At 36.9% G+C, this 72,089-nt stretch overlaps 6 protein-coding genes and 1 non-coding gene across 8 annotated transcripts; 3 read left to right on the forward strand and 4 right to left on the reverse strand.

Annotated features, from left to right (window-relative positions):
- Positions 1 to 6,083: 6,083 nt before the first annotated feature.
- Positions 6,084 to 7,277, reverse strand: LOC110867095 (ethylene-responsive transcription factor ABI4-like). Its single transcript, XM_022116232.2, has one exon. The coding sequence runs from the start codon at positions 7,275 to 7,277 to the stop codon at positions 6,375 to 6,377; it is 903 nt and encodes a 300-aa protein (XP_021971924.1). The 3' UTR covers positions 6,084 to 6,374.
- A 12,194-nt stretch (positions 7,278 to 19,471) lies between these two features.
- On the forward strand, positions 19,472 to 19,598 carry LOC118480812. The gene has a single exon (XR_004863791.1). It is a non-coding gene; the product is annotated as a U6atac minor spliceosomal RNA (small nuclear RNA).
- Positions 19,599 to 22,088: 2,490 nt separating this feature from the next.
- LOC110868993 (U-box domain-containing protein 1) lies at positions 22,089 to 24,786 on the forward strand. Its single transcript, XM_022118278.2, has 2 exons — positions 22,089 to 23,062; positions 23,506 to 24,786. The coding sequence occupies exons 1-2, from the start codon at positions 22,163 to 22,165 to the stop codon at positions 24,691 to 24,693; spliced, it is 2,088 nt and encodes a 695-aa protein (XP_021973970.1). The 5' UTR covers positions 22,089 to 22,162; the 3' UTR covers positions 24,694 to 24,786.
- On the reverse strand, positions 24,432 to 36,835 carry LOC110868992 (UTP--glucose-1-phosphate uridylyltransferase 3, chloroplastic). Of its 2 annotated transcripts, XR_004862979.1 has the most exons (17): positions 35,953 to 36,835; positions 34,759 to 34,942; positions 34,524 to 34,673; positions 33,711 to 33,872; positions 33,430 to 33,602; positions 33,280 to 33,346; positions 31,904 to 32,067; positions 31,612 to 31,770; positions 29,846 to 29,937; positions 29,641 to 29,735; positions 27,958 to 28,035; positions 27,759 to 27,854; positions 26,981 to 27,144; positions 26,295 to 26,457; positions 26,126 to 26,186; positions 24,780 to 25,106; positions 24,432 to 24,682 (listed from the first exon to the last, which is right to left on the reverse strand). XR_004862979.1 is itself a non-coding variant. In XM_022118277.2 (16 exons), the coding sequence occupies exons 1-16, from the start codon at positions 36,645 to 36,647 to the stop codon at positions 24,994 to 24,996; spliced, it is 2,616 nt and encodes an 871-aa protein (XP_021973969.1). In that variant the 5' UTR covers positions 36,648 to 36,835; the 3' UTR covers positions 24,757 to 24,993. The 2 variants fall into 2 exon arrangements, 1 of the variants encoding a protein (XP_021973969.1); XM_022118277.2 differs by lacking the exon at positions 24,432 to 24,682 and having other exon boundaries at positions 24,757 to 25,106.
- Positions 36,836 to 45,405: 8,570 nt separating this feature from the next.
- Positions 45,406 to 49,438, forward strand: LOC110868991 (50S ribosomal protein L11, chloroplastic). The gene is made up of 4 exons (XM_022118275.2): positions 45,406 to 45,676; positions 47,373 to 47,545; positions 47,651 to 47,714; positions 49,031 to 49,438. Exons 1-4 carry the CDS (start codon positions 45,448 to 45,450, stop codon positions 49,237 to 49,239), a joined length of 675 nt encoding a protein of 224 aa, XP_021973967.1. The 5' UTR covers positions 45,406 to 45,447; the 3' UTR covers positions 49,240 to 49,438.
- A 2,682-nt stretch (positions 49,439 to 52,120) lies between these two features.
- LOC110868990 (non-classical arabinogalactan protein 30) lies at positions 52,121 to 52,794 on the reverse strand. Its single transcript, XM_022118274.2, has one exon. It carries the CDS (start codon positions 52,740 to 52,742, stop codon positions 52,224 to 52,226), a length of 519 nt encoding a protein of 172 aa, XP_021973966.1. The 5' UTR covers positions 52,743 to 52,794; the 3' UTR covers positions 52,121 to 52,223.
- A 3,088-nt stretch (positions 52,795 to 55,882) lies between these two features.
- Positions 55,883 to 56,296, reverse strand: LOC110867094. Its single transcript, XM_022116231.2, has one exon. The coding sequence runs from the start codon at positions 56,294 to 56,296 to the stop codon at positions 55,883 to 55,885; it is 414 nt and encodes a 137-aa protein (XP_021971923.2).
- Positions 56,297 to 72,089: the final 15,793 nt, after the last annotated feature.

Consider the following 72,089-nt stretch of genomic DNA (forward strand, 5'->3'; position numbering starts at 1 on the left):
AACTTTACTTTAATTTATATATTGTATAAATATTTAGAAAAAATAATTAGGGGGAGGCAATCCTATATAATTTTTCCTAAATATTTATACAATATATAAATTAAAGTAAGGTTTGTTACCTAGGGGGAGGCGATCCTATATAATTTTTAAAATATCCGGACGAAAAATCGAAACCTATACACTTCTAACCGAAATATTGGGGTGGGCGGGTGCACTCCCGGGCACCAACAAACCTTCGCCCCTGGTTCAACTTATGGTTTTGAGGTAGTTTATTTGTTCTTTTCTGATTTTAAAGGAAAAGAACAAGACGGAAGCAACACCTAATTAACCCCTTCCATTGCATCACCGTTAATTTTTTTTGAAACATCACATAGCCCCTAATGCACGATTGTCGGTTACTGATTGTCGCCATTGCCATCCTTGCTCCCTACGAGCAAGGAAGACATGCCCTTCTATTAGTCAGACCTTGCGACATCTAGCCATTTTTAACACCTAAAAGATTGTACATTTGTACATATAGTGTGTTCCTTGGGTTGATTTTTATGTGTGTATCATTTGCACTTCGTTCGTGCTCATATGTGTATATATAATATATATTATGTAAATGTGCATTCCTTATAAATAAGATGTGCCCTTTTATCATCTAAGATGTTTTAGTATACACTATATTGAATCAGGAAATCTTTTTGGTTGAAATTGTATAAAATATCGAATGTGAAAAATGAAAATTATTGTCCAGAATATGTCGGAGAGTGGGCTGAAAATTATTGGACTTATTTTGTTAGGTCAGAGAAAAGAAAGAAATAAAGATATTAATTAATAGATAAAAAAATAAAAAAAGATTTTATAAAGCTATTTTTTTCATATAAAGCTTTAAACAAAGACAAATAATTAAAAGAGTAAACTGTCAAAATGATCCATAAAGTTTGTTCACTTTTACCACTTTAATACAAAACTCAAATCTTTTGAATCTGGTACTCCGTGGTTTCAATTTTGTTGCCATTTTCATCCAAAAGCAAAATATGGTTAGATTTTTTCAGTTAACATTAAGTTTTTTTTTTTTTTGTCTATTTCCTCCTTTTTAATAAAGAGCAAAATGGTCAGATTTTTTTAATTTGTTATAAATAAACGTTAAAAGATCATTTTGTCCTTCATTAAAAGGGTGAAAAAGACAAAAAAAAAAAAAAAAAAAAACTAGATGTTGACTGAAAAACCTGACCAGATTTTGATTTTGGCTGAAAATGGCAACAAAATTGAAACCACAAGGACTCAGATTCAAAAGGTTTGAGTTTTAGACTTAAGTGGGAAAAATGACAAAACCTCAGGGACATTTTGGCAGTTTACTCTAATTAAAAAGCTTTGAACAAGGACAAATGATTAGTAAGACTATCTCCAATGCATCCTTAATATCCTTGCCCTTGCAAGCCCTTAAGTTCTTACCATTGGAGCAAGGGTGTCCTTTGAGGCCCTTACTACTAGAGCCCTTAATTATGGATGCGTGTTTGTATTGGTTTTGGTGATAAGGTGCACCCAAACTGTAAGAAAAAAACTTTAATTTAAAGAGTAAATTACAAGTTTTGTCCTTTATACACCAAATTGCAGGCGCTGTCCTTTTTTCAAAAGTTTACAGACGGTGTCCTTAACCTTCCAAAATCTTGCACGTTATGTCCTTTAGGCCAAACTCAGTTAGATTTTTTGGTTAAATCTGGTCACCTAAGGGCATTTTAGTCTTTTTACTCATTTATTTAATATTATTTAAAAAATAAAACAAAATAATTTAAAATATTATTTTTTTAACTATATATATAACCTCCATCACCACCACCCATCACCACCGTCACCACCACCCTCCACCATCAACCACGCCTTAAACCTCATCGCTCCCTCTTTCACACCCTCATCCCCATTCCAATACACTCCTCAATCACCACCCTGAACCATTCTCAACAAACCTATATACCAGATCATAAACTCCCAAAAATCCCTAAAACCAAAAATATCAAAAACCCCCCAAAAAACAAATCCGGCATCGAGTCTCCGGCCACCACCACCTGTAATCGCCCATAACATCTCCTCCACCGCCGCACCTAACCCACCATCACAAACCACTCCTTCATCTGCCGTCACACCTAACCCACCACCACATCCACCCCTTTATCCACCGCACCTAACCCGCCATCACAACTACCTGTAACCCACCACCACCTACAATCGCACCACAACAACCCCCTCCACCATCTCCTGCAACCACCCATTATCTACTATCGTAGCCCCAACAACCACCCACCCTCCACCACCGTAGCCCCATCAATCACCAAAAGCCTTTTTAGATTATACCTCAATGTGTGTATAATCAAATGTACTGTAATCGAACTTTTAAATTTCAATGTATACCTTAATGTGTGATCTGTGAGAAGAGAGAGTGAGAGAAGAAAGGGAGAGAGGAGAGAGAACCGCTGGAAGAGAGAGAGAGAGAGAGAGAGAGAGAGAGAGAGAGAGAGAGAGAGAGAGAGAGAGAGAGAGAGAGAGGATACTAAATATTTGTTTGTATTTTTACAGTCCCTAGATATTAAATATTTGTCACAATAGTCCCTATAATGGTGAAAAGCCAAATGTACCCTCACATGCAAGTCACATGACCGGATTTAACTAAAAAATTTAACTGGGTTTGGCCTAAAGGACATAACGTGTAAGATTTTGGAAGGTTAAGGACACCGCCTGTAAACTTTTGGAAAAAAAGACAGGGCTTGCAATTTGGTGTAAACATAAAGGACAAAACTTGTAATTTACTCTAATTTAAATATTGTGTGTAGTTGATAGTTGATGAGGTGAAAATTTAGAAGAGTAAGAATATTTGTAGGGTTGGAGATAAAATGAAGGTTTTAAGGATTTGTAAGGATATGATGTGACAAACGACGTGACAGCTAAGGATGCCTAAGGACGCCCGTAGTATTGGAGATAGTCTAAAAGCAATGATAGAAGGGTTATAGTACATAGTACATACAATATAGATGATCCTTAACAGTTAATATATTTATTATTCTGGAACCCATCTTGAATCCAATCAAGGAGTGTCTGGCCATCGGTCCATTAATAATTTAACGTTGGCCCTCTTCTATGCAAACCGGCCCAACCACTCTACATATCTCACTATCCCTCAATCAGTCAATCCTCATTGCTTTTCTTAACGACAAACTAATCCTCGTTACTTTTTTTAACGACAAACTAATCTACTATTGTACCTACACGTTGAAGTATTTGAATCTTTCAATTTTAGCCTATAGATTAGAGAAAAGACACCTTACTACCTCACTTATTTATGTTATTTATGAAGTAATAAAGAGAATAATATATACAGAAAAATCGAACCGGAGGGAAACAAAATCTAGTCACGCTATTATTCTCACACGGACACACCGTGGTAGTATATATTCTTAAACTCTAGTAACTTTTGATATAATTCCTAACTTATCTGTTTAATATAAGTATAATACATGCACATAACATTTTGATGTATGTATTTTTCAAATGGGCCCATACATTAGTCCAAGTATCGTTGTTATATATTAGCTTTAAAACAAACCTGGACAACTGGCCCAATAAATTTTTTAATTTATATCCAGATTTATCTAGGATTATATATACCATAGCTCATAACCAATAAAAATATGTTTGATAGTGATTGGTGAATATAACTCTTACCTTTTAAAAACTAAAAGTAGTTTTAGTTACGTTTCTGTTTTGTAAAACCAAAATATTAGCTCCAAGTAGCGTTTAAAGAAGAGTAAATTACAAAAATCATCCTTTATGTTGACACTATATTGCAAATTGTCTACTTTATCTTCAAAAATTATAAAAAACGTACTCGATGTTTGCAAACCTCTGCAAATTATGTCATTTGGCCCTAACTCAGTTATTTTTTATGGTTAAACCTGACCTAGCTAGTGGACCCCACGTAAGGGTATTTAAATTGATTTTTATAGTGTTGTGCTGGGCGATATGGAAAGCACGTAACGAATTAATATTCTCAGGCAAACGGGCATCTATTGATCGGATCTTCGGTGAAACTCGGGCGATGTCGTTCATGTGGATGAAACACGGGGCGAAAAGACAAGATTTGGACCGGGCGAAATGGTGTCTTTTTAATTTTCCAGTTTAATAGGGCAAAAAGGTGACTCTGGCTTGGAATAAATGGCTGCAATTCAGCTTTGGAGACTAGCTTCTGTATGTTTTTTTCTTTCCTTTACTGTATGTTTTGGGTGATGTTGTTAGGGGGTAGGGCCTAGTTCCATGCTAGCCTTTGAACATTTTGGTGTTGAATGAATTAAGGTATTCAGAATCTATAGAAGGTAGATTTTCATGGGTGCCTGAAATTGATGATGAGGAGTTAGAGCATCAACAATACATAAACTAAAAGTAAAAACATAAATTATAAATAAAAACAATCGTAAACTAAAAATAAAAATTAAGATATGTTATGTTGTTCCTTGATTTATTCAGATAACTCCAAGTGCATTCAATCCATCATTAGTTTCCTCCCCTCGATCCATATATTTTTCCATTCAATCTGTGAGTTGTTGGTAGGTTCCGGTGTTGCCTTCGATTTTGTCTTTGCTTTTGCCTTCTTTTGGCTGGTTGGACGAGCCAATTCTTGAAATTCATCCTCGTGATTGATCTCGAAATCCTCAATCGAGGAGGCCGAAGTGTCATCAGCAATGAGGTTGACGTCGAGTGTGTGCGCATCGAAGACTAATGTGCTATAGTCACTTGAAGGTGATGTTTTAGTCCTCTTTGGTTGGAAGGGGACCGGTTCGTTCCATTTTGGCTCGTTTTTTACAACATTCTACACACACTCATACTTCGGGGCCAATGGTCAAATTCTGAATGGTTAAGTGCTGAACTAGCAAGAGGTCTGAATCATTAAGTGCTGAACCAGTAAGAGGTCTGAACCATTAAGAGTCAGTACAATGCTTAACCGTTCAGAGACAAATGTCTAACCAATTCAGATTAGAGGTCTTAACCATTTAGACTCAGTATAATGCTTAATCATTCTTTTTTTTTTTGAACGGCAAATTTATTTTATTCGATGTCGTGTATGGACTTAAACCCAAGACCTCCCTCTCCCAATGTGTTTAAAGATTTTGCTTTTACCAATGGACCACCACCCCATTGGTAATGTTTAACCATTCAGAGGCAAATGTCTGAACTATTCAAACATTTGCTCATGAAACAAAGAGTCCGAACCATTAAGTATTAAACCAATAAAAGGCATGAACTATTAAGAGATAAACAAACAACCTCTTAATTAAAAGTAGCTTTCATTTCTTTCATTTACTCTTATTTAGTAACTACTTATTACTAGATCATGCATATGCTTTTAATTAAAGAATTCAAACAGTGTGAGATTCAGATTTTATATACAGCCAAATGGGGCTAGCTCACTTGGTAGAGGCTCTTGCTTCTTAGTGGGAGGTCTTGGGTTCAATCCCAAGCAAGGGTGAGTTATTTGTAAATATAGGAGTTTGAGAGAGTAACGTTAGCCATTCAAAAAAAAATTTATATACGATCTAATTACATATGCATGAATTTTATAATTTTATAATCTGGATTAAAGAGAAGAAGAAGAAAAGCACACTCTTGAAAAGATAAAGAAAATTAAACCAAGAGAATTATATGTAATTAATTTATCTAACTAATTAAAATCAGTAAATAAGAAATTTAAACCAAGTGAGACTTGGGTTTTTCAATGAAGGCTCAAGTTTAATTCCTACTTGTATCATATTGGGGTGGATATTGGATAGTGATGGTGACAAACCCACTGAGGGGGGTTCGATCCTGAGCCGCACCCCGGTTTTCATCCAGTTGTTACTTCAGTGAGGCAACTCGTGTGGAGGCAGTACGGTCTCCGGAGGAACGCCGTAACCAAGTCTAGCCAACCAAGCGCGGGCCCGGTTAAGACAACGTAAGTCTGGACAGACTTGGCTAAGGCCGCCGATTAGACGGTGTGACATTGGGTCACTCAAAAAGAAAGTCACCATTCAAAAAAAATAAATAAACCAAGAGAATTATATGTAATTAATTACTCTAGCAAACTAAAATCAGTACATAGAACTATAAAACATCGACACACCCTTTTCAAACACAATGAGACGAGTATATTAAATCTTCTGTCACAAACCCTAACTTTGAATCATCACAAATATTATTTGCCATGATATCAAATCAACACTTTCCACACTAAAACAATCTTAAAACAAACTTCTTCGACTTGAATCAACTTAGTTTCTTCAACTCACCACAAAAATAAATGTCTAAACTCGAACAAATGATCTCAACTTTCACCAAAAAAAAAAAAAAAAAAAAAAAAAAAAACTTCAAAACTCAAATGATGGATCACCATAATCCCATATACTAGGTGGTGGATACTCATCATCATTTGTCAACGACCAAAGACAAGGCGATGACGGGTCACCACCGCCAACAACCACCGTAGGATCCGAAACCGAATCTCCGACCACCATGTTCTGCGGCGAGTTGGACACAAGTGATAAGCTTGATCCCACTGAACCCACTAAAGAATTAATCTCCTCTTGCATTGGTTGATAATTTTCATAAATATTGCTTCTAGGGTTAGGGTTAGGGTTTGAGTTCGGATCGTACGAGGTAGGAATTGTTGTCATATTTAACATAGGATCTTCTAAGTAGGGTAAGTACTGATGTGGTTGTACAAGCTGTAAAGCATATTGTACTATATTACCACTTGAATCCGTACCATGTTGTACGGTTGGGTAAAATTGGTAGGGTGTATAATTAGCCAAATTCGGCACCATAGACGACATCGTTTGAGAAGACAAAAATGTCATACTGAAAGCAGCCGGCCGAGGAAGAATCGGTCGGAGAGTCTGCGTCGTCGTTGTCAACGACGCAGAACTACCACCGGCACCGCCTCTTCCATCCCCATTATATGGTTTCTGGAGGTTGAGTTGTGCTCTAGAGCCGTAAAGAATCATTGCGGCTCGATCATAAGCTCGAGCCGCATCTTCAGCCGTCGCAAACGTACCAAGCCAGCGACGGCTGCGTCTACGTGGCTCGCGGATTTCCGCGACCCACTTTCCCCAACTACGTTGTCTAACACCTCTATACTTAAATTTACTATTATCCGGTCCTCCTTTGCCTTTAGACTTTCTATTGTTGTTGTGGTTGTTTCCGGTGGTGACCGGTGGTGGATCAAGAGGAGTAGAGGTGGTGGAAAGATGAGAATTGTTGTTTGTGGTCATTTTTACTTTAAAGAAAGGGAACAAGGTGGCGATAAAACCTAAAACCTAAGGTGGAAGAAAGAGAGTAAGAAGATAATGACGGTTGGTGATGGTAAATGGTGGAAGGGGGCGGTGGTCTTATATAGTAGTTAGTGTTGGTCAACTTTTAGTTGGAGTTAAGAAACATAGGTAACAAGATTGGTGCATTTAGTTTGTTTTCGGTCATATCATGTTACATCTGTATTGGATAACCTTAACCTGTGAAAGCATCTTTTTATCTTAGACTTCTTTTTTCTAATTAACTAGAATATTTTTTGAAATAACAAAAATGTGGCTAGCTATAACATGTGGTCCGGTTTATATCTTAATCGTGTAGGTTACGTTTAATTCAAGAAATAATTTTAAATAAGAATATAAGAAATGTATTACAAACAATTTTATGTAATATTGTAATGTATCAATTACGTTTTTTTTTTCCAGTAAGTTGGTTTGTGTAAAGTCTAGGCAAGTATAGATAAGTTTAGGTCGAACACAAGACTGCTTACTACACATGCACTTGTAATTGAACTTCAATTCATTATGTTTGTGTTCTTCACATAACTAAGGAACTCTTTTGTTGCTGTGTAAGCGAATTTGAATTTAAAGACTTTCACCAGCTAACTTTTCTGTTGTTGTTTAAAGACTTTCACTAGCTAACTTTTGTGTTGTTGAAGCATAGTCATGAATCTATCTGGTAACAAAATACATAATTAAAGGAGAAAAAATCATATCGTTTTTTGGTTAAGACATGCAATACACTAATTACAACAACAAAATATCATTTATATAAAGCATACAATATCGTTTACTTAAAAAAAATTAAAACAAAACACTGTAACAAGATTAAAACTAGCATATGCAAGAACTGAATAAAACAAAAAAGTTATATTTGGTTAAGGCCTACGATAAACGTAGTTTCCTTGAGCGTAAAATTGGGTAATGAGCATATGCACAAATTCAAATATTCTAGGCTATTTAGACTTAATTCTACACCCTTATGGACGTACGCTTGGATAGGTATTGGAGTAAAAGAAATAAGTAGCTTATTAAAGATAAGGAGCTTTTCTAACTAGCCATTGTGGGAAAATTAAACTTGGCAGAAACGAGTTTAATGGGAAAATTGCAGTGGGGAAAATACGGTTTTCTAGTGGTTCCTGTCGTCATAGAGTCATGAGTGGGTTGTTGTGGCACCATGGCCACGTGTCAAACATTGTGGGGCCTAGGCGTGGTCCACATGAACGGTTTGTGAGAAGCTACTTAGACTATGGGTATAGGGCGTGGGTTGGGGGAAAACGCCCAAGCAACCACCCTGGGTGGGCTTGGGTTGGGGCGTGACTCTTGGGGTTTGGGTTTCAAGCCAGACGTGGGGCGGTCTTGACATCTGAGCTGGCGGCCTCCTATTCACTCACAACCGCCATGTCACAGCGAGCCATTTGAATGTTTGAATTTTAAATTCAAACCGTTTGACCAAGCCAAGCCGTCACCCCAACCCCCAACATCCCCTATAAATGTAACCCCCAACCCCACCGGCTATCCCATCCCAAACTGTCACTATCCACCGCTACCCCACCGGCTACCCACTTGATCCCACGAACCCGCTACCCCAACCCGAAGAAGATGGCATCTTGGACCCACGAGGAAGAATTGGCTCTCGTCACAAGCGTCGTTGACGCTATGAAGGATCGGCAATCCGGCCAAACACGATATTGGCCGGAAGCATTCGCAACCTACCAACATAACGTCCGACACGACCGCCACAACCTCAACGCGTACCACCATAAATGGCGCGAGCTACGGCCCAAGCTCGATCGTCAAGGCTTACTACGAAGCCGTTCCGAGCAGTGATTTAAGCCACGAGGACCGGGTGGCGGTGGCGAACATTGAATTTCTAGGCAAGGAGCGAAAGGCGTTCGACAAGATCGCCCTTTTTGAAATTTACCTAACGCTATAGGTTTTTTATTTTGTAATTTTTAGATATTATGTAATTTTTAGGTATTATGTAATTTTTAGGATTATGTAATTTTTAAAAATCTAATGAAATTTTAGTTTTCTTTTTTTATAAATGTTGTGTGAATTTTATAATTTTTTGTAATTTTTTTTTAATAATCTGCCAACCCAAGCGGTGCACCCACGCCCCGCCATACCCCACGTACACGTCACTAGGCGGTGGGGGGGGGGGCTCCAATTCCACGTGTCAACTCATGCCCCAAACCCAAGCCCCACCATACCCCACAGTCTTATGGCAGTGACGGAACTAGCCCACTAAATCAGGGGTATCCTGAATTTTTTTTTCCTATGCAATCATACAATATTAAAAAACGATAGCGGCGACATTAAATAAAGTATAATCTGGAAATCCATCTCCGGCGAACTTTCAGGCAAACTCACCGACATAACCAATAGCGGTGACATGCGTATTAACAACGAAATTTTGTTCATTACCGACGGCCTCATTACTGGCAAACACCCCACATATTATACTATATGGATATAATTTGTTGACATAGAACTAGGGGTGTTAAGATCGGATTATCTGGTTTTCGGATATTTAAAAATTTTGGATGGTGAATATTAATATCCGAATCCGTATCAGAAATTTCAGTTATCCAATTTTCGGATATCCGAAATTAAATCGGATGTCCGAAATTTCGGATACGGATTTAGATATCTAAACAGATATTCGAATTTATAAAAAAAAAAACAAAAAAATATGTGTCATCCATAGATTAAAACTAAATCTATATTCGTTTTTCCAAATTTCCAACATTGAAAACAAAAAAAAAATCATAAACCCACATACGTATCCGATTATTTACTATTTTTATTATATTTTAAACTATATATAGTGCTCATATACTAACGGATCTGATTATTTACTATTTTTATTATATTTTAAACTATATATAGTGCTCATATACTATATATTTTAAAAAAATATTAGTTTTCGGGTAATCGAATTATCCGAAATTTTTTAAATTCACATCCGATCCTAATCCAAAAATTTAGATTATCCAGTCTTTGGATATCCAAATTTTCAATATCCGAAATTTTGGATGTTACAGATACGAATTTTTGGATGATTCGAATTTGGTTCGAGTTCGAATTTCTTTGAACACCCCTACATAGAACACGCGTAAAGAATACCTAAAAATGAATTTTATTTTCTTCATTAGTAAGGCAGAAAAAAAAAAAGTTGTGGCAAGCCGACACATAAGGTATGCTAGCATGGGTGTTGGAGTTATGCTGCACTTGGAAAAAGAAGTAGAAAAAGAAATAAATATAGTGATAATTTGATTTTTCGTCGTCGTGACCAAACTAGAAGCTGCAAAATCTGTGATCGACAAAATCCATGAGTACTTAAATTTAAGAGTTAAATGCCATTTTAGTCCCTATGCTTTGACCATTTTTGCCAGTTTAGTCCAAAGGTTTGAAACGTTGTCATTTTAGTTCAAATAGTTTCAAACGTTGGCATTTTAGTCCACTAGGTTAACTTCATTCATTTTTTCTGTTAAGGAGAAGGGCAATTCGGTTATTTTATATAGCCGAATTGCCCTTCTAATTAACAGAATTACATATAAAATGATCAAATTGTTTTTCTCGTTAAAAGAAAAAATGAATGAAGTTAACCCAGTAGACGAAAATGACAACTTTTAAAACTATTTGGACTAAAATAGCAATGTATCAAACATTTGAACTAAACTTGTAAAATGACGAAAACCAGTGAGACGAAAATAACATTTAACTCTAAATTTAATTATGCCTATGTTTGTCCTTTCTGCTCCCATCTCATCCGCTATTTCAAATAAACAAAAAATAAATAAATAAATTAACTTTCGTTAGGCTTACGATTCATGGGCCACTGCATAGTGCATGCCTCATACTTCCTTCGTAAGGTAAGATTTGAGGCTCTATTTTCAAGATTTTTTATAACATATAGTAGTAATCAACTATTGTACTCAATTAGTTTTTGCCCCGCCCGCGTTGCGGGGCACAAAGTCGAATATTTACTCTCATAGCATGTATGTCTGTGTTTCGGTTACTTGTACATGCTACTCATAACACGATCACAAAAAAATTAAATCGAGTCAACCAACTAAAACAGAACACTACCATACTTTTGCTAGAAAAAACTAACACGATGGAAAAACTACCGCTTGACACGAATAAAAATTACATCGAGTCAACCAATTAAAACAAAACACTATCATAGTGTTGTAAAAAAAATACTAAAACGAATTTTACACTGGGGCAAAATCATAATTTGACTGGGAAAAAAACAAAAACAATGGCAAAACTATAAATTTGCGTAGAGGTGAAATTAAAATTTGGCTAGAAGAAGAAAAAAACAAAACCAATAGCAAAACTGTAAATTTAAACCATGTAAAAGCGTAATTTGGCTGGACCAGTAGTGAAGTGCAAGGCAGCTGAGCTGAGTGCAAAATTGTAATTTGGCTAGGAGAAGAAAAAACAAAACCAATAGCAAAAGTGTAAATTTAAATAGAACAAAATCGTAATTTGACTGGACTAATGGGGCATTATTGCTAGCCGCCCATATAAGCCAATAACAAAAGGGAACTATTCCCCTCACGCTGAATGTAAATATAGAAAATGTTTTAAAAATCGGTTTTTAAATCGTATCGGTTAGGCTCGGAAATGGTTCAATCAGTTGAACCGGACGGTTCAACCTGGTTGACCAATTAACCCTATAAATCCATAAAATAAAATTTCAACTTAAAAAAAAAAAATCCAAAACTACGTTTCATAAAATACAATTTCAACTTAAAAAATAATCTAAAACTATATCATTCCGTGATAAAAAAAAAATATTACAAAAGTTAATTCATAATCAACGAATAACCCAATGATCGATGTGGATTGTGGATGAAGTTTGATCGATGCGGATTGTGGACGCTAGGTTTTACTAAGAAGGTAGATCGTCACTTTTTGAGTTCAAAAAGATTCAATGTCTAAATTTTAACCTTGGCCCGGTATCGGTATAACCCAATTTACCGGCAGTACAATTTCTTTGTCGTTCCTTCAATTATCGGTATGATTTGTGCCGAACAAGCTTACGGCATCTGATTTAACCGGTTTTTAAAACCTCGAATGTACGCAATGTTGTAGAAGGCGCTAGGCGCTAGTCGGGCGATGAGGTACCGCCTAGGGATTAATCGGATTGGACTTTTTAAGTATAATTTTACAAATTTTTATATATATAGATAACTTTATACTTTTTATTAATAAATTTACAAGTTTAGGAGATAACTTTATACTTTTTATTAATAAATTTAAAAGTTTAGGAACCATATGTAAACTAGTGAAAGATAGAGGGGGTTAAATGTTAAAATACCTAAACTTAAATGTTAAATGGGTTTATAACTAAAATTTGGGCTTTAAATCATGGGTCAGGTTTCAAAAATTGGGTTTTTTGAGTCAAAAAAACATGGGCCGATTAGTCCAATTTTGACCGATTTTGACCGACTTTGACCGATTTTGACCATAACCGATTTTTTGACCGACTAGCTTAAATTTAGGCAGTAACCCACCGACTAGCGCCTAGGCGCCGATTTTTTGACCGACTAGCTTACATAGGAGAGTCGGTTCCAATCTGTGAGGAGCCGTCAGCTGGTCCAATTAAGGTAGCACACTTCGAGTGCATGTTATAGTTTAGTATACTATAAAACATCGATATCCTTTTCATAATAGTTTCAATAAAGTTATGCAGCTTTATGCGGTGAACCGATATCACAGCTTGATAAATTGTTGTTTTTTGTTTTCCTATATACTATAGAAATAAGGACTTAGCGTATTACGCATATTCTTTGATCCTCGTAACTTAAAGAATTGTTTAATTGATGTATTGGAGTTTAAAGTTTTTTTTTTTTTTTTTAAGTTTTTTCATATCTTTGGGAATTGGCATCGATAATTCTTTGATTGATAATTCTAAGCGTCATTCTTTATTATCTCTTGGAACTTAAACCAATTAACTATCTTGCTCAAACATACTTATTATTTTTTATTATTTTTAAATAAGAATAACGTATATGGAAATAGCAAGGGTATTTAGGTCAATGATAGCTAAGTGGGGTTAGCTCATTTGGTAGCGGCTCTTGCCTCTTAGTGAGTGGTCTTGGGTTCAATCCCAAGCAAGGGTGAGTTATTTGTAAATATAAGAGTTTAGAATAGTAACGTTAACCATTCAAAAAAAAATGTCAATGATATCTTAGTGTGTTAAATGGCTCCTCTCCTAGTGGTAGAGAGTCCGAGCCTCGCTGTGGACTGTGAAGTAGAACTCGAAGATGATTAGTTGGGTGTGTGAATCGTCGTTGTAAAAAAAGGTAAACTAAGGGTGAAAGGGGCGGTCACCTCATAGAAATGGGTAAACTTTCCACTCACCCAATCTTTTATTGCCATGTCAACTCAACTCTCTAAGTCCACTCTTGCCCAAAAACATAAGGGGTGGCCACCACTTTTGGGTAGAGGTAAACTATTTTTTTCTTTTTTTCTAAACTATTAATTAATAAATAAAACATATTTTTAACAAAACAAAAGTACAATAAATTAAAAAAAAACATTACATTAAATTAAAAATAATTAAAATTACATTTAATTAAAAATAAACTAAATTAAACTAACTAAAATTAATACTCTTCGTCGGATTCCACCAAAAGGTGAGGTAAATCTAGTCTTCCGAGATGCTCAACGAAATTATGTTTTAGTTTCCAATGTGTATCTTCATCCATAAGCTCGCTTAACACACTGTCATCGAGAGCGCGCTCAACTGGAGGATCCCGAATGTGTACCAGTGCTATCGCGTTTCCGTCATCTTTTAAAATCATGTTATGTAAAATAATATACGTATACACCACGTACCTAATTCACACTCCTAGCACGCATTGGCCTATTCATTATACCCCATTTTGACTTCAAAACCCCAAAAGTCCATTCCACGTCTTTTCTTGCCGCCTCGTCTAGTAGGTGACGATATGGAAATGATTTGACAAACATGGACCATGTAGGGTAGATTCCATCCACGAGATAGTAACCACGTTTGTATAAGTGGTTGTTAACGTAAAATGGACATTTTGGCGCAGTTCCGTTTCATTCCATAAGAAATAATGGAAATTGCTGAAGCACATTGATGTCGTTTTGTGCACCTGGAGGACCGCAAAAAGCATTCCAAACCCACAAATCTTGAGAGGTCACTGTTTCGAGCATAACTGTCGGGTAATGGTGATCGCCTCTTATATATTGGCTACGAAACTCTGTGGGGCACATTCTCCAAACGAAATGGGTGGAATCAAGGCTACCGACCATACCAGGAAAGTGATGTTTATCCTCATGAGCTTGGTATAAAAGCGTCATGTCGTGGCTTGTTGGCCTATGTAAGAACTCGGGAGCGTATATTTTACATACCGTTTCGCAAAAATATTCTAGACACTCACGGGAAGTCCTTTCGGCCATATGTAATACTCGTCGTTCTCGTCTGGAGGGTTACCAGTTGCAAGTTGTTTAATAGCCGATGTAACCTTTTGCGACGGTGTAAAACCCTTCTTCATTCTCGCATTGATGCCTTCTTCAAACCATGGGTTATTCGCTTCTACGTCGCTCACAATTTTTAGAAACAAACGTTTTGACATACAGAACTTATGACGAAATATCTTCGTTGTATTTCAGGTCCTCGACAAAATAATCCGCCATAAGAGTTTCGTGGCCACTCTCACGATCACGACGAACAAAACGTTTCTTGCTAGATGTGCCTGTGTCTTGTAGTTCAGCTTGCTCGATGAGATTTTGGAAAAAAAAAAGTATGCTACTATCGGTTGAAGCTAGTTCGTCGTCACTGCTATCGGCTGGAACAAAACAATGGTATTTCTTCCGCCATTTTAAATAAAATAGGGGTAGAGATTTGTTTTGAAGAAACGAGGAAATGGGTTGATGAGAATTTGTTTATAAATTGGGTTGGGTTTATCTATAGTTTAAATATATTTGAAAACCCTTTTTTTATTAAAAACGGCTATAAAGCCGTTACACATTCAATTCCAACGGTCAAGAGTCATCAACGGTCAAAAAGGGCATCCTTTCCAAGCGATGACTAGTCTTCGTTTTCACTACACCCCGCACGGCAAAGAGGAACGTCGCGGTGTTCCTCCCGCGGTGAAGGGGTTCACCGCCCTCTTTGCCGCACCCGCACCACCGTTCACCCTAAATAGTAAATAGGTGTTGTGGGGGGTTCTACAGAGGGTTTAAGATGAAAAAAGTGTTGTCGTATGATGTCACGTAGGCTTGGTAGAATAGTCTTTGAAAGGAGGTGTTAAGGGCTTTATATGAAATGTGGTATGGGATTGAGGTAACTAAATATGAATACTTAGAAATTTAAAGAGACTCACAGACACAAAAAAGAAAATGTGCCTCGCATCTGTAGCTTCTCCGAGCCCCTGCCTGCGCCCTCCTTAACGCAACCGTGTGCGGTGTTAGTGTCCTTAACACCTCCAACGTGTCACGGGCGTGGGCTCGTTAACCCACCACAACACATACACCCTTAGTGGTAATACCTTTGAGTTTGATTATTCTCTTTCTTTTAGTTTTATAATTTATAAAAGAAAATGTTAATCGATAAGAAATAAGTTTCATCATTCTGCAAGTGTAAAAAATTTATAAGCTGGAAAAAGGAGTTACAGTATAATAATTTTCATCTAAAAGATTGGATTATAAGTAAACAACCATCTAGAAATATTACGTGATACAACATGGACACAAAATGTATTTGCCTTTACTAAATTATTTAACATATATATTAAATAAGCTGTCCATTATTAGGATAATTATAACCTATCCAAAGCTTGTTCCGGTTCACACATTTGGTGAACATACTAGAGAACCAAGCTTAAGTTTCTAAATACACGCGATCCATTGCGTGATAAGAAGAGTAGAGGTGTGAATTTGTAAAAACTTTATAAAGAGACTTTGAATTTGGGTTTAATTTAAATGAAGTCTCGTCAATTGAGTCTACGAAAATGTTTAACTAAACAAGCAAGACTTAAGTCAACCTAGCTAGTGAGTTCACATGTTGACGTGATCTGTTGTTATAGACGCACCAAAAGTTATGTCTAATTTAAGTTGGATCCTTTTCTAACTCATTTGTTCCAAGTATGAATATGCCATCTCCAAGCCAGAAGTTTAAATTAATTTATGTAATAAATTAATTTTTGTAATCAACAACTTTGAGGTGATGATGATGATGGTGGTTGTGATAATAACGAAACCACATGAACGCGTATTGCAAGAGAAAAAGGTAGTTTGTTCTTTTCACCCAAAGTCTAACGCTCAGACTAAGGGAACATGATGACATGGGGGGGGGGGGGGGGGATTGCAACGTATGGACAATACTCGGTGGCAGTACAAAAAGTCTTTGTAAACGAGAGACAAAGTGAAAAGCGCCTCAAATCACACGAAAGCAAATTGTAATTAACGCTAAGAATTATATAAGAAATTACACACAAAAACATGAGTGAAAGCTGGAGTTTGCTATTTTGTGTGTTCGACGATGGGAGACTGTAGTAAACTTTAAATAAATGGCTGAAGAAATATATGTTAAATTTTCCTATAATATATTATCCAATATATAATACTTGTTTGATGTATTCGGCTTATAACTAATTAATTTGATGCAAAATTTTAAAAGTAAATAACTGAAATTGTGTTGTGCTTTTATAAGACAAATTCCCTAAAGATAACCAATTTGTTTTGATAATTATGTATATTTTCCTTTTGTTGAATAGGTTTTAATTACCTTATTGCTAACTTGTATGGATGTGCCCCAATCTCAATAGTATTTAGGTGTTTAAGACACTTGATAAATATGTTTATAACAATTGCTTTAGAACATATCCCTTTTTTGTTATTCTCTTGATAACCAAAGTATGCCTATGGGCTATGAGATAAGGTTTCATACCAGGCTGAGATTTGGGCCCAAAGACAACAAGTAAAGCGGATTGGCCCAAAGGAAGACCAAATATCGGTCATGTGATGCAAGGGGTTTTCATTTCCTTATGTAAAATGCTTGTATTTAGTTAATGAATGTTAAATGCTTGTATATAGTTAATGAATGAATACAAGAGTATAATGAGGTGTATATAGAGACAGAATCTGTAATACTCATGATTCCTTACGACCAGTGACAGACCTAGGAATTATTTTCTAGGGGTGCAAAATAGGGGTTAAACCATAATTTTAAGGAGTGCAAGCTGGATTTTTACGTATAACATACACACACAAAAAAAAAAAAAAACACAAACAAACAAAAAAAAACAAGGGAGGCGCCCGCCCACCCAGAGCGGAACCTGGGTACACCCCTGCTTAACAATTCACATGAAAGTATATATAAACAATATGTACATCAAATTGCCAAAAAACAGCTTTTAGTTTTAACAAACTATGAAACTCGAGATAAATTCTAAAGCTAACAATTTTGCTTGTTTGTCTGTATGCTCGTAATAGCTTAGGCATGTTTTATCTCTAAATGGGTGAATCGCATCTATACCTAATAAATAAGTAAATGGTTGTGTTACACAGTAACGTGTCACAACTTGTGAGCCCAAGATTCTTTTTCCAGCATAAAAAGTCAATCATATCTTATCACACTCGTTTTGTCACTCCTAAATCTTCATTACTAACTATTTAATTGTTTTTGGGTCTGACCTTACCGTTTGACTCTTGTTAAAAAACTACCCACTGCCAACGAGGTAATGGTGGAGTGGCTGGGGAAAGACTTGGTGTTCCTTGTGACCCAGGTTCGACTCCCACTCTTCCCATTATTTTCTGCGGCATCCAGGTGAAGGGCAAATACGGGTGGCATCGGTTCGTCTTGGATGGGAGGCGAGGTTTTATTTATTATTCCACTGTCGTGCCTTCGGGCGGGTGGAGGTCGGGTTTCCGCGCATCTGGGAGAGCCAATGGGTTGGTAGCGGTCGAGTAGTCGACCTTGGCCACAGCGCCCGGTGTCACAGTGGTTGACACGTCGTTTCTTGCCGTTCAAAAAAAACTACCCACTTGGACACATTTTCTTAGCATTCTTGATGTTTAAAGCTTCTAAATTCTAAGTCTATATGCATTGTCTACAAGACAATTCAACAGTGGTTGTTGGCTTCTAATTCTAGAAACTAATTCAGATATATGACAAGGTCAAGGCTATTTCAGTCAAAAACTTCCAAAACATAATTCAAATAGGCATATTCAGATGATAAAGACCCCTAACTAAATTAATGAAAATGAGATACAATTAAACTCTGAACTACTTGGTCTTTACCAAAGAAAAATATTAGGCATCTTTGGCTTTTCCTCTGTCTTTCAACATTTGTTGCTTGGAAACAGTCGCCGAACCAAGGTTTCGGCCAAATTTTTCAACATGCCAGCTATGTACCCGTCGTCGTCATTATAAACATTGGTGCTACTAATACCCGTAATACCAGATTAAGATATGAGATTACAATAAAAATAGATCTAAAGAATATTGAGAACAGATTTGTTGATGTTGATTTCCTATAATAGTCCAAGAAGAAACTGACAATTTCCCAAGTCAACATGCCTACTTCCTTTTCTTTTCCTATAATAATATAGTTACAAAATAATTAGTAATTACTAATTTTTCTCTTACCAAAATTGGATATTTATTAACCCTCACAAAAATGGTTGAATTATGTTCTAGTTAAAACGGGTCGTTTTAAAAAGGTATCAATTTGGTCGGGTGACCAAAACAGGCCATTTTGGAAAAACAAAGTATCAAAACGGGTTCACCTGCCATATTTGTTTTTATGGCGGCTAGTGGCGATTGCAAGTAGAAGCAGTTGGTCATCACGAAATGGCATCCAGTAGGTGGTGGTGACGGTGGCCGTGTGTTGGCGGCAACGCTCGGCAGGTGGTCAAATTGACGTCAGATAGTGGCGATGGGTCGTGTCGGCCCATTTGGATCAATTAATAGTTAGCAAGTTTCTTAAGAATGACCCATTATATAATTTAACTAAAACTAAATCAACCTATTTAGTAAACAAAAATTACCCAACTCAACCATTTTTTTTAAAACATTTGTTATGTGTAGACCAACCTATTTAGTCCCACATCGGAACTGAAAGGGAAAGAGTAGTCGGTTTATTAAGGTTGTTACGTGCTGTGTTGTTGTGTTTGTAAGAAGGAGAGATGGTTGGCATCTCCCCTGACAGGGACGGGAACAGCTTTCGAGCTTACCTGTTATTACACATCCGGTTAAGGCTACCCACTTCGGTGGATCTATAACCCAATTTTTTTTTATTATGTTTTAAAACTTTATCCCTATGCCCACCAACGGTTGATTCTTCTTTTAGAAACGCAATCACTCGTCTGTAAATCTTGTTCCTTGGTTTATGATGTGATACCATCCCATGATGCGTATGTGTTGCGGTTTATGAGGTCTAGTTATTATAACTTGAAATTCCACGGAAATCAAACTACGAAATCAAATCGACATGCAACATGAGTGGAAGCCAATATCATACCCATATATATCCCGTGATGCCAAATGGGCTTAATGATTTTCAATCACCTGATATACAATTCTATATATTAATTAGTTTTATAATAAGTACCCGTGTCACCATCGGGGTTTGTTGCATATATGTACCTGTGTTGCTGATTTCTGTTTTATAGTATGTTTGTTCATGTTTGGTACCAGGTTGAAGATAATAATAAGCTAAAAAAGTTATTACTTAAGAAGGGTATGGTTTGGTAAAAAATATAGGGGTAAAATAGTCATTTTATAATCAATTTTTAATAAAATTGGTATATTTGAAAATTTTCAGTTTTAAAAAGGGGAAATATGTAATTAAATTTTTAAAAAGGGGAAATATGTAATAAAATTGGGTATCTAATACTTTATTGCATTTATTTATTTCTCAAGGTAAACTCACGAACTTACAATTTCAATTCTACAAACAAAAAAACATTATAGCTATCTCTATGTTTGGTTGTGAAAATATTCACGAACTTACGACTAATCCGAAAATTTTAATGTTTGGTTGTGAAAAATTGTTACACCGAAAAAAGGGATCCCAGTAGAAAAAAATCATGGGTTCGCCACTGCATACAACTGGCCCAAATAGTTATTGGTTCCGCGGCCAATGCATGTGTGCTGTGTTCTGTGCATATGTTTGTGAATGTGTGTATTTGAAATATATACAGCATTAGAAAAACCAAAGAAACCCTTTTATGGTTAAACTTAAGTTCATTCACATGTAAATGCTTGCCATATGTGAATAATAACATATTCACAAGTGAAAACAAGCTTTTCTTTTTGAGTTAAACTAGTATTAAGCACCCCATGTTGTGGTGAAGGCGAGCACTAATGCCACACTAATGCCAGCGACCACCGACACTAAAGTTGCGGCGTGTTAATGCGAAGAAATTAAACCAAAACGTAAAACATAGAATAAAATAAATAAATTGATCTAGAACTCGCGCGTTACGATGAACCCACGTCTATTTTTTCCCGTTTGATAGGTTCATCGTAATCTATATATAATATATATCATTACCACTATACAAACCATAATGCATAAATTACAACAACCATTGTATCAATACGTTGTAAACTATATTTATACAAGATTTTGGCTAAATTAATTAGATTATTATAAATAATAATAATAATTTACAAATAAAACAACACAACTTTGAATGGATCAAACCGATTGAATATGGTAAGATAATGAAACCATTATTTGATTAGGGTACAACCACTTAAGCACAATTTACAACCATACATGCATACAAAACAGATTAAATTTGGTAAGGTAATGAAACCATTATCTGATTTAGGTACAACCACTTAAACACAATTTACAACCAAACATGCATACAAATGTTACAAATTAATAGTATATAAATATAAATAATTAGGAGGTGAAAGATACTTGTAAGAAAATGATATAAAAGTATAAAACCAGCTATAATCAAAGCTTTGACATGGCTCTTATGATTAAAAAAATGAATATAAAATTATGGATAGAATAAAATTATTATAAGACTTGCAACAAAAGGCCTGCAAATTCTCCAAGTGGCGGCAACCAAAGACTCCTGACTTCATTCTTCATGCCATCTATATGAATAGTACAAACAGAAACAAACAACTCATATAAAAAAATCCATTTGTTAATACATTTATCACTAGGCTGGCAAATTGTGTCTTAACAGGTTTAACAGGTTTCTGACGGCGCGCACAACATAAGTTTCAAACATGATTACAACTCGTTTAACTACTTTCTACCTCATGTTTATAAAACAGTTTTATGTTTTATGTACAAAGATGAATAAATGATAGATCCTAACATTGTAATTTTAATTATTTTAAAAATTAAAAAAGTCAAAGGGTGTATTTTTCAGTCAAACAGGTCTAATCGTGTCTTAACAGGTACCCAATTACCAACACTATTGGACGGTGTTAGCAAGGGTCCAATGTTTTACAAAATGTCAAAAGTTGGGACCGTCAGTGGCTATTTTTGAAGTTGGGTCCGTAGCTGGCCAACTGGTGAAAGTTGGCAGAGGCGCAGCTTAAGTAGGGCGGGAGTGGGCGGCCGACCCCCCGAACTTTTCGCTCAGTAGTGGAGAGTATGTAGTTTTCGTATAGAAATTTTTGGGTAAATACGTTTTCAACTCCCCGGTTCTATAGAAATTTTTGGGTATATACGTTTTCGACCCCCCCGTCAGAAATCTCAAGCTTCGCCAATGAAAGTTGGGATTATTAAATTCCATTATTCCATTAAAAAATCCATTTGTATGTATTAAAGTGATCCAAAGTCATTTAACCATGATCATGAATATTAGAGAACAACAACACAATGGATGTTCATGTAACTCTACCTCCACCAATCATGGTTTCTTCAGGCTTACTTCCAACCGGTTCTTTGTTAGAATCATTAATCCAAATCTCTAACGAAGTGACAACCGTCGACAAGATTCCGGTTACACAATACAACAACGTTTCGACAATGGTAAGAAGAATCAAACTTCTTTCATCATTGTTCGAAGAAATTCAAGAAACAAACACTCAACTTCCACCTTCTTCTATTTTGTGTCTCACTGAGCTTTATTCGGTTATCCGAAGAGTCAAGTCACTGATGCAAACGTGTAAACAAGGTAGCCGTTTGTGGAATCTTGTTCGGTCAGAAGGTGTTTCGAATCAGTTTTATGTGATTGTCAAAGAAATGAGTCGAGCGTTGGATATTTTACCGCTCAGTTTGTTGAAAATAACGGTTGATACTAGAGAACAAGTGGAGCTTCTTCATAAACAAGTCAAACGCGTTGACTCGTTGGTTGATGATAAAGAGATTCAAAGAAGAGATGAGCTTGTTCAAGTGATGATGTCTAGTAGTTGTTGTAAAAGTAGCAAGAGTAAAGGTGTCATTGACTTTGAGAAAGTCAAAGTGATCATGGCACAAATCGGTTTAAAAACGCCGATTGATTACGAGGAAGAGATTTCGAAACTAGAAGCTGAAGTAGAGAAGCAAGCGGGTACGGGTGGGCTTATCGTGGTCTCGAATATTAACAATCTCATTTCCCTTGTTTCGTTGTCGAAATCCATGGTTTTCGACAAAGAAGATCAGAAAACTGCCAAAGACGAATTTATGGACACGTATTCCCAACACCAACACCATCAGCATCATTACCCGTCTACTCAATCGACGGTCATTAACATTCCGGACGAATACCGTTGCCCAATTTCACTTGACTTAATGCAGGTAGGGCTGTTCATCGAATCCAATATCGAATTTTTGAATTGCTCGAATCGAATTTTTTTAATATATTTTTTTTCTTTTTCTAGAATGATAACCAACCAATTCGATTCGAACTCGGAAAAAATCGATTAAATTCGTTTTGAAATTCAGTTAAAATATGTAATAAATTCGTTATGGCTTGGTAATGGGTTTGGTAAGGGCTATTTTAAATTTTAATCCCTAGAATTTTTTTAGAGATTAATTTATACTATAAACCAATAAAAGTTATATATGTAATATTTATATAAAAAATAAATAAATATGTATAATTTTAATTCGAATTTTGAATCAAAATTAAAATTATAAATTCATGTTCGATTTGCTAGACTCGAATTGAAGCGAATTCGAATTCTTGATAATCGAATTTCGAATTTTTTGAAGTCAAAACGAATTCTGAACAAATGCAGGACCCAGTGATAGTAGCATCGGGACACACGTACGATCGCGTGTCAATCGCACAGTGGATCAACTCCGGGCACCATACATGTCCGAAAAGCGGACAGAGATTAATCCACATGGCACTCATTCCAAACTACGCACTGAAAAGCTTGATCCACCAATTCTGTCAAGAAAACAACATACCGTTAACCGATCCCGCAACGTCAAGTTCTTCATCGTCGCATATCGAAAGAAGCCCAAGTATGAAGAGAAAGCTACCTGAAAAGGCAGTTGATCACATATCCGCCACGAAAACCGCCATGGATACGGTAAAAAAGACTGCAGAATTTCTCGTTGGGAAGTTAGCGATGGGTTCGATCGATATCCAACGGCAAGCAGCTTACGAGTTAAGATTACTCGCCAAAACCGGTATGGATAACCGAAGGATAATTTCGGAAGCGGGAGCGATTCCGTTTTTGGTAACGTTACTTTCGTCACATGATCCGAGAATACAAGAGAATGCGGTCACAGCACTTTTAAACCTTTCGATATTCGACAACAATAAGGTGTTAATAGTGGCTGCAGGAGCAATAGACAACATCGTAGACGTATTGGATTCGGGTAAAACAATGGAGGCAAGAGAAAATGCAGCAGCAGCAATATTTAGTTTATCGTTAATCGATGATTATAAAGTGATCATCGGTAGTCGTCCAAAAGCAATTCCGTCATTGGTTGGGCTGTTAAGAGACGGAACCACCGCGGGAAAAAGAGATGCTGCAACCGCATTGTTTAATCTTGCGGTTTATAGTGTAAATAAAGTGAACGTTGTTGTTTCAGGGGCGGTACCGCTTTTGATCGACTTGTTGATGGATGATAAGGCGGGGATAACGGATGATGCATTGGCGGTGCTTTCGCTGTTATTGGGGTGTTCCGAGGGACTTGAGGAAATAAGGAAGAGTAAAAGTTTGGTACCGATTCTCATTGATCTTTTAAGATTTGGATCGCCGAAAGGAAAAGAGAACGCGTTAACTTTGTTATTGGGGCTATGTAAAGACGGTGGCGATGAAGTTGCGAGAAGATTGTTAATGAATCCACGAGGCATACCGTCTCTTCAAAGCTTGGCGGCGGATGGCTCCATGAAAGCTCAAAGAAAGGCCGACGCTCTGCTTAGATTGCTCAACCGATGCTGCTCACAATCTTCCAAACCTGTTGAATGAAAACACGCGGCGCCTAGATTGGACTCGTTGCAAATTTGAAAATGTAAATTTATGGAGATGTAATAAATGAAAATTGTTGTTTTTACCTGTTCATTGAATGCAAAAGTTTTTACACAGAATTTACAATAAATTACAGGAAATATAACCGAGGCCCTACTGGTCATCATACTAAACTCGTAACGCATATACTATTATTATTACAAGGATAATGAGGTTAATGGGGTTTAACCATACGGGTGAAAGGGGTCGGATTCTTCTGTGAACGATGATTCTCAAAAGGCGAACGATTTTGTTAGTCCTCTAGAATTCCACCAATTCCAGTTTGATATGTTTGTCATTTATAATGTACTTCCAGAACCAGCTTCCAGTATCTATAAACTCCTTTTTAATAGGATTTGATTGTATAGATAAACCTGAATCAAAAGTTTGAGGGGCATAAGTAGGACACACACAAATATATATACACACATACTAGAGGGGTGCCCGCATGATGCGGTGGGGGAACACAGACACCGGCAATCAGGTAACATGCTAATTTTGTTTAAATTAATATATAAATATATATATATAGGGGGATGATTCAAATGAAAACCACTTTTATTGTGAAAACTCGAAAACTAACTAAAAAAAGCCTAAAAAACACACCAAAAAAAAAAATTCTTTTTCATTTTTTTTATAAAAATCGCAGGTTTTTTTATATAAAAAAAATTCAAAAAAAAAATTATTTTGTAGTACACATGTGTAATAGTGTAGTGTAGTACACATACACATGTGTAGTATTACACATGTGCACTACAAAATTTTTTATATATATATAAAAAATGGCGAAAATTGGTATTTTTTTGGCTTTTTTAATTAGTTTTCACAATAATTAGTGGTTTTCATTTGAACCTTCCCCTATATACAACAACAACAACCATACCCAGTAAATCCCACAAATAGCAGAACTATTGGTAGGGTCTGTGAGAGGTGGGATGTAGGCAAACCTTTCCTCTATTCAAGAATAGAGAGGCTGCTTCCTGAGAGACCCCCCGGCTCCAAAACAACCAACAAGCAGGTAACCTTCCTCTATATATATATATATATAGCAATACAATACTCAAATTAAAGAGGATAAAATGCTCGTTTTTATAGAGTATTTTTTTAAATGGTAATATATGAAAAAGTTACAGCTGTTTAAAAATCGTAAGTGTAGTTGGTTTCAAAGTCAACAATATGTTTTAAAAGTTGTATCGAGTCTTAAAATTACGTAAAGTTACATTTTTTGTCCTCCTTATGTGTATTATAATATAGTATAGATATAGCCATATAGGATATATCATATATGTGTGTGCTTCTTGCAGAAACAAAAGTGATAATTTTCTTTGAGATAACTATTTAATAAACACACACAAACATGCACAAACGTATCGATGTGAAGCAGTAAAAAAACCTGAACTTCCGGATGTGACCGTCATCTTGTAGCCATCTGGGACTTCAAACACATGATTTCCCTGAATAAAGAACAAAAGATGACAAGTGTTTGACTAATTGATCATGAAGATATGAATCAGATTCTTAAAATAAATTCTAGAGAGTGAAAAGACGAGAATAAATCTAACCTCGAGGTTAACATCAACAGCCTCAAATTCAGCGTTTCCATGCAATATGACTTTTAGTGCCTCATACCGCTGAACATCATGCTTCCAATAGAGATTTTTATCTGAACTCCAGTTTATTCCTTTATTCTGTATGTTTACGTTCACTAACTTGCACCGTGCACACCTACATAAAATAAAATAAAGGGAAAATGTCACAGAATAGTAACCAAGTTTTAAAAGTGTTCTAATTAGGTCACTCGTATCGTTTTTGTCCCAATTAGATAACTTAACATTCAAATCGAGTCATGTCCTTTTTTCTATGTGTCAAGAAAGAAATGAAGCATAAGCTGTTGGGGTCGGATTATTTTAATATATGAAATTACATTTATTAAAAATAAAAACACTTTAATTACATTAAAAATTAAAAAAACAAGTTACAATCCACGTCATCATTCGAAGTTAGCATCAAATAAAAGGGAAAAAGGAAACAAAAATCCACATCACCATGGTTACTTATGAAATGGATGAAAAAACCCTTAATTTTAATTAAAAATGAATGTTGAGTGACCTGATTGGAACACTATTGAAACTTGAGTGACCTAATAGGAACACTTTTAAAACGTGGTTACTATTCTACAAAGTTACCCTAAAATAAATGTCATATTCAGCCCAAAGTCTCATAGTGACGAACAATTTCTTTTAACTACCTGTAACCATATTGTAGTATGGACTCATTGTTTCTGTCGATATGAGAGCCCATCACATTTTCAGCCACGACCATTAAGCTCCCATCAAGCTGAACGTTTCTCCACAGGAATTCGGAAACGTCGAGTTGCAATTCGGAGCCTTTTGAAATTGAACCTCCATGAAACTTGTAAAGTAAAAAGAGATGGAATAAGTGAGAAACAATAAAGAACAAACTCTGTTAAACAGTTAACAGTAGGGGTGCAAACGAGCGGAGCCGAGCCCGAGCTTGACCAGGCTCGAGCTCGATTAACTTATTAGAGCTCGGGCTCGAGCTCGGCTCGATTCGAGCTTTGTTTTCAAGGCTCGAGCTCGACTCGTTTGTATTTTCTCAAGCTCGAGCTCGGCTTGTTTATTATCTATTAATTTATATATTAAATAAAAATAATAGACTTTTTAGGCTCGCGAGCTGGATAAGTGAAGCTCGGGCTCGGGCTCGTTTACTAAATAAGCTTATTTTTAGGTTCGAGATCGGCTTGTAAACAAGTTTGAATAAGCTCGGTTCAACTCGGCTCGTTTACACTAAGGCTCGACGAGCCTAACGAGCTTCACATGAGAGGCTCGAGCTCGGACTCAATAAACAAACGAGCTTTATTTTAGGCTCAAGCTCGGCTCGGGCTCGATAAGGTTCGGCTCGTTTCGAGCTTTTTCTCGAGCCGATCTCGAGTAGCTCGCGAGCCGCTCGGCTCGTTTGCACCCCTAGTTAACAGTTTCGATACAGAAGATACGAAACGAGCTTACTTTCTGTCTGGTGACTTCCCAAAGAGGACCAAGAGCGGGATGAAGAAGGATGATATACGGTGGTCCAGAATCAACGTATTTATCGTTACTCTCTATCTGCAAACAATAATTTTCTGGTAAATGAAGTACCGAACATATCTCGGTATGAAAGCAGATGTTAACCACAAATGATACCATAATATAAGTGAGTATATGGTACCTCAGGGAGCTTGATATCACAATGTGAAAGAATATCATACGCATTTCTTACTGTGTCAAGTAGTGCGCCATCTGGAGTCTGCACACACGTACTTTAAACTAGTACCTATTAGCAAACTTACAAGACGAAAAGCAACCACCATAACGTCTAACACATACCAACTTGAAAATTAAGAAATAGAAGCAAATACATTTACAGTTTTACATACTATTACTTTACAACAGTTTTAGGCATAGAGGTGTTGTACCTCATGCTTTGGGAAGTTATCAAAAAAAAATTGATTTTTACTTTTAACCCAAAACTATGTGATTTTTTTACTTTTAACCCCCAAACTTTTCATATTTTGCAATTTAACCTCACAACATTTTTACTTTCAACTTTGGTCCCCTGTACTTTTCATCTTTTGCAAATTTTTCGTTTTAAGTTTCGTTCCAAATTTTGCGAGGTAGACGGCGCAACGTGCGTGTGAGGTTCAACGTTATTATGTCGCCTATTTTTTTCCCATTTGACAGGTTTGTCGCAACGCGCAGGTCCTAGATCGGCTTAGTTGTTCTTTTCTATGTTTTATGTTTCGGTCTAATTTCTTCGCATTAAAAGACCGCAACTTCAGTGTTGGTGGTGGTGGTTGCTGGCGGTAGTGTGGCATTGGTGCTAGTTGGCACGGTTTTACGCCCCCGCCGCAACGTTGGGGGCTTAATACTAGTTAAATCTCAAAACAAATAAAGGGATACAAGAAAGAACACATCAGTGGAACACACATGATACTGACATAGTACAAAAAAGAAAGAAAAAAAGTAAAAGAGAAAAAAAAAAGAGTAAATTGCCATTTTAGTCCCTGAGGTTTGATCCAAATTGTCATTTTAGTCCAATAGTTTTTTTTTCTCCTCTGGGTCCCTGACTTTTCCATTTTCTTGTCATTTTGATCACATTGCATAACTCGGTCTAAAAATCTGGTTATAACCAGGGGTATTTTTGGCATAACTGTTGGGGGTAACTTTGTAGAATAGTAACCAAGTTTTAAAAGTGTTCCAATTAGGTCACTCAAATTTCAAAAGTGTTCCAATCAGGTCACTCAACATTCATTTTTCATTAAAATTAAGGGGTTTTTCATCCATTTCATAAGTAATCATAGTGATGTGAATTTTTGTTTCTTTTTTCCCTTTTATTTGATGTTAACTTTGAGTGATGACGTGAATTGTAACTTGTTTTTTTAATTTTTAATGTAATTAAAGTGTTTTTATTTTTAAGAAATATAATTTCATATATTAAAATAATCCGACCCCAACATCTTATTCTTCATTTTTTTCTTGACACATAGAAAAAATGACATGACTCGATTTGAATTTTAAGTCATCTAATTGGGACAAAAACGATATGAGTGACCTAATTAGAACACTTTTGAAACTTGGTTACTATTCTGTGACATATTCCCTAACTGTTGTGTAGTGATAACCAGAGGTAGTTTACAACATAATTTATAAACCTCATAATAGTTTAATGCCAAAAATACCCCTGATTATAACCTGGTTTTTAGACTAAGGCAATGTGATCAAAATGGCAAGAAAAAGGAAAAGTCAGGGACCCAGAGGAGAAAAAAAACTATTTGGACTAAAATGGCAATTTGGACAAAAACTCAGGGACTAAAATGGCAATTTACTCAAAAAAGAAAATAGAGAAATGGACCTGATGCAATGACATGTCAGCTGGTTTTCGTTTCTTCTTGGCAGATGAGGTAACTTTCCTTCGATGATTATAGACAATGAAGGTATCTAGCAATTCTGCAATTACATCACATGGTTGGATTTTATGATGTATAAATGGATTTACAAAAGGAGGATAAAATCCATGATAATACAATGCATTAAACAGAAAACAAATAGCATTATACCTTCTACACCTTCAGAACATCGAGTGGAAAAACTATTGACAAGATGATCAGCGATATTTTGCATTGTACATTCCAAACGCCCACCTGGAATACTGCCCACAGAAAATACAAGCTACATGTAAATCCTACTATGTTAAGCAAATTTATAAATCTACATAAACTAGGGGTGAGCAGAAAACCGAAATAACCGAACCGTAACCGAAATAAGCGACAAAACCGAACCAAAACAAAAACCGAAGGTTCGGTTTTCGGATTTTTAATAACCGAAAATTTCGGTTCGGTTTTCGGATAACCAAAATCAATAACCAAAAAAAACCGAACCGAAACGAAAAAAACATATATTTTTATGTTTAAGTTTAAGTATTTAACCCATGCTATTAGAAATTATTAATTTTATTCTTGAATGTTAAGTACTTATAATAAAAACATTAAGATGTTTATCTATAATTGAGATGATTTATTTATTGTCTATAACAAATAACAAAATTTAATATAAAAATTAAACAATCTTCAAAGTCTTATAAAAGAAAAGGTCCTAATAAAAACTTTGAAGAAACATAAAAACAGATCAAAATGTTAGGTTTATGTAAACATTTTTAGTTAAAAAGAAGTATTATAACTTAAATGTAACCATATAAGAAAAATTCTTAAATTTTGAATTATACTTTTTATTTTTGAATCTTACTTGCTTTTGTTTCAAAAACCGAAATAATCGAAAAACCGAACCGAACCGGTGTAAAAACCGAAACAGAAGAAAACCGAAACCGAACGGTTTTGAAAAACCGATAACCGACATTTCGGTTTCAGTTTTGATATTGCCCAAAAACCGAACAGAACCGAACCGTGCACACCCCTAACATAAACCATTACTAAATGCTATGTATATTAAATGCTAGTCACTTCTTGAACGATGAGAATGGTGCAAGCCATCATGTTATGCAATGGTTTGAACTTTAAAACAAGTTAAACTATAAGAACGGAAGAAATATCCAAAAAAATAAACTCTTAGAATCAATGAAATTCTTGGTTTTTGTGAGGTTCGAACAGTGAAAGTTCATACACATGTGAAAGCTTGGTTAAACACGGTTTTCAACTTCTCGTAATCTAAAATGAAATGGAAACATGGATTATAGTTTAAGTGAGTTGCATTTTACGTCCTTCAAGTTTGAGCCATATTGCAAGCAGTGTCCTTTAACTAACGAAATTACACCGGAAGTCCTATATGTTTCAGTTTCTATACAGTTAATTTTTACGTCTTTTTATCTTAACCCAGTTATTTTTTTTTTTTTTTGTTAACTCCAGACATGTGCCTTGCATGTGAGGGTAATATTGTCTTTTACTTTTAACTAAAAGCGTAAACTACAACCTATATCCTTAGCTATAAACACAACTGCAGGTTGTGTCATTTCTCATTTAAAAGGGGAACTAAATGACCATTGTGCCCTCGCATGAGTGGCACATGACATAACCTGACTTAACGTTAAAAACTAACTCGGTTAAGGTAAATGAACACTGCCTGTATAGAAAATGAAACATATAGGACATCCAGTGTAATTTCGGTAGTTAAAGGACACCACCTGCAATTTGGATCAAATTTAAAGGACATAAAATGCAATTTACTCTTTTAGTTTTTCCTTCAAAATGTTTATTTTGGTTTCACCACTTGAATTGTATATGTTATTAGATGGTCAAACTAGTATAAAAAACATATAAAGTAAATGCTATGAGAAACTGAACGATCCTGATTATGTAGACAGATAGCATACCCGTGTTGGAACCCAAAATGGTCCACAAAGTTGATCGTTTTTTTCACATTTAGCACCAATCCAGGTAAGCTACTCTCGTCTTTACTTGATGCAATATGCTCTGCAGCCTTCAAGTCCACATAAAGGATATTTGTATTTGCTGGGAACTCTGTCTGCAAACTTAACAAATGAACATGGTTGATTGGAGAACATAACAAGAATCTTCTGCTTACAAAACTTCTAGACAAAAATTTGAAGGGAATGATGACAAGATTAAGTATACGGAAATTTAATAAATGGGTTCAAATAATACCTATCAGAAGAAGATCCATCAGCAATTCCAAATTTGTCAAACTCGGTATACTCAATGCACGACACACCGTATGTCCATGTTCCGTCAGACTTGCCTTTTTCAACTAGAACGTTTATGCCTTCTGTAGCACCAGAGTTTCGTTTGCATGATGCGAAACCGAGCTTCTGCAAAATTATCAGTTAGAAAATATAGTTTTTTACAAGAATTTAATCTCTTCTGGCTAAAGTTAATCTATTCAAGGATCAAAAGATGTGAAAATAATCCTATGTGACAGAGTCACCCAGTGTTATATGTGAAAAGACGCCACACTATGCAGATAATGCGGTAAAAAAACGGATTGTATTTGAGATATAGGTTATCGCGGTGGGATATCCATAATATCAAAAGATGTGAAAATAATCCTATGTGACAGAGTCACCCAGTGTTATATGTGAAAAGACGCCACACTATGCAGATAATGCGGTAAAAAATCGGATTGTATTTGAGATATAGGTTATCGCGGTGGGATATCCATAATTTTAATATCATCATCATCATCATACTCGGTAAATCCCACCAATAGCAAAGCTAAGGTAGGATCTGAGGAGGGTAAGATGTAGACAGCCTTACCTCTACCCCGTAGGAATAGAGAGGCTGCTTCCAGTGAGACCCCCGGCTCGATAGTAGTTTTGCATCAAGCCTTGGACATAAGGCACATAACACTCAACAATTTAGACAACTGCCGATTAGTTCATGTACCCCCTTGTCTTTCGGCCATCAACGCCACCACATGATGCATGATTAACCATCCCCCTCTTTTAACGTTATTTTCACGAAATTAGTAAAATAACGTTAAAATTAGTGCACTTTCACTTTTGCCCCCCGAACGCCCACACATATATACATTATATGTGCATACCGCAAGCGGGGCGTAAAATTTAATATCATGCAGAATTTATATATATATAGCAATTTAACACCAACAATTCAGTATACTCTCCTACCATTAACAGATTAACCTTTTGCAACTTGCAAAACACTAACAATTGTAACAAGTAGCAACTAATTAAGACTTAAAACACTAACATCTAACAATGAAGACTTAAAACACTAATAGCAACAATAAGAAGAAAGACGAATGGTAGAACTAAGAAGAAAGGTACTGATATCGGGAAAATCGATGATATATCGGTCGATATCGCCGATAACATCGGTACCAATATTTGACCCGAATATTTTACATAGGGACTGATAACTGATATTAACTGCATAGATGCCACATAATTAGAAAGGCTAGTTGACTGCATAATATCTGGATGACAGATCTTGCTAATACTATTATTATACTCGAGAAAACAGCAGTATTATTTTCTTTAACAGTCAGACAAAAATGTTACCTTCCCTTCATGCAGACCAATCCCCGCCATGGCTAAGAGGGTCACATCTGTAGCCGCTACAACATTACTGCAAGATTATAACCATTAGAAATAAGATAAAAAGTACAGATCCACAAGCATAAGAAAAACGTATCTATTCAGATAGCATACCTGACTTGTCGAACAGTTGCACCTTCTCTTCTATGATCGCGAAACCACTGAAAAACGCCTTTTTCATAAGCAAGTTTCCATATCACACCATGACCACCGGGCTTGCAGACAGGCAAGAACTGTCCCTTTGCTAACCACTGGCCATCTTCAGCGCTAATAGCGGGGACGAGTGGCTGGCAAGCACAATTAATAGAACCTAAGTATATTGTCTTAATGTCTTATATTATAATTAAGCCTAAATACACTTGTTGAATATATTATGAAAATTTTAGTTAGAGGACCTGTTCAAAAAGACGGAAATTTGATCGACCTCTTCCGAACCATTTGGATCTTTCGCACAGCGATGTGATATGTTCATGGTTGTTTTTCGCCGAACTTGTCATCATCGCAACGGGAGTTATGCATTGTTCTCCGAATAATTTGAAGTATAAGAACTCCCTTGCCTTGCAATTATTCAACAGTTGTTACTACAGGTAAAAATAGTATACGTAAAAATGAAAATGCAAATCAAAGTCCTCAAATTTCTGCAAAGGAATAGTGGGTAGGGGTGAGCAGAAAACCGATTTAACCAAACTGAAAGAAACCGAACAGGAATTTACGGTTCGGTTACGGTTTTGTATTGTATGAAAACCGAACCGAATAACCTAAAAAAATCATTTTTTTAATGTTTGTTATATATTGACTTAGGAATTATAGTTTTTATTCTTGAATATTAAGTATTTATAATAAAAACATTAGCATGTTTATTTATCTTTGAAATGATTTATCCATTTCCTACAAGAAATAACAAAATTTAACATAAAAATTAAATGTTTTTCAAAGTATTATAGAAGAAAATGTCTTAATAAAAACATTGGAGAATAATAAAAATAGATTAAAATGTTAAATATAATATCTTAAATGTAAACATCTAAGAAAGATTCTTATAAAAAACCGAAAAAACGAACCAAAACGTTGCTAAAACCAAAAAAAACGAAACCAAACGGTTTTCAAAAACCAAACCGTGCACACCCCGAAAAACCAAACGGTTCGGGCATGATCTCGGTCTTGATCAACACCTTCATAAGACGAGAAACATAAAAACGAGATCCTACCTGAAGATCTCTTATTAGACCTTCCAACAAGGTGTGGCCACAAAAAGGAAGCATTGCAGCAGGGAGACATTCACCTGTGACGGAGTCAACTAATCCGAGCCTGTCAGCAGAGCCTCCAAGAGGATAAATCTCTCCTAGGCTCGGCAAACCCTAAATTCGGTTAAAATACGTAAATTTCATGATACTGTCTCCTGATATCTTATGAAATAATTGACGACACACGATCTCATCTTACCTCAATTCCCCATAGAGCAGCATGAGCCGCGTATTCGGTGTCTTGAGAAAGATCAAGTACACTTGGAGGATGAATTTCTACGAATTGCATTCCTGTTGAGTTAGAATTATCTACGTTTCGAAAATTCGCATTCTGCTCTCCGTGTGGAGACTGAGAAAGAAGCTCTAACACCGTTAACTGGTATCTGCCAGAAAATCAATCATTTAAGTATATGATCTTATCAATATACATTTTATAACCATATAAGCTTGTATACTCCATACTTGTATATCAGACAGCATTGATACAAAGTCCAGTCTAAAAAACAATTAGCATTCAATAAATGGCACATATTCAAAGAATTATAAGACATACAGGCCACATGTTCGAAACACTGCCAACAATTGCCGTTAAACAAAGCCATTTCCGATAATCAAACTTTAAACTTCCAAATTCACAAGTAACATCCAAAAACTTCTATTAATTTAAATTAAAGGAAAATTGGATTTAAATAATCCCAATTTGCTCAATTTGGCCGATAATAATCCCAACTCAGTTATTGGCCGATAATAATCCGAACTGGTCCACTTTTGGCCGATAATAGTCCGCCGTTAAAAATAGCTTAACGGAGTTAAGCTTTTTTCCGAATTACAAACTGATGTTTTATGGATTTTGATCAGAATGAGGATACAAGTTGATTGATATAAAATTTACCTCGAAATACTGCCCCAAACGACGAAAACGATGCTTCAACTCGGGTGTTTAAACTTCCAATTAACAAAAATCAAGTCGTTTGAAGCACCGTTTCGATGTAAGTTTTACATAAATCGAATCGTATCCTCGTTCTGATCAAAATCCAAAAAAACATCAGTTTGTAATTCGGGAAAAAGCTTAACTCCGTTAAGCTATTTTTACCGGCAGACTATTATCGGCCAAAAGTGGACCAGTTCGGATTATTATCGGCCAATAGCTGAGTTGGGATTATTATCGGCCAAATTGAGCAAGTTGGGATTATTTAAATCCAATTTGCCAAAATTAAATTAGTATAATGATCCATAAGGTAATGCTAACTTCAATTATTCATGTATGCATATATCCACACAGGCTATCTTACAAATCAGGCTACAATCAGGTTATAAGTGCTAATTAACATCAAATTCAAACATATATAAAACAAGTGTTACTAAACATGTATAGAAAAACACAAAAACTAACCCAATTATCCCTCCAATACAATCATAAAACTCCTCAACATCTTTCAAAGTCTTCAACAACGAATTCAACGCAACCGCATCAACCTTCTTCACCCGAACGTCCCGATCCTCACTCCCGTCCCACTTTTCAATCATTTCAACCAAACTATACAACGCACTCTTCAACGAACTTCTAGCAGACACAAATTCACCATTAATCTCACCATCAACACCATCCGTATCACAATCCGACACTAACACATGCTCCTGACCAGCAGCAACAATGCACTTAACCAAAAACAACTCATACTCATCCAAATCAACCGCCTCCAAAACCCTAGCGAATCCGTTCTTATAACCACCGCTTTTAAAAAACCGCTTCACCTTCGAATCAGAATCAACCACGTGGATTTTATCTCTTAAACTTTTGGAACCGGATAGCTTGGAGCGGAGGATACGGAGGCGCGTGAGCTCTTCACCGAAGTCGAAATCCGGTGGCGGAGGTACGTACTCTACCGGTACGGTGGAGACAAGCGTTCGACGGCGGTTGGACGGTGACGACGGTGAAGGCGGTACTGATGAGAGGTAAGTGAACGGAAGTTTGTTAGATGGACGGAGGGATTTGTGAGAGTTGAAGAAGAGAGAGTGGGAGTCACGCGCCGAAAATGTGAAATAGATGCCGTTATGGTGGAGGGAAGAGGTGGTTACTCGAGCCATAGAGCGTGTGTGTGTGGAGAGTGCGAGTGAAATGGGGTGGGGGGTGGGGGGTAGTTACAGGGGTGGGGGAGGGATAAGAGGAGATACTGGTAGCATATACCAAAGAGAATGGGAAAGACAAAGAAGAAACAATAGGAAGGTGCTTTTTGCGTGTTTGTTTGCGGAGATTTCTATTTTGCGCTAGGCGTAACAAACTCGAAATAATTTCGTAATTTATTAATATAAGATCTTAAAACATAATCTTTTTAACGGCTATTTTTGTTTTGTTTAAAAAAAAAGTAACTAGTAAATAACGAATTGAAGTTTTATAAAAGTCAAACTTGTTAAAACCACCCGGTGTGCTATATCGCCCCTACCACATCCCCATTTTCTAGGCGCCATCGATGGTCTATTGGCACACTAACGAGCGCTAACGGCTCTTTTTGGTGAGGCCCTATTGATTTAAATCGTTGTACAATAGTTGTATTTAATAAAAGAGTTAAATGTTTGGCTGGTCCTTGTGGCTTGCAAAAATTTCATACTTGGTCCTAGCAGGGCCGACTCAAGGAGGAGTGAAATAAAGCAAGAGCTTTAGGCCTTCATTTTTCTAGGGCCTCAAATTCTAACAAAATATATTATATGTTGGTAATTTTGGCTTTGGGATTGTTAACATTGAGGTTTATAATCGATAAGTATGCGTATACAAAGATGATATATGAATAATAGGATCCATAGCAATTTTTTTTCATTTACAAAAAGGGACTCATTTTTGCTATCCGCTTTGGGCCTAGAAAAATTATAAAATTTTGAGTCGGCCCTGGGTCCTAGTGGTTTACTAATTACATGTGTGGTCCCAAAAGTTGTCAAAAATGAACTCGGTTGGTCTCCAGACCTAACCTCTGTTAAATTTCTCAATTAAAACACCCCATTTGCTTGGCACGTGAGGGTAGTTTGGTCATTTCCTGGTTCTCCCACCCCACCCCCTTCTTCTTCCTCAAACCACCACCACTGGAAAGTCTTCTCATATACAAGAAAATGATTCAGTTCCAGAGCTAAAGATCGTAGTTCTCGAACGAACAACCGAAAAGATTCTGGAGCATACTCAGGAGTCGATATTCTTCCTCCAAAGATTATAGTACCAAGTACTTCCTGGCGAGCTCTAATATGATCAGATTTATAACTTATAAATAAGCATTTCTTGTAAAATATAAGCAACGCCAAACCCTTCTAAAAACTCAATGATGGCAACTAAACACGAGGGTTGCGCTCGTTGCGGGACTTAACCCAACACCTTACGGCACGAGCTGACGACAGCCATGCACCACCTGTGTCCGCGTTCCCGAAGGCACCCCTCTCTTCCAAGAGGATTCGCGGCATGTCAAGCCCTGGTAAGGTTCTTCGCTTTGCATCGAATTAAACCACATGCTCCACCACTTGTGCGGGCCCCCGTCAATTCCTTTGAGTTTCATTCTTGCGAACGGAGCAGGAACTGCCATTTTAACCCTTCTCGGGGGATTCCATCCACAAACCCAAAGTTTATGGCTGACTGATATGGCAAGAAGAAGGAAAAGGATTGCATAGAGGAACTCCCGTACATTTGTCAGATGTGTCGATATCAATGGTGACTCATTATTTCGATGAATCATTTCTTCGGACAGAAGAAGATTATGGAAACACTTACTCAAAATCTCACTTATCAGATTCCATTGTGGAAGACAATTTTTTTCTAAAGAATTCGCCATGATAAATCTGATCCATGCATAATATCATGAAAAATGAATACAAATTTTTGGCTGCTACTTAGTATTGGCAATAGGTCTGAAAAGTATCTAAAAATAAAAACTTTAGATAATCTCATCTCCTCCTCCACTGAATAACCACCACCACTGACAACCTCTAGACCACCTCTGTCACCACTCCTACCTCCGATAGTCGGCCACCACCTCTGGTCCTCCACATCTACCTCCTCCTACCTCGTTTACACTTCGACAGTGCATGATTACAAGTATTAAGCTAGGGGTTTCGATTTACAAGGGTAACTGAATAAACAGGTATGAGATTTACCTTCGTGTTATGCGTAAAGATGATAATAAGAACTCCGGGGATGACTTATTGGTTGAATGTTCAATATTTGATGAACAGTGGATGATTAAAGATGGGTGATTTGTGGTGGGTGTGATGTTTGTAGAAATAGTTGGGGCAATGGAAATCATCTGTAGCAATTCTTAATTCTTTGTATGAGTAAAGTTTAAGATTCTGAACCTCAGATAGCTATGTTTATAACTAATTATACAAGAAACAAAGATTAGCAAAGATTAGTAAAAAATGAACTTTGATATCAAAGATTAAATAAGGGTTTACAATTTGAAAATTCAGGGAATCCTTTTGGTGGGTCTGATCTGCTGCTGAAGAAGAAAGAGAAACAACCTATGATCTGTTACTGGTTGATGGTTGAATGTTCAGTATTTGATGAACAATGGATGATTAAAGATGGGTGATTGGTGGTGGGTGTGATGTTTGTAGAAATAGTTGGGGCAATGGAAATAAACGGGTAGGAGGTGGAGGACCAGAGGTGGTGGCCAGCTAACGGAGGTATAAGTGATGACAGAGGTGGTTTGGAGGTTGGTGGTGGTGGTTATTCAGTGGAGTAGATGAGATGGTGGTGATGGTTTGAGAAAGAATAATGGGGTGGGGTGGGAGAACCAGGAAATGACCAAACTACCCTCACGTGTCAAATATATGGGGTGTTTTAACTGAGAAATTTAACAGAGGTTAGGTTAGGGGACCAATCGAGTTCATTTTTGACAACTTTTGGGACCACGCGTGTAATTAGTAAACCACTAGGACCAAGTATGAAATTTTTACAAACCACATGAACCAACCAAACATTTAACTCTTCATAAAATTACTTTTAATTTTTAATATTCACACTATATATATCCTACAATTTTTACCTAAACCATACCATTTCTACCATCTATTCTCCATAATTTTTATACAAACTATACAATCACACAATGTTTCCCAACAACCAAAATGTGTGGGACCCCAACAATCGGTTTTATGGTAATTTAGCAAACAACAAGCAGGAAGAACGGTATCGAAGAGACTCGCGAACGAGTGAGATTGGGTATTATCCGATGCCACCTACTATCCCAACCTCCTCTCATCCGACAACGCCACCACCGCTTCCCCGTTTTTTTGGATACTATTCCACACCAAATCAATCACCATTTTTTTCAGAAACCCAAAACCTACAACCCATATCCCAAACCCAAATCATACCCGAAACAAATTGTGCCTTACAAAATTGGTATAGCTCAAATTCTTACAAGTATAAGAATAGATGATATTTAGGTGTAAACAAATTGTTATTCAAGAACTTGTTTTTTTAAACACGAATTTCTTTAATTCTCTGTCTGTGGGACTTGAATTCGATACCTCCAAACCTAGGTATTCGAAAACCATATGGTCCTTACTTCCCTATTGGTTCAGCTAAATTACGATTTTGCCCCGTTTAAATATACAGTTTTACCGTTGGTTTTGTTTTTTTTTTCTTTCCAGCTAAATTACGATTCTGCCATCGGCTTAAATTTACAGTTTTGCCATCGTTTTTGCTTTTCTTCTTGTCAAATTACGGTTTTGTCTCCATTGTAAAATTACAGTCATGCGATCGTTTTAGTTTTTTTTTTTTTTTTTGACAAAATTATGGTAATGTTTTTTTAATTGGTTGATTTGGTGTAATTTTTATTCGTGTCTGACGGCTGCCTGACACACGCTCATTTCTCCTGAAAAAAAAAATTCCTCTGTTTTATAGTCTTTACATCTTTTTAGTTTTTTTTAGCAAATGTATAGTAGTGTATTGTTTTAATTGGTTTACTCGATTAAATTTTATTAAGATCGTGTTATGAGTAGTATGTACAAGTTTTCGAAACACAAATATACATGTTACGAGAGAGAAATATCCGGCTTAGTGTCCCGCAACGTAAGCAGGGAAAAATAGTTATCTCTACAAATGTATAATCTAACATTTTCACGATATTGTCTTTTCTTTCGGATTTTATTATCTTTAATCGATTGTTTCATTAATTCAATTCAAAGACTAATCAAAAGACAACGTGATAACTCAAAACAAGAAACATAAATAAACATCAAAGACTAATCAAAAGACAACGTGATAGCTCATGCCATACCTTAAGAAGCATAAATAGACATCAAAGCTCGTGTTACGTAATACACGTAAGGTTGGTGGATGTGGACTGTGGAGGAGGGTAGTCCTATGAGGATGATCCGCCACGTAAGTGGCCACGTCATCCATCGGGTGTGAGGGGTGAGCCCCAAGAGATGGGCCAAGGGTGTGGTGATGAGCCTCTTTATATATGTATGTGTGTGTGTGTGTTGGATAAGGAAGAGAGGGGCCGTCGTTGGCGTCTTGGAGATGACGAGGGGGACGAGACGAAGCAGTGGGGGTGGTGTGGACGTGCCTCCACGGGGCTCGACGGCCCTCCGCCGTCCCCAACACCGCATAACCTAACCATTATGCTTAATTTAGGACTTATTTGTTATAGGGATAATGAATTTTAATAATCCTAACTATTAGTCATTAGCCGGCAACGGTTCTAATTTCAAAAATAACCAGTGATGGTCCTACCTTTTCATATATTGTAAACTAATGGACATTTGCTGACAGAAAAGGAAAAGAGGACAAAAAGAAATTAAATTTTCGTTGTCAGCCAATAACTAATAGTTGGGATTATTAAAATTCATTATTTCTTTGTTATAACATCGTTGTTTGAGTTTTTAATTTTGTCTTAATTATAAAACGGATAGATAACTAACAAGCAACTTTAAATATTATCATATATCATGTGTTAAGAGAAGAGCTAAAAATACATAACTTCAAATATAGTTAAGAGTGCAACATAAGATTGTGGAGAAGAATATGTGAAAACGAAAAAAAACTTAACACATCAACCTTTTTTTTTTTTTTTTTTTACAAATGTGCTCAGGTTTTACAACAATCATCAAAACTGATCTACATTATCTATAAATTTAATGTCATGTCACTCTTTCTCCATATACTTTAACATCCTTAATCTATTCAAAACTCGTTATGTTATTATTTTAATTATTAAAACAAGAAGTTGAACCCTCGTGATTGCAATTCACATATGTAATTCATAATACATTATTACAAAGCCAGTTATTAATTTGGTAAGTATCACACCTATTAAGATATAACACAAACTCGTTTAACAATATACAACCAAAAGTGGGTTTATCAAAAGTATAGTTTGATCCATGATTTCAAACCAAGGCTCGTCCTACTTCCTAGTACTCCCATTACGGTGATTGACTTGAAAAACAACACTTAAAACACTAGTAGCAATGCTAAATTAGTACGTACATCACTACATCCTGTGGTTTGTCCCCGATTATCAATACCTGCAAACACGTTATTTAAAACCCCTAAAATCATGTTCACCAAGACACGTCTGTGGCCATATGTTTCAATGTATGGTATGCACCATCATTCCAAGCAAATGTATAGAGTAGAATAGCTAGATTGGGCGTACACCCAACGTATGGTACGCTAGGTGGCGTACCATGTGTTACGTCCTGCGGTAATTTGTTGACGGTAGTCTCATAGGTATTTCCTATTATAACACACATGTGTATACCACAAATTAACATTTATATAACGGATATTATGTCATATAACCATTAATTTCACCATGATTCATCATCAAATGCGTATAATCAACTTAAAATATATGTAATTTTACTTAGCGGTCAATACGATCATCAATCAAAATCTTAAGTCACATCATACTTAGATCCCATTTCACCATTTTCTTTAGTTCACCCTTGGAAGTTTATTAACTTAAAAGGTCACCAAATTAATTTCTGGATATGCTCCTTATCTCACAACTTCACAAGGATATGTTTTAATTTCACCCACCATGATTTACCAACGATTACATCAATCACCCCAAACGTACATTTATCTTGTTGTATGCACCACATAGTTAAAACAAGACATGTTTCACCAATTCATCAACATAACACCATCTAAACAAATTTTGAATGGTACAATCATACAAGTCTCACCAAGTTACTTCATACTTGATCATTAATACTATAAAAGAAGCCAAATAGTTTTTTTTTTTTTTTTTTTAATTCAATTGTTAGTTATTTCACTGTTATTTTGTTTAATTTATTTCTTATAATATCTTTCCTTATTGTAGAATAAGAAAAATGACGAGGGGCTACTTATGCAAATCTGGTAATGCTTGAGGATGTTGATAGGTGCCTCTTTATCGTGCTGTGTATCTTATTCCTCGTCTTCTAAAAACGAGTTTATATGCTTGCATCGCTTATATCTTTTTGATCTATAAAAATGGGGTTCGTAACAATGTTTGGGTACTTCTTGTGTTTGATTCATGTCTATTGATAAATACACTAGTTAAAGAGTTGGGGAGTTGTACGAACTCATAAAGAAGTAAAAAATTTTTGGGTTGCGACTTTTTCCTTTAGCCTTTAAATTTCTAAAAAGTCAACTTTAACACTTAATAGGCCAATTACTCCATTAAAGCCCCCATTAGCTGGTCCGTAACCAACTTTTTGCTAGAAGTTTGGTGTGAATGAAAGTCTCAATTGGTAATTCACCTTGTCCCACATTGGAGTGGAACAAAATGGGTTTCGGAACTACTTATAAGGAAAAACGTTGACTGAGCCTTTGAAGCTGTTTTACCACAAGTCCTACCCGTGCACGCGCGCCGGGGGGTGGGGGGGTGCAAAAATGGGTTTCGGAACTGGAATTTATTTGTCAAACCCCAGGGACTAAGAGTATAATTCTGAAAAGCTGGGGACTAAAGGTGAAATTTCACCAAACTATAGGGACTATTGGGCATTTTTTCTCTTACTGAAAGTATAGTTATCAAATGTGTATTTCAAAATTTTACATACGAGTAAATTGTTATTACAAATTTTCATTGCCCACGTGAATGAAAATAAAGTTAAAAGTTAAATTCTCAGATTCTCATTTTTAAATTTATGTGCAATAGATTATTGACGTTACATAATTATACATTTGTTTTGTATTTTGGACGGCGTCTGAAATTAAAACGAGTTACATATGGCTGAAAACATAAAGGGATAATATTATATCTTTTGGCACGTAGAACTTCTTTATCCTTTCCTGAATTTATATACATGGAAAAAATAATTATTCATATATATGGCTAGGGGAATGTTCAAATAAAAACCACTAGTTATTCTAAAAACTCGAAAACTAATTAAAAAAAGCCAAAAAAAACAAACAATTATTATTATTTTTTTTTTTTGCAAACCAAATTTCGCAGGTTTTTTTTATATAAACAAAAAAAAATTTTCAAAAAAAAAAAATTTTTTTTTTGTATATAAAAACCAGCGATTTTTATAAAAAAAATTGAAAAAAAAAATTTGTGTGTTTTTTTGACTTTTTTTAGTTAGTTTTCGAGTTTTCATAATAAAAGTGGTTTTCATTTGAACCATCCCCTATATGGCTATACGTATCAAAATTATTATGTATCAATAAGATGTTACGTATAAATCATATCGCAATAAAAAATAGGATATGTTCTCCAAGTAATCTCATGACATTTTCTATAAATAATTAAATAGTTTAATAAACGACTGATAATTAATGTGACAAAATTGAGAACATTAGTAAGTCATAAGTAGTCTCATAAGTATCAATGTATCATTTAAAATATTAAGAAACCACCAAAACTATATATACTAATTAATACATAAAGCATCCTTAACCAGTTTCATAAAAAGCACATTATATCGTATAATCATATAGTAATTACTTCAAAACTTAAAGAAGAAAAAGCTTTTTTACATGTCAACCTAACTAACCTTATAAAAAACTACACTTTGGTTAGTTATTCACTCGTCGATTTTGCTAACATTTTATGATAATTTTAATAAACAAACAAATAAATAAACTTGAAAACTAATCCTTTAAACAACATAATATGATGATCGCGTAATAGCTGACACACACTTTCACGATTTTATTCATCGTTCTCAATTAGGGTGTTCATTAAGTGTAGAAACTGACAAAACCTAAAAAAGTAAGTTGGTTTAAAATATATATACGATTTAGCTCTAACGGTTTGATAGCTTACGGCATGTAATTTGAAACCAAACATGTAAACGAAATTGGCTATTAGGGATTTATTATTTAGTTGTTTTTAATTTTAGGAATATATAGTCATATTAACAACCTCTACCATTAAAAATGGTTATCTTATTCCCACACCCTATTATCTTATTCGTACACCTCTTTTCAATCTATCGCGCTATATATGTATATATAGAAAGACAAAGGGAAAAAGTGTGTGAATATTAACACCCTTTAAATATACTACAAAGTTATGCTTTAAAAAAAACATTTTTTTTAAAACCGCTAAACCATCACACGCTCATAAAACCATGAATAACGTTTGGCTTGGCCAACCCAATCAACCCTGCATGTTCAATTTGTCTCATCCCTATTTTGGTAACCCCCCCCCCCCCCCCCCCCCCCCACAAAAAAAAAAATAATAAAAAAATAAAAAAACTTTAACATTGTATTTTCTAAATCAAAATAATTATTCATTTTGAGGGTAGCAGCATTCAAGTTGGGCCACAAAACTCAGGCTCAGGCCCTTGTATAAAATTGGGCCCAAAGTAGTCCAGTCCATTCCAACTTCAGCCAGATAAGGTACCAAATCTCATCACAAATCATGAATCATCTTCTTCCCCATTTTGCATTCGAAACTGAGAACAAATGGCTTCTTCTCTATCCACATTCTTCCACCCAAAATCTCCTCATCTTTCCAAGCAAAGTCAGTCACCAAACCTCTCATCATCTTTCCTATCATCAATCCCTTTATCATCAAACTCAAACATCTCTCTTCAATTCCGTTGCAACCAGAAACAATCATGCTCTGCAACTCCCAGACCTCTTACTGTCAGAGCCATGGCTCCTCCTAAACCTGCTGGCAAAGCCAAAAAAGGTACTTAACAACACTCAACAGTTATCATTTCTTTACATCAAAGTTTGTGGTTATTAGACACGCTATAATTAGTTATAGGCTTATAGTATGGGGTAGATTATGTAAATATCCACATTGTATGAATACCTCTTGTAGTTCCTAGTTAACATATTCTTTACAAGTTAGTTTCGGGTTAATTATCCAGTTGTTAGGTGTAGATAATTATTGGTATTTTTATTTATTTAATGGGTTATGTTTATGTTTATTTAGTTATTTTAAGGCAAATTGGAAATAAATAATCCCACCTACCTCAATTTGGCCGATAATAATCCCAAGTCATTTATTCATTTATTGACTGATAATAATCCGAACTGGTCATTTTTTTTTTTGTAAAATAGTCCGCCGTTAAAATAGCTTAACGGAGTTAAGTTTTTTTCCGAATTACAAACCGATGATTTAGGGCTTTTGATCAGAACGAGGGTACGAGTCGATTGATGTAAAAGTAAAACTTACCTCGAAATACTGCCCCAACCCACGAAAATGGTGCTTCAATTCGGGTGTTTAAACTTCCAATTAACAAAAATCAAGCCATTTCGAGCACAATTTCGAGGCAAGTTTTACATCAATCGACTCGTATCCTCGTTCTGATCAAAAGCCCTAAATCATCGGTTTGTCATTCGGAAAAAAATTTAACTCCGTCAAGCTATTTTAACGGCGGACTATTTTACAAAAAAAAATTGACCAGTTCAGATTATTATCGGCCAATAACTGACTTAGGATTGTTATCGGCCAAATTGAGTTAGGTGGGATTATTTATTTTCAATTCGCCTTATTTAAATAGAGTTTGAAATGGGTTAGGAATAGTACGAGGTTCGTATAAATAGATGTTGTAAATTGTGTGCTCTGGTTTATAATAAAAGAGTCGACGATTTCGTTCATAATGTTTGTTACACGAATTCAAATGGGTTGAAGATCAAGTTAGTATTTGTTTGGTTTAATGAGTTGTTAGGTCTAGATGATTATTGTTATATTATTTAATGGTTTATGTTTATTGGGTTAGGAACGATACAAGGTTTTTATAATTAATAGATGGTTCGAGCTGTTGTAATTTGTGTGCTTTGGTTTATAATAAAAGAGGCGAACGAGTTAGTGCATATAGTGTGTTTTTTGTTAGACTTTGGGGCAAAATTTTCTAACATAATGTTGATGTAATGTATGTTTTTCTGCATAGTTTATTTAATTATGAGTAAATTACGTTTTTGGTCCCTGTGATTATATCACTTTTACTATATTAGCTCAAAATAAGAATTTTTAACATATCTGCCCCCATCGTCTATATAACTTGGCCCCTAAGTCTAGAGATCATCGGGGCCAAAATGGTTAGTTATAGAGACCTTGGGGGCCAAAATGGTTAGTTATAGAGACCATGGGGGCAGATATGTTAAAAATTCTTATTTTGGGCTAATATAGTAAAAGTGATATAACCACAGGGGCCAAAACCGTAATTTACTCTTTAATTATTTAAATAGAGTTTGAGTTGGGTTGAAATAGTACGAGGTTAATATAAAATTATAATGATAGACGGTTAGGACTGTTGTAATTTGTGTGTTTCGGTTTATAATACGAGTTTGTTCATATCATGTGTTTTGTGTTTGACTTCGGTCTTCGGGGCTTGATGTTCCAACAAAATTTTGATGTAATGTGTGTGATCGTACAGTGACCGGAATGATTAAGCTGGCGCTGGAAGCCGGAAAGGCCACACCGGCCCCACCGGTTGGGCCCGCGTTGGGTTCAAAGGGAGTCAACATTATGGCTTTTTGTAAAGATTATAATGCCAGGACTGCCGATAAAGCCGGTTATATTATCCCCGTCGAAATCACCGTTTATGATGTCAGTTTTTATCTCCTTCATCGAATCATCTCAGTTTCGTCTTTAGGGGTTTCGTTTTTGAATTTTGTTTGTTTATAATTGTTACGTGGTTGTTTAAATTTGCAGGATAAGAGTTTTACGTTTGTGTTGAAGACGCCTCCTGCTTCGGTTCTGCTTCTTAAAGCTGCAGGTATCATGATTTCGATATAGGGTTAGATTTGGTACCTTTTTATGACGAGTAAAATGCCATTTTCGTCCCTGCGGTTTGGCTAGTTTTGCGAATTTCGTCTAAAGGTTTGTTTTTCGGCATCTGGATCCAAACGGTTTGAAATCTTGCTATTTTCATCCTGCTCGTTAACTCCGTCAGTCTTTCTCCGTTAAGTCAGGGATATTTCCGTCTTCTTTGTTACTTAACGGGCAATTTGGTCTTTTTCATGGATATTCGGTCTTTTTACAGAAAGTGAAAAAGACCGAATTGCCCTTTTTAAGTTAGCAAAAAAGATGGAAATACCTCTGACTTAACGGAGAACAAACGGATGGAGTTACCGTGCCGGATGAAAATGGCAAGATTTGGATGAAAATGCCCTTTTAACTTTTGAATCCAGATACGGAAACACAAATCTTTGGACGAAAGTCGCAAAACTGGCCAAACCTCAGGGACGAAAATGACATTTTTCTTTATTATATTTTTACAAAATTCTGTTGTGATTTTGTTAGTTTTGATGAATAAGTGGGTACCTTTTTATAATGAGTAAAATGCCATTTTCGTCCCTGCGGTTTGGCCAGTTTTGCGAATTTCGTCTAAAGGTTTGTTTTTCCGCGCATCTGGATCCAAAAGGTTTGAAATCTTGCTATTTTCATCCTGCTCGTTAACTCCATCCGTTTTTCTCCGTTAAGTCTGGGATATTTCCATCTTCTTTATTAACTTAACGCATAGTTGTCAATAGCTGTCGCTACTCTCGCTATAGCAAATAGCGTAGCATATAGGTCTAGTCTCGCTATAGCCTCTCTGTAGTGATAGATAGCGATGGCAGTGACCTTTAATTTTTTTTTTAATATAAATAGCAATTAAAAAAAGTTGGATTTTAGGTTTTTGTTAAATATACAAGTAAAATAGCGTATATACGAGGGTATTTTGATATAATATACGTATAAGTTTTTTTTTTTTCTAGTGTATCGCTATTCGCCATTAACAACTATGACTTAACGGGCAATCTGGTCTTCTTCATGGTATTCGGTCTTTTTACATAAAGTGAAAAAGACCAAATTGCCTTTTTTAAGTTAGCAAAAAAGACAGAAATACCTCTGACTTAACAGAGAAAAACGGAAGGAGTTAACGAGCCGGATGAAAATGGCAAGATTTCAAACCTTTTGGATCCAGATACGGAAAAACAAACCTTTGGACGAAAGTCGCAAAACTGGCCAAACCCAGGGACGAAATTGACATTTTTCTTTTTTATAATTTTACAAAATTCTGTTGTGATTTTGTTAGTTTTGTGTTTTCAGGTGCGGAAAAAGGTTCTAAGGACCCGCAAAGGGAAAAAGTGGGGAAAATTACAATCGAGCAGCTACGTGTAATCGCAGCAGAAAAGTTGCCGGATTTGAACTGCACGACCATCGAATCAGCAATGAGAATCATAGCAGGAACGGCGGCTAATATGGGCATCGATATTGACCCGCCTGTTCTTGAACGCAAAGTCAAACAAATTCTCTAAATCTCTTTTGTTTGACTAATGAGATTCATGTATGAGTAATGTAGCAATATCTTGAATGCAAATATTATTGTATTTGTTATCATGTTGTTTCTATTTGTTTCAAATTTTGGTATGAATGTGTAGAGATGTTTGTCATGTAAAAGACACTACCAAAGACTTGCTTGTTTTAACTTTACTTATCCAATATAAATTCCCATTTTTAATACTTGTTAATATAAATGTTATATTTATAGAATTATCATTTATTAAGTCTTAGTGCTTAAATGCGCTTCGCTTTTATCAAGTCTTAGGTCATCCACAATAAGGAAACAGAAAAACGCCTAAAAACATGACTAGTTACATGCCACATCAAAAAAAAAAAAAAAAAACTCAATTCTTTAAAACGCCTAATAAGAAAAACCCAGAAACACCCAAAATATGTCCACGTTGTCACCACTTTTTTTTTATCACTCATCTCTCTTTATATATATTTTATAATTAAAAAGTAGAATGGGCTCCACCTTAATCCAATTTTCTAGTTCTTAGCCAAGAACTGCATCCAAAAACAAATGCAAAAAACGAGCTCCACAATACGTAGTAAAACGAGAAAAATGGATGCTAAAGCCGCCTCATTGGCCTGTAATAATCCCACCTAGACCTTATTGAATGAAGTTGTAACATCAGTTGTACCAATTAATAGAAGAGGAATTGAGCTGTAATAATCCCACCTAGACCTTATTGGCCATTAATAATCCCATCTCAGAATATTCCCCCCATCAGTCCCACCTTTCACCTATTTTTCCTACAATGGTCCCCCGTTAAAAAAACTTAACGGAGTTAAGCTTTTTCCCAAATTACAAACAGATTTTTTAGGGCTTTTGATTAGAACGACGATACGAGTCCGTTGATTTAAAACTTGCCTCGAAACGGTGCTCCAAACGATAAAAAACGACGCTTCAATTCAGGTGTTTAAATTTCCAATTAACCGAAATCAAGTCACTTGGAGCACCATTTCGAAGTAAGTTTTACATAAATGGACTCGTATCATCGTTCTGATCAAAAGCCCTAAAAAATTTGTTTGTAATTTGGAAAAAAGCTAAACTCCGTTAAGTTTTTTTAACATGGGACCATTGTAGGAAAAATAGGTGAAAGGTGGGACTGGTGGGGAGGAATATTCTGAGATGAGATTATTAATGGCCAATAAGATCTAGTTGGGATTATTACAGGCCAATTCCCCCTTTTTAAAACACCCAATAAGAAAAACCCAGAAATACCCAAAAATATGTCCACTATCACCACTTTGTTTTAATTTTTATTTTTAACACTCATCTCTCTTTATATAGATTTTATAATTAAAAAGTAGAATGGGGTCCACCTTAATCCAATTTTCTAGTTCTTAGCCAAGAAGTGCATCCAAAAACAAATGCCAAAAACGAGCTCCACAATACGTAATAAAACGAGAAAAATGGATGCTAAAAACGCCTCATTGGCTATGTTTGTGTTAATTGGTACAACTGATGTTACAACTTCATTCTATAATGCATCAAATACTATAACTCATTTGTTAACAAGTAGACATATCCGAAAAATCTCTTCTAGTTGCCCCTTTGCAATCGATATATGGAGCCGGGTTTCGTCATGGATCAGTTAGGACTTTTCTGGCGGGTGAAGTTTTCAGCAGCTCATGAGCGGCCGCGATTTAGAGGGTGCTGCGTGATCTTGAGACGGGTAAAAAGTTATGCATGCCACAGTCATCACATAATCACTTTTAAATCTAACGCTGAAGATGCTCGCCGTCATGGGCTCGTGGAGCCCACTATCAACACTAAAGAAGCCATGGATGCAATAAGTAGCATGATTCGGGCTCCTTTAGGCCCAGAACATTTTCAAATGTACAATTCACAAAATAGCAATGTAGATGACTTCAAGGTGGTTAATGACTCAGTCTGCAGGGTTGAACCATCAAATGAAAACCGTACAGCGAAAAAATGATTTCAAATATATTGTGTAGTGAATAGTGTAGCGTATATGTGAAGTTGCTAGAGACCCTATAGTAGGGGTGCTAAACGGGTTGTGTTCGCGGGTTGACGTGTTCAACCCGACCCGAACCCGAAAATCGTTTCATATATATGAACCCGAACCTGACCCGAATATTCACAGGTTGACTCGAACCCAACCTGTTCAACCCGAATTTTTTTATTTTTTTCATCATCTTAATATATTAAAATTAACATCTATTACAAAAAAAACACAAATTAGATAATAAAATTACATTAAAATCATAAAATCTTATGTCAATTCCTATTTTTAAGTTATAAATATAGCATAAAATACACACCAAATTTAATTTATAACATAAAACATATTGTAAAAAAATATAATATTGTATAAAAATGGGTTAAACGGGTCACCCCGCCAACCCGACCTGTTTAGCTAAACGGGTTGGCGGGTTCAACCTGAAACTAATCCGAACCCGTTTAGACTAAACCCAAACCTGCGAATTTCGTGTTAGGTTCGGGTCGTGTCAGAAATTCACACCCCTACCCTATAGCGATAAATAGCGGATTTTTTTTTAATCTTTTAGATGATTAGTGATAGCATATTTTAGCGTATTTTAGCACTTTTATACATAATCGGTGTGTTAAATATAGGTTTTATTATTTATTTTATTTTTTTCTACCCCTTTATCACAAATATGAAATAGCCGACACTATTTCGTCGTTATCTCTACGTAACATATAAGGCGGCCTGACGCTATGGTCAGCTATTCGCTATTGACAACTATGAACTTCACTAAATAACTTACATTGCATGTTTGTTAACTGTTTAGTATGCTAAATGTTTTCTTTCATTTCATCAAGAACATTGTGTAGTCTAAATGCAGGAAAAACATAATACACTGTTAGGCAAAAAACTGCATTAGTTCATTGAAGATATTATATCAAGGTCAATTCATACAAAAATACCATAGTCATAAAATCAAACACATTAGAACGATAACACGCTTAGTGAGTTGTTTCCGGATCACAATTAGTAGGACGAAACGCCAATGGTCCAGACCCATACACAACCGCTTCATAATCCTTTCCATACACCACCTTGTTCTCAAATCTTAAAGGCGAACCATTAATACCATTATTAACATTAGACAAAAGATTGCATGATTCAAGAGGAGATGACACAAGTTTCACATGGCAAGAATGAAGAGGATGGTCCAATAAATAATGGGTCATCTTGAAATCTTTGAGTTCAGCGTAAAAGTAACCATTTGTGTCGGTCTCAAACGCGTTATAATAGCTCACTCGTTTTTTGTGGTTTTTGCATATGACACTAACTTTGGCAGCCGGGATTGGCTCAGCGTCGGTTAGAGACCAAGAGCCGAAGTATTTACAACTTTGGCAGTACACCTTTCCTTCGACAACCACAGTGGCGGTTTTGTCTTGTTTGGCGGGTGTATCGTGGGCCGTAGCGGCGGCTAATAGGCAGAGGATGGTGATGATGATGGTGCATTGTTTGCTTGCCATTTTTGTTGAGTGTTGTTTGACTCAAAAGGTAACAAGTATAGAAGTTGTTTGTGGGGTGAAGATTATTGAGAAATGTAACACTATATATAGTTTTCTGATGTTAATGGAAAGCAAAAGAGTTGAATGCCATTTTAGTCCCTGTGGTTTGGGTCATTTTGCCAGTTTAGTCCAAAGGTTTCATTTTTCGTATGTGGGTCCAAAAAGGTTTCACCGTTGCCATTTTAGTTCACTGGGTTAACTTCATCCAATTTTTCTGTTAACGAGAAGAGCAATTCGGTCATTTTATATGTAATTCTGTGAATTAGAAGAGCAATTTGGCTATATAAAATGTTAACCCAGTGGACTAAAATGGCAACAGTGAAACTTTTTTAAACCCACAGGCGAAAAATAAAACCTTTGGACTAAACTGACAAAATTACCCAAACTACAGGGACTAAAATGACATTTAACTCAAAACAAAATATACAAAGGTGAATTTTGGATTGATATTATATCATTATATGAACGTGGTGGCGACAATGTACCTTCGAAAACTGGATTTGTATAATATTTTTAATTTTAATGTTTATTATTAAGTACCAAGGCAACGTGAAAGCCATTATTTAGTTTTATTTTGTTTTGTTTAATATACTTGAAGATTCCATTGGTTGCTCTAGATTATGTTTGGGGGAATATTAGTCGTTTGACAATTTTGTTTTTCGATATTATAATGGTGTTTCAGTTATAAATGAATAAAGTGAATAAGTGATTTTTTTTTTTTTTTTTTAAAGGCTAACTTCATTAAAAAGCCGAACCCGAAAACCGGGACGGACAAACAAAACAAAACTTACATATTCACAAATTTACACCAATCTCCCCAATCAAAACTACCTTTCTTGACCCTATATTTAAACCAATAGAAACTAACTACCATAATCTCACTAAACACTTCTTCAATGCTACTTTTTTTGTCGTTAAACCTCAAGTTGTTTCTAGCCTTCCAAAGCATCCAACACGCGGAGAGAATGATACCGTGAATGGCTTTCCGCTCCACCGACCTTCTTATACCGGACTTATGAATCTCGACCAGGTCTTTAAACGAAAAGATAAAAAACCTCGGAATCCTACACCAAAAACTAATCCTCTCCCACACACCCAAAGCAAGGGGACAAGCCGTGAATATGTGGGTCACCGAATCCAGGCCTTCATTACAGAATTTACACCCATCGTCAAACAAAAACATACCTCTTTTTTCAAGAGCCTCCACCGTAGGAATCCTATTCATCTCCGCACGCCACGCGAAAATGTTGCACTTCTTTGGAACCCATTTACTCCACTTCATAACGTATCGATTGCTGAAATCACGGCTGGACACTATGGATCGTTTCACCGCTGCCACCGAGAACTCACCCGAACCGGAACCGAGCCATTTCCATCTATCGGACCCAGCCGAAAGTGTGACAGCAGACACAGCCGCCCTAAGCGACTCCCACTCAACCATCTCTTCGATGGAGTCTGGATCGTGTCTCCAGAGCCAAAGGCCTTCGCCACCGAGACGATCTAAGACGTTACAATTTTTCACCACCTCTATCTTGAACAGAGCAGGGAATTTTTCTTTTAATGGAACATCGTCAATCCATGGGTCAAGCCAAAAAAGAATACTGTCTCCTTTTCCCACCACTCCCTTACATAAGCTCCGCAACGGAACATTGTCGAACAACGGACGTTTCAAGACTGATGCAATGATACTCCAAACCCCACCGTACACCTTTTTAACTGGAAGAAAATCCCAATCCGACTTACCGTCGTGAAGAGCGCTAATAACCTTAACCCACAAACTGCCTTGCTCGTTCTTGAATCTCCACCCCCATTTAGACAAAAGAGCCGTGTTGATGTCTTTGAGATTCTGAAGACCCAAACCGCCCATGTTAACCGGCGAAGCGACCCTTTCCCAAGCTACCCAATGGACTTTCTTCACCTCCGAATTTCCTCCCCAAAGGAATTTTCTGATAAGAGCCTCTAGATCATGAATAACCTTGACGGGGGCTCGATACAGAGAAAAATAATAGCACGGGAGACTTTCTAGCACCGAGCGGATTAGAACGACTCTACCACCAATCGACAGGAGCGAAGCCTTCCAGAGCGCAAGACGCTTTTCAAAAACATCGACCACTGGTTGCCAATTTATTGTCCGATTCATGTTAGCCCCCACACGGAGACCCAGAAATTTAAACGGGAACGAATCCACTTTGCAGCCAACAAATTCCGCCATGCTTTCAACTTCAATCGGCTGCACCCCTACCCCCACCAAATTCGACTTATTTAAATTAATTCTAAGGCCCGAGCACACGTAGAAGCATTTGAGAATTCTAACCAAATTCTTGATATTCTCGGTGTCCCAAACCCCCATTAAAATCGCGTCGTCGGCATAAAACAAATGAGAAACGATCGGACCCCCGTTCGGGAGAGAAATTCCCTTGAAAACCATCAAGCACGATGTTAGAGTTGAAAAAAAAGCTATAAAGGAAGAACCGCACCCCGTGTTTATAATTCCGTTGGAATGAAAATCAGCCATTATACTAACCAAGTCATTTTCAAAGAAATTCCAGAACCGCTTGATGAAACGAAAATTAATGCCGTCTGGACCCGGAGCCTTATCATCGCCACATTCAAATACCGCATTTTTAATTTCTTCCTTACTGAAACGAGCAACCAACATCGATGATTCATCATACGAGATCTTACCTATATCTTCACAAACAAGACGTGGCCGATTGACCCATTCCTCCACGAATTTTGATTTGAAGAACCTATAGACTTCCTTTTTGATAAGCGACGGTTTAGACACCCAAGAACCATTAACCTCTAACCCGTGAATAGAATTGGAAGCTTTCCTGCAGTTGATCATAGCGTGGAAGAATTTCGAGTTCTCATCTCCGTCCTTGACCCACTTAACTCTCGATCTTTGTCTAAGGTCACTGGTTTTTCGCTCTTCTTCCTCCTTTAAAACTTTTTTACTTTCAATAAGAATCCACTCCTCCTCTTCGGTAAGATTCCTACTCGACAAAATATCCTGAATATCTTCGAGATCCGCCAAGGCAGCCGACACATCTTCCGAATTCTTTTTCAACATCTCATCCCTCCAAACTCTAACATCAGCTCTAAGAACACCCAATTTTTTCATGATCCGCCAAGGCAGCCGACACATCTTCCGAATTCTTTTTCAACATCTCATCCCTCCAAACTCTAACATCAGCTCTAAGAACACCCAATTTTTTCATGAGGCGGATGTCCGGAGGACCTGAGACCCCAGGATCCTTCAACAAAGCCGAGACCACCACATCCTTAAAACCCGATTTATCATACCACGAGTCAAACAACCGGAAAGGTTTAGGCCCAAAATTTGCTAACTCTGTCTTCAAAATAATCGGGCTATGGTCCGAAAGGAACGACGAAACCGCCTCCACACACGCTTCAGGCCAGGAACTAAAGAACCCTGTATTAACAAGGAATCTGTCAAGCTTGCTATGTTTCCTTCCGTTCGGCGATGAGAAAGTGAATTTTTTGCCTCTCATATTATACTCAATAAGCCCCGCATCAAAAATGAAACCGTTAAAGTTGGAGGCACAGAGCGCTTTGAAAGAGCAATTCTTTCTCTCCTCCCGATACCTCACCGCATTGAAATCGCCCGTCAAAACACACAGCCCATTCCAACCCAATATAACCTGAGTAAGATCGTCCCACAGAGCTTTTTTCGCCACAACACTCTGGGGAGCGTACACATTGATGAAACTCAGCATCAAACCACTACCTGACAGTTGACCAGTGATCTGAAGGAAATTCCTATTCTTAACCACACCAGAAAGCCGAAAAATAGACGAGTCCCAAATACACAATAAACCCCCAGATAACCCAACAGAATCAACACTCTCGAAACCAAACGACCTGCTACCCCAGAATCCCGCAACCACATCCGCATTGACAGAAGAAACTTTCGTCTCTTGAAAAGCCATAAAAGAGATCCCGTGTTTGGATTTCAAATTCTTGACCCATCTTTGTTTTTCCATACCCCCAATCCCACGAATATTAAACGATAAGAAATTCATGACTCCACCACATTAATACCTGAGGAACCCATGACTTTACTGGCCTGCTCCCGCATCTGACCGAATTCAACTCCCAACTGAACACCGATATTGATGGTGTCTTCAATCTCTTTCTCCGCTGCATTACCTGAAACCCGTATCTCCTCATTCAAACCCTTGCTTTGGCACCCCGGAGCTAGCGAATCGTCTGCCAAAGTGTCCGAAGACTGAGCCTGAGAGTTAAGATCCAGGGGAGAGCGATTCAATCTAGAGGTAAAACCCACAAAACCAAAACCAAGGGTTTCGTCATCAACTAGGGCCCTAGACCTTTTCTTGGGTCTTGAATCCACCGGTGGGCTAATATTCAGCGCTTGGGCTTGAGGTCTCGAAGCTCTATCTCCCAACTTATGTCTCCTTCTGGGCCGGCCCACTTTCTCACCTGATCCACTAATAAAAACCCCAGCAACCTCGGGCCCCACCCCAGCAGACTTCAAATGGGGACCAGGAACATCAACCGACAAATCTTCTCTCCCCTCATGATTACCTACAACGTCGCATTCATTATTCCCATGCACCTTGGAACCATTTGCATGGGAACTCGAAGCCTTCTCCACCGGTGACTGCTCGGCTTCCCCGATTCCATCCGACGCGTGATTCTCCACATTCTCATCATCGCCGGAAAAAAGCATATCGTCAATCGGAGAGAATTCCGAGGACGGAGACCCATCAGAGCTAGACTCGGAGAGACGCCGAAGACAGTCTGGCACCCAGACCTCATGATCTTCCTCGACCCCAATTCTGAACGATCTGTTTTTCCATCTCAAAACTACCTCATCCTCCGTCAAACGCGAATGGCTAACCAGCACCCCAATCCTGACGAACGACAGATCGAAATCATCATCAAAAGACTTCGGCACGTGTAGAACCTTTCCAAACAACTCGCCAATCTGGCTCAGAACATCGGAATCTAATAAGTGTAGAGGAACCCCACTCAACTTCAACCATGCAACCTTTTCGAGAGGAAGCGACTGACCTCTCCAAGGATCCAGCTTGGTAAACCAAGGCTCCCAGATAATCTTGTGTTCCAAGAACCGGTTCACCGACTCTTCATCATGAAACGATATTAACAGAGATAAGCCACCAAGATATTGAACATTGGCAACAGTGATCTTGGCGATATTGAGGAGCCTATCCATGTCCACCAGGGTTTCCAGATTTGCTGCTCTACCCACCACCGCCAACCCATGACAATTCCTAAACGCCTCCACCCTATCCGGAACCACAATGACCTTCTCCACGGGCCTCGGTACGGAAGCCAAATTATCCACATGATTCCCATTGAGACCACTCCCAAGATTGGACGTTCCAACAACATCCCTGTAGCTTCTACCACCCCTGACTGAGAACTTACCCCCACCAATATTCTGTTCGACCGAATATTTATTATTGTTATGCACCGGTCCTTCCTTCTCGACTGTTACTCCCGAATTCTCCACAGCAAACCTCGCCACATTAATCTTGAGCTTGAACTCCCCCATCCTAACCCCACCAAGGCTCCTTAACAACTCCTGTATGTCCCTGACTCCTGAAAACGATACGAAACCAAACCTGTTTCCATGCTTATCCCTCTTCCTAGCGACGTACGTGCCAGCTATCACCCCAAAATTTTCCAAACATTTCCTGAGGTCCCAAGGAGTACATCCCTCAGGGAGATTCGTGACGAAGAGCTTGACCATACTACCGAACAGGTTACTTCTATCAGCCATACTGGTGATAATTGGAAAATATGGTTTAGTTAATTTGGTGCTCTAGATTAACTGTCGGCTTGGTTTAGTTAATGTGGTTTAGTAGTAGATCGAAAGTTAGGTTCTTTTTTTGGTCTGATTGATTGGTGTAACTTTGTAATTATGTAATGTTCTCGGTTGGCCGTCCCGTTTAGTGGGTTGGTGCTTTTCTAATGAAGTTTATTTTTTAAAAAAAATATAACATGTTATTTATAAAATAATGGAAAAATACCAATATATTGGATTTAATGTATGCTTGTTCCGACTATTAATATACTTATATATACACACACACACAAATTCTCTTTTTTAGGTATGCTATTTTCGATTATAGTTTAATTATTCGGTTTTTTACTCATCATTGGTCTTCATATGAAAATTTGGCTAGTTTAAACGTAAATAAATTCATTGCAATTGTAATTTATATGGAATTAGCTAAACATGTAAGACCGCTCGGTGTGAAGGGCGTGGACGAGGTCCACGCCAAGAACACCGCCCGTCCAAGAAGAAAGAGGGTGTTGCCCCTCACCCAAGGTAAGATCTTGCCTGGCATTGTCCCTCAACTCATTCACTCTTCCTACTTGACTTTTTTAGGCTTTTTGCCTTTCACCATCCCCTCCTTTTTGTGTTTTAAATGGCAAAGCCCATAAAGTCTAGGTGACGCCTACATGGTGTAGTTTAAATCAACGGAAATACACCAAGATTGTATATAAGTGTATAAAAACTGTTAAATGAATTTTTATATCAAATTCACTGATGGTTTGATTAATGTTTTCATATAATTAAATTGGTCATCGACTATGCTGTTTTATCAGTCCAACGGTTTAAAACCCAATGACATCATAACAAATTAAAGTACTAAAAAAAACCATAGAAAACTTCCATAATAAAATATAGTTGTTGTAAAACAATGGTCTATTAGCTACTAATATATAATTATATAAACATGAGAACAAAACTATAAAATCATGTAGAGAATAGAACATGGAGAATTCTTATTCATTAATCAATCTTCACCATATACAAATGCCTCTATATATTTAGGCATATACATTAATACAAAGAAAATAAAGAGATGTGAGTTATGTATGTGGAGAGTCACCATATAAATGACTCATTCATAACACTCCCCCTTGACTATCCACATACTTTTAATACGCTTGGTGATACTGCCTCGTTAAAAACCTTGCTAGGAAAACCCAGTGGGACAAAACCTCAGCTAAGGGAAAAAGAGTGCAACACGTATTTTCTTATTCTGATACTTCTGGATCAGGTATGTTGCCTCGTTAAAAACCTTACTAAGAAAACCCAATGGGACAAAACTTAGTTAAGGGAAAAAGAGTGCAACTTAAAAAAATCTCCCCCTCATTGTAATATGTATCCTTTAAGTAACATGTGTCCATCTTCCTCGAATGTTACTCAAAACTTTTGTAGAATAATTTGTTGTTTGATGCCTTGAAGTGCAATACTTTATATTGAGTAATGTTGTAAAATCTTCTTGTGAGACTTCTAGTGCTTCCTCTTGCAATTAAATACCATAAGATCCACTACTATGTTGTGTTACATTCTTTACATCTACAAGACTAACGAAACTAGATTTCATAGGTTAGTAAAATATAAACACATATCATTCTTACCTTTAGGGTATCGACATATCTGCTTTACCATTCAAATGTCTCCTCATTGTACATGTGCTATATCATGTTGATAAATTCAAATAAGAAAAACATATTATGCATAGATAGAAAGAAATATTAATGCACAATTGCACTTTAGCCATGGTACTTTTGGAATGAGAATCTCTACTTTGGTAGGAGATGATAATAGTCATTTCTTATAAAAAATGACTTAACAACCTTTAACATACTTTAAGGTTCAACTATGTCCATACTAAAATATCCAAACATCATCTTCTAGATGTACTTGAGGGATTAGTAAAATATTATTACATATATACTCGAACTACAGTTCGAGTAATAATTAGACCGTGCCAAGGTCATTCAAAAATTCTCCCTCTAAAAGCTCGACAATTTCTCTCAATGATGCCTAGAATCATTACTGTAAATTGCGATTATAGTGAACTTTTAAAAGTAGAATGTTCATAGAACATGGCTAATTTAATTAAACTTATATCCCTCTTTATGTGAATATCTCGAGTTATACAACACTCGACCCAACTATTTTAGTCCATACGTATTTTGTCAACTTCATATAATACGTTCTTGCGGCTTTTACATCATTAATGCTTCTAGCATTATCAATCCATGAGGGAATTCTTTCTATCTTATCCAAATATGCATGTGATTTCACTCTTAGAAGTTTTGCTATATAAACTTGCCCTTTTAACACATAGATATATCTATATTATATGCAAAAAATACCAAGAACACTTGCTTTTATCTCCAAAATTCATATTGTGCCATGTTTGTACACAGTGTACATTGAGATGCCATAATAACCAGGTACACATTTTCTATGTATGTTTATTGGAGTATTGATGCACTATAATTACATCCATAAGGTGTTTCAATTAACCTCATAAGCACTCAAATGGTTTAGGATACTCATGGGGAGTTCCAATTATATTCAATTCAATAACATATACAACATGTATATGTATTCAGATATGAATTTATATAATAATCATAATATTCTCGAGAACTTATTTTATATGACTTAGTATCAAGTGATACATAACTTTCATAAGACGCGTGTCAATTCTCTTTTATATATTACCAGACTAATAAGATATTGGAAAGTCAATGCATCCACCACTGAAGAATACGTTTTCTCATAATCAATCATAGGTATTTGTGAAAATTCTTGTGCCACCAATTTTGACTTATATCACTTAATTTGGTTTTCACATGATTCGCGTAAAGACACTTTTGTATCCAGCATATTTTACAACTTCAGTTGTATGGACTGTTGGTCCAGAAACTTTCCATTTCATTAGAGAACTAAACTCTGCCTTATTTGCGTCTTTCTATTTTTGGCCAATCATTTCTTAATATTCATTCATAGGCAGATCTTAAATCTTGATCCTCATCATTTAATCATTTTAAGCGCTACAATATATACAAAAGTATAACGACGTCGATTTTTATTTCGATTCCATACATATCTTAGACATGATACAACTTAGCGAGATCTCTTTATTTTCAGGTACCTGAGGTTCTTCTTGAACCATCATGTCTATTGTCCCTTCAGGGGATCTTATTACTATAACCTCGACTTGACCATCTTAATTACTTGCTCCAATTTTCGAGGAATTTTATTGTTGGAATCAACTAGTCTACCACGCTATAGGCGTGCAATAGACTCATTACAAAAATATGTGGTTGTCCTCTTAGGACACAATGATAACTGGAGCATAAGCAGTTGATTATGTGACTTACTTGGTCACTCTATTTAGGTCAGTGAACTTGTCTGGTAATTTGTACTTTAATATTAGTAAATGAATTATACTTTAAACTTCTAGTTCATAGTTTAAAGTCTGAGGATCAAGATGACATGATAATTCATTTTTACTTTTCACTTTCCAACTGCTTGTTATCTCCCCCTAATGTTGGGAACATTCATTCACTAAAATGAAACCAATGAGCCATAAGCGAATTTCTCACTAACGGCTTTAAGTATTTAATCATAGACGATTATTTATACCCAACATATTCTCAAACTTTTTAGAAGTCCCATCTTAGTGTGGTGTGATGGATGCGTTTCAATATATGTCGCACAACCAAAATCTTTGATGAGACATCTTTGGTTCCTGACCAAAAACCAACTGTATGGGGAGAACTATCACTTATTGGCTTGATGTGAACTGATGGTACTATATATAAAATTACATGTACCTAAATGAACTTTTTCTCCTCTCATGATCATTGGCTTTGTAACCAACAGTAGACGTTTAGTGATTATCTCAACAATAACACTTATTCCAATGATTGTTAATAATTTGTGAATCAAATTCATTATTATCAAATAAATATACTAATATGGATTAATATGCTTGCTGTCACATTAGCTAAGCCACAATCACACAAGCTTCAGGTTGTGGATTTGATAACCATTTAGACGATGCATCGATTTTAAAATACTAAATGGTATCATGTTTGTATATTTATTTCCGTTATCATTTCCAGAATATTTGGGGATTCACACCCTACTTTTGTTGATCAGTACTTAACTTCACTTGAGAGCAAACATGACATGTAATTATCAAGATAATCTTCTGGTTCTTCGATACTTTTCACATCATCATTAATGACTCGGTGTGGTCTAACCGGTCATGCCAACTAACTAAGTACTTATGATCCATAAACCTTTGGATTATGATCGCATATGTATTACTTGCACGTATGTAATACAAAATGTAAGATTCAAGAGAATGTATTATAACTTCAAAGTTTAAACCATCATGTTATATGGTCATTCCTTACTTTGCCACTTTTGGTGGTCGATCTCATTATGACTATTGTTACAATTCTAATAGTCGTTCTCATCATGACTATCATTTCAATTATTGTAGTCGATCTCATTATAATTTCTAATGGTTGATCTCATTATCAACATGACCATCATTGTATTTTTCTCAGTGATCACAATGATCAATATATATTCATTTCATGGATCAAAGTAAAACCAAACAATTTTCACGGTTTCCATTATTTACTCGGACATATAAATCTAAATTGATTTAGAACCTTTTGTTTCTTTTTAATGATACTGCTACCTTAGGATCATATTTGAGGTTTGAAAAACAAAGTTTGTTTTGTCCGATTTTCCCTTATAAATAAACTTCTCTTTGTTGTCCGAGTCATATAATAATACCGGTCTAACATCTCACGACCATTTAAAACTTGATAATGAGATACATGGAGTATGACACTTTGGGTGTCAAATCTACGCATATTTCTCCTCTTTCATGTGAGTGACAATAAACCATGATCTGGTTTAATCGTTCCATTCAATATTATTGATGCAAAGAAATGATAGCATATAGAATACAAGATATATATAGCAACAAATCATTCAATACATGATCTCATAGCATGTCATCATATAAAAACAACTTATAATAGGCCTTTATGAAATAAGAAACCTTTTCATCACTAATAAGCAAACGTATATAATTTATGTAATAACATATAATGGTATAACCAATCACAAAGATATGATATAACGAATCACAAAGATATCTTATATATATTCGTTACTTACTTTGAAACTTAAACATAGATCTCTTTCAAGTTCTCAGATCATTTATTATTTGAAAATTGGAATATTTATGAACTACATAGCGTACTCAGTTTTTTCTTCTCAAATATTGATATTAAAAAAAAACTAATGACATCAAATAAACAATCTATATATTGCACATATGAATCATATAGCAATGGTCATTATTTTATACAAGCAATAATAATAGTTAATCAAAAACTAAATTATTAAACATTATGACATAGCCTAATGAATGCGTGAGAAAAACCGACATCGCTAGAAAGGGTTTCTCTAATAACAAATAATGATATCTAGCAATAGGAATCAATTACATGAATTTCTTATATGCAAAATTTGTTATAAATGCTAGTATAACCCTAGTATAAATACCAAACGTTATTTTTATAATCATGCTATAACAATAATAATACATTGCATTATAGATTGTATACTTTATTTAAAACTAAATCACGTGATGTTTCCAATGAGCCCTACACACATAACTCATTTATATCTAATTGTGTAAAAGTCCTTTGGCATGCTATATATTAACAATGACTAATGAAAACAATTAATTACGATCCACATTATAACTCATTTATATCTAATTGTGTAAAAATCCTTTGGCATGCTATATATTAACAATGACTAATGAAGACAATTAATTACGATCCATATTAATATTTTATCTTTTTTTTTTACGGCCAACAAGCAAATAATTTCAGTTAAAGGAATAAAAAAAGGACTTCACTTGGGGTTTAACAGAAAAAATGTATATATTATGTCCTTGATTGAGTAGTAAAACTTTATGAGATAAGATATTCTTTTCGATCAATTAAAAAGCATAAATTTTTTTTAAATAAATTATCATGGTATAATTAATTATAGTGTAACAAAAAAAAATATCTCAAGTATACATATCTGTCATGTTAATTTGAAACTATGATTTTAACATATCATCATTTGTTTACTAGTAAATAAGCCCACCTTTTTTTTACTTTCTACAATAATAAGTTATGTAGTTCCATATAATCGTAAAAGTATCACAAGGGTCTCAATGCTATAAATATAATATCTTACCATGCAAATATTTCAAATATTCATATATAACATCTATTTGATCCAACTTTATGAATAAGATACCAACTCATCAATATAATCAAAATCACCATAACAAGAAACAAATTTAATTAAATCCAATTACTTGGTGTATGCTCTTGTATTTCTATGCAACCATCTAAATTCATTTTTTTTACCATTGTGTTCATATATTCTTATCCAAGCACTAAAAATAAATTAAGAAGTAGCCTACATATTGTTTATTAAAATAATGAGTAATATGGTATCTAATATGAATGGGTAATTTTTTTTAAGTATATCTTTTATGTATGCACCGAAATCAATATTTTGGATATATGTCCTCAATTCATTTTTTTTGTCTTATCAATAAACTAAAATATACTAAATAACAAAATATCAATATTTTTTTTGCACTTAGAAATATATTATATCAAAAACTGAAACTTAAAAAGTCCTATAAAATTGTAAATACAACGGTATAACGTCTCCATTATTTAAATAATGTTTTGAGATTGATATAAATTGAATCAAAACAGAGATTTAATTAAATAGTTAAATAATCTTTGAATTCGTTGTCCCATACAACAAACTCCCATTTCCAAATTAAAATTCAATCCAAATCAATATAATATTATAATTCGTCAATGCATATCAACAGGATGTGTATATGTATTATGAGCAATAAGTTTTTATGTTGTTACCTTATTTGCCACTTGAGACAGGTTCGCGATTGCGGAATGGAACGCCCCGTCAAACGAGCGATGAGTGGGATGTTGGTGATAGCTGTTGTCAAGTGAGACTCGCAGTTGGTGGCTCCAGTAGGCAATATTAACTTGAACAAAACAATAGAGAATCGCTACCGCTATGGGTTTTTTTTTCAACAAAAACACCGTCATGCTGATAACGTGTTGTAAAACAATGGTCTATTAGCTACTAATATATAATTATATAAACATGAGAACAAAACTATAAAATCATGTAGAGAATAGAACATGGAGTATTCTTATTCATTAATCAATCTTCACCATATACAAATGCCTCTATATATTTAGGCATATACATTAATACAAAGAAAATAAAGAGATGTGAGTTATATATGTGGAGAGTCACCATATAAATGACTCATTCATAACAATAGTCTAATTGTAGCCTAAAAAATATTAATCTTTTTGTGTGATTCGCTTATAAAAATGAGATTGTTCAAAATATTTACTATTTGCTATTCTTATCTATTCAAGTATCATAAGCACGGAAATATACAGAACATATATTTTCTTGAGTTGGTAATCTATTTATGAAATTCATTAAAGTTACCGCTCACTACACATATTATATTATCACATACCTATGAATAACCGATTTTAACTAAGTTAGGTTGTCAAAGTGAGTCAAACTACTAAGACAATTCAAATATCCTTGTATGGTTTTAACTTTTAACCAACTAAGTTTTGTTTTCTAACCAATTCTTAGATCTTTATTCTTTACAAATTAAAAGTCCCACATCGCTATATTAGATAAACCACCAATCTCACATCTCTAGAATATAAACAATGCCACCTTGTTCATGTTCTTTCAATGACAATTTCCGAGTGAAAATTAACACATGTACCTCTTGGTTTTCGGGCCGTCTCAACTTTTTTAGGATTCAAAGTGTATGATAGTATTGGGCCCTTTTGGTTAAAAAATTTGCTTGCTTTTAATGCTATGATTCCTATATGATCTATGTGTATATGTATAACTATAAACTAAAAGAATTGCTTGCTTTTAATACTATGATTCCTATATGATCTGTGTATATTTATAACTATAAACTACATGTCACAAGTTTCTTAGAATTTAAGGGCCCAATTCTCTTGCTTTATTTCACTCTCCCTTGAGGTTTGAGTCACCACTCGTTTCCGGTTTGATGAAACAATGGTTAACCGGGCAGGGTTAACTCACTGGTCTCGTCAAGAAGGGTTAATCCCTTCCTCTCGAGGATCGCTGGCTGGATCACCGGTGGGTTGATCTCCTGCACAAGGAAACAAACCGTGACTCGTAACAAGGAGGATGGGGTGGGGGGTGCTCCTTGTTACCACTCTCCGGCGTGAGAATCAGTAATTTGCTTGGGAAGCAAAGTAAGATAGTAGTAGTAATGAGAGAGTTGTGAAGAGATACCCCACCTCAAACCTGGTTTGGGGTTGGTATTTATAGCCGAGGAGTGAAGGAGGAGGTGGATGGATAAACTGACGGCATGTTGCACCTTTGCAGGTGTGTCAGACATGTCGGCCGGGGAGACGACGCCACGTCAGTCTGTCGCTTACGTAGACCTGACAGGTGACTGCCATTGGTTCCACTTGCACTGTGGTGTCAGTCCCACTTGTTTGAGCGTATAGGATGCGGTGCGAGCCGCATCGCTGCCTGCGCTAACATCTGATGTTATCGCGTCTCTTGCTTGTGATCAAGAAATACGCGAGATGCGGTGCTGGCCGCATCGTCGCCTGTGGTGACTGTTGCTGTTATCCAGCTTCCTTGTATTGATAGAAGTGTTCACTGGATGCGGTGCGAGGCCGCATCGCTGTGAATACTTCCGTTTTCATACATCAGATGTGATGCTATGTCGCATCACTCTACCGTTCTCATGTTCCAGGTAAGTCCTCCTTCATCACTAGATAGATTGGATTCAACCCTTGTGTCGACGCATTCTCGCATGGGCACAAGTAGGTTGTTGGCTGGTGGGGGTTTTGATAAGGGTAATGGTCACTCGCGGTCGATGCTGACGCGAGATCTGGGACCATCCCTTCAAGTCCCCCCAGTCTAGTGTTGCTGCCACATGCAAGTTGTATGTGGGAGGAGTACTGGACTATGGTGTTTAGAAGGTAGTTTGGAGTCTGGAGAAGATCCTAGACCATGTGGATGGTCTTCTCTGTTTGTAAATTAAGCTGGAGGTCTGGAAGGGTCATTTGACGCCTCTTCCGTACCGGTGAAAATGTTTCGTCTGATGCGAAATTCTCAGCCTTTGGCTGGTTGCCACCTGTTGGTGTGCCGAACCAACTGTGGGAATTAGTTGGAGGAAGTGTACAAACTTCGAACCAATCTCTGAGATGGTGGTTGAAGGTGTGCACAAACTTCGAACCAACCTTTGAAGTGGTGAATGAAGAAGAGAGCATGTTGCTCCCATGATTGGATATCTAATGATGATTCCTTTCGTGGGGTGTTCATGTTCTTCCCATTAGCTCTCAAGTAACCGCACGTCCTTTGCGGTTACCTCGTTGCTTGACATTGTTGGCCACGGTTGTGGGAACAACGTTGGGTACTTGCGTCATTGTTGGCCATGTTTGGTCGAACAATGTGATTCTGGATAACGGTCAAATAAACATGATCATAGGCATGGTAATGCCTGCCATTGTTTATTCTATCCAACTTACAAGTAGGGTAACAAATTTATAAGCAGACTTGTTACCGTTTGTTCGATCGCTTGTTGTTCGACAAGGGCTCGTATGATCATTGGGGATCTTGTCCACATCTCTTCCTTAGGCACCTTCCTTCACGCTCCAATACCGAGGAGTTTTTTCTTGAAGTAGTTTCGTTCCTCGATGTGGAGTTAGTTGTGGCTCTTCCGTAACAACCATTTGCGGAAGCTATGGTTATGTCCGCAGCGACTCATGAGTGTCTGCGGTTTTGCATTCCCATATTCGCTCGAAACGGGTGTGTTGCTCGGATGTGGCTCTTGAAGGTTCAGGAGTCAGGGTTGCTGATGTGCGCACGCGTACATTCCCTTCCTTCTTCTTGTTAAAGAAGGGGTGCATACACCCTCTGTGGTTGTGAACCGGACAGGAGGGATTTGAAGCTTGAAGAGAATGAAGGCAATGCGGTTTACCTGTTTCTGAGATGCGGTTCAGTCCAAAGAACAACGCTGGTTCTGAGTATCTGACACACCTGAACGGGCTCGTGTGTGTCATTTCCGCATATTCCACGTGTGCTCGTGGGTAGTGCGGACAGGTATTATACCCCCTTATAGTGTGGAGATATATATTTTTGCCTATTTTTAGGGGTATGTAAAAAAAACGACATGCGGTATGGGTTATGGTGCGGCACCAGAGAAACCGCATGCCGCTTGTAATTGGATAAGGTAGTCGCTTTTTGTTGCATACGTGGCTGAGCGCACGTGTGAGTTGGTGGAAGTTGGTGAGATTTTCTGGCATGTGCTGAAATGAAAGGACATTTGCACTGCCCGAGGCATTAAATGCACTGTAGCAAGGAGTGTAAACATCTCCTATGTCAGGCGCGTGGGCGGCCACGCGCGCTTGATAACCGTCAGCGGAAACGGCGCTTGACACGTGGTGTCGCGTAATTCGTTCTTTTTGAACGTGATGATTCGTTTTCTCCCTCCACATTAATTGCGATGGGTATATAAGGGGAAACCGTTCGTGGTTTCCCCTCACTTTTCGAAATTTCAAAAATTTGCCGGTGAGAGAACATTTCTTTGTCTTCTCCGACGATACTTCTTGAACTTCCGGTGAGGTTGAGTTTAGTTTTTCCACTCACTTTCTTTCGTTTCTTCGACATTTCTGATGGCTGAACCATCAAGTCCACATAATGTGGAAGGTGAAAACCCGGAGCCTTCATCGCCGGTGGTGGCTGAGGAAGAAGGGGGGGGGGGACCGTCGGTGGTGGTTTACCGGTTCTAAAATGGACCAAGAAGTCCTTTGATCGTCTGATTCTTGACGTCCAAATGCCCCCAGAATATGGGGCCTTTTATCCATCGTAGGGTGACACCGGTACCGATGCTCCGGCCGGTTATGTTACCATGTGGGCAGACTTTTTTGGTGACTGTAATCTCCGGTTACCTTTGACTGTTTTTGTTGTTGAGGTTTTGGAGTGGTACAAGATCCACATTTCTCAACTGAGTCCGTTGGGTATGATCCGGATTCGAAATTTTGAGTCAACCTTTCGTGCTCTTGGCATAGAGCCTTCTGTTGGAGATTTCCGACGGTTTTATCAAATGACGGTATCCTTGGGGTTCTTTTCTTTCCGTCAACGAGATGGTAGTCCCAAACTGATGCCTCCTCCCAAGGGTATGACGAAGTGGAAAATGAAGTTCTTTTACATCAAAGCTGCTGCAATTGTTGCAAATATGACGTTTCGGAATGTGACCGAGACGATCATAACAGAGACCATTGCAGTCCCGAGTTTGAAGACGGTGGAGTGGTTTCCGCGGTTGCAGACCATTGAATGGGTGAAGCTGAGCAACACACAGTTATGGGTGTTGCGCATGATGCTGACAAGGAGGAACAAGAAGTCAAAGCCCGTGGTGCGGGAGAAAAGTGGTGGTACGTACTTTTCATTTGTTTAACTTTCTTATCCCCGTATGCGTTACTGACTGTGCGTTCGCTATCAGAGAATGCTCCCTTATGGAGGATGTTTGCCCCGGATTTCCGGGGTCAGGTTGAAACAGTTGTTTGTGCGGATGGCGAGGAGGAGTTTAATGTCATCATTCGAGATAACTTCCGGGTGCCTACTGAGGCCGCATTGGCAGTTGAGTTGCCGCGGGGCAAAGGTATATTTAGGAATCCTTTTTACTTGTGATAACAACAATGGTTTCACTAACTCGCCTTTTGGATGGTTTCCATGCAGGTGATCTTGGGGCCTTAGGGGACCCTGACGCGAAGGGTGTGCCTAAGAGGCAAGTGGTGAAAGGCGTGCGCTTTCGCCAAAAGAAAATACCGGAGGTCACTGTTGTGCCTCATCTGGTGCCGCAGGCGGCAGGTATCTCTCACTCTCCTTTCCGTAGATACATGGATTATGTGATAGTATCTGATACCCTTGAGGGTTTGGGTACAGCTGCGGGTGGAAATGCTGCGGGTTCGCAGTCTGTTGTTGGGAAGAGGCAAGTAGAAGAGACAGCCGCTGGTGCCGGTGGACCGAAACGTCGGAGGTTGCAGTCCAAGAGGACTGGTCCGACACCAAAGGAACCTGCGGTTACTGTTGGTAAGTATTGTATAGCTTGTCTCAAGTGTTACGCACAACTTGTGTTTTGATAATTATTTGACTTTGTTTTGCAGAGCTTCAAGATAAAGATTTTTCTATCTTTGATGCTCCGTCGTCACCCCCGCATGCCACGGGTGCGGGTACGGGTGCGTCTGAGGAACCTTCGACGCCTTTTGTCAAGGTGGTGCCTGATTCAACCGTGTGAACGGAGGGTACTGCGGAGAAGGTTACGACCCAGATTTTCGATACCGTTGATTCCTCCAACAATCTAATCTTTCCCAATGAGGGTGATAATTTGAATCTACGGTTTTCGGATTCTGGGAGACAAAAGTCTGATGCGGAGGCGCAAAAGACTGATGATGAGCCGCCGAAGTCTTCTGCTGGTGTGAAGTTTACCGGTTCGGCTACCGGTGGTGCGGGTTATGATGGGCCTCCAATTCAGCCTGGGGAGTCTGAATTGGAGTATTATTACCGCACGTATACCCAGGGTCGGAGTACTATTTATCACCGACCCCCCTGGACTGTTATGCAGGGGGATGATATTTCCAATGAGCCTTCTGCGTGTAAGGAGATTCTGGGTGGTCTGGGCACCCCATATGAAGTTGAACGTGCCCGTTCTGCACCTTGGGAGCTGCGCATCAACCAACTTTCTACCATGCTAGTAGGAAGTTCCATAGTGGCGAACGCCATTTTGGAAGACTACAAGGTGTTAGGCCGCAGGGAGGAGGAAGCTGCTCGCTTGCGGGCCGAAGCGGAAGAGTTGGTCAAGGCTGCTCGTGCGGGTGCGGAGCAGCTTGAGAAGGATAGAGCTGCTTTTGAGAAGCAGAAACAGACCTCGGAGTGGGCTGCCACTGCTCAGCTGAAACAGGTTCGTACTCTTGCCAAACTCCTTTCTGATGAACGCAAGAGTTGGAACGAAAAGTTGTCCAATGAGCGCAAGAAGTGGAATGAATCTTGGGCTAAGCAGAATGACAATCTGTTTCGTGCTCGTCAGGAGTTGACGAATGCCAAGGCAGCGAACGTTGCCTTGGGCAAAGAGAAGGCTGCAGCTGAGGTGATTGCGGTTAAAGCGCGGCAGGCGGAGGCCGGGGCCGTGAAGGCACTTAAAGAGGCCAAGGAAGCGGGGGCTCGTGCTGCAAAGGCCCTTGAGGAGGTCAAAGAGAGGGAGAGCCGCTCTTCTAAGGCTCTTGAAGAGGCGAATGCTGAGCGCATTCGTTTGGGTAAGG

Source organism: Helianthus annuus, chromosome 7 (genome assembly GCF_002127325.2).
Source record: "Helianthus annuus cultivar XRQ/B chromosome 7, HanXRQr2.0-SUNRISE, whole genome shotgun sequence".
Taxonomy (NCBI): Eukaryota; Viridiplantae; Streptophyta; class Magnoliopsida; order Asterales; family Asteraceae; genus Helianthus; species Helianthus annuus.

Excerpts from the sequence above, each read along its gene's own strand:
- LOC110867094 (XM_022116231.2), bottom strand. The coding sequence starts at position 56,296 with ATGAGAGGCAAAAAATTCACTTTCTCATCGCCGAACGGAAGGAAACAT.
- LOC110868990 (XM_022118274.2), bottom strand. The coding sequence starts at position 52,742 with ATGGCAAGCAAACAATGCACCATCATCATCACCATCCTCTGCCTATTA.
- LOC110867095 (XM_022116232.2), bottom strand. The coding sequence starts at position 7,277 with ATGACCACAAACAACAATTCTCATCTTTCCACCACCTCTACTCCTCTT.
- LOC110868991 (XM_022118275.2), top strand. The coding sequence starts at position 45,448 with ATGGCTTCTTCTCTATCCACATTCTTCCACCCAAAATCTCCTCATCTT. Across the intron at positions 47,546-47,650 it reads TCGAAATCACCGTTTATGAT|GATAAGAGTTTTACGTTTGT; the intron begins GTCAGTTTTTAT and ends TTAAATTTGCAG. Across the intron at positions 47,715-49,030 it reads TCTGCTTCTTAAAGCTGCAG|GTGCGGAAAAAGGTTCTAAG; the intron begins GTATCATGATTT and ends TTGTGTTTTCAG.
- LOC110868992 (XM_022118277.2), bottom strand. The coding sequence starts at position 36,647 with ATGGCTCGAGTAACCACCTCTTCCCTCCACCATAACGGCATCTATTTC. Across the intron at positions 32,068-33,279 it reads TTGGTCTGCATGAAGGGAAG|AAGCTCGGTTTCGCATCATG; the intron begins GTAACATTTTTG and ends ATAATTTTGCAG. Across the intron at positions 29,938-31,611 it reads CATTTTGGGTTCCAACACGG|TATTCCAGGTGGGCGTTTGG; the intron begins GTATGCTATCTG and ends TTCTGTGGGCAG.
- LOC110868993 (XM_022118278.2), top strand. The coding sequence starts at position 22,163 with ATGGATGTTCATGTAACTCTACCTCCACCAATCATGGTTTCTTCAGGC. Across the intron at positions 23,063-23,505 it reads TTTCACTTGACTTAATGCAG|GACCCAGTGATAGTAGCATC; the intron begins GTAGGGCTGTTC and ends GAACAAATGCAG.